Source organism: Triticum aestivum, chromosome 5D (assembly GCF_018294505.1).
Source record: "Triticum aestivum cultivar Chinese Spring chromosome 5D, IWGSC CS RefSeq v2.1, whole genome shotgun sequence".
Lineage (NCBI taxonomy): Eukaryota > Viridiplantae > Streptophyta > Magnoliopsida > Poales > Poaceae > Triticum > Triticum aestivum.
The window spans coordinates 374,326,763-374,398,851 of NC_057808.1; the positions used below are offsets into that span (position 1 = coordinate 374,326,763).

A 72,089-nucleotide genomic window follows, 5' to 3' on the forward strand; every position below is an offset into this window, starting at 1 on the left:
CGCTCGATCCCATTTGGCCGGACACACTTTTCTGGGTCATGCCCGGCCTCGTAAGATCAACACGTCGCAGCCCCACCTAGGCTCAACAGAGAGGTCAGCACGCCGGTCTAAACCCTATGCGCGCAGGGGTCTGGGCCCATCGCCCATTGCACACCTGCACGTTGCGTACGCGGCCGGAAGCAGACCTAGCCCCCTTAATACAAGCGCGAGCTTACGGTCCAATGCGGCGCGCGCCACTCAGTCGCTGACGTCAAAAAGAGCTTCGGCTGATACCACGACGTCGAGTGCCCATAACTGTTCCCGCGTAGTTGGTTAGTGCGTATAGACCAAATGGCCAGACTCAGATCAAATACCAAGATCTCGTTAAGCGTGTTAAGTATCCGCGAACGCCGACCAGGGCCAGGCCCACCTCTCTCCTAGGTGGTCTCAACCTGCCCTGTCGCTCCGCCACAAAGTAACAGTTGGGGGCCGTCAGGAACCCAGGCCCACCTCTACCGGGATGGAGCCACCTGTCCTTTCAGCCCCCTCATCAGAATCACTTGCGGGTACTCAACGAGCCGACCCGACTTTAGTCACCACATGTGTCATGTATATAAAGTATATAGTATATACCCGTGATCACCTCCCGAAGTGATCACGGCCCAGTAGTATAGCATGGCAGACGGACAAGAGTGTAGGGCCACTGATGGAACACTAGCATCCTATACTAAGCAGTAGGATAGCAGGTAAGGGTAACAACTGTAGCAACAATGTCAGGCTATGCATCAGGATAGGATTAACGGAAAGCAGTAACATGCTACACTACTCTAATGCAAGCAGTATAGAGAAGAATAGGCGATATCTGGTGATCAAGGGGGGGCTTGCCTGGTTGCCCTGGCAAGAAGGAGGGGTCGTCTTCGATGTAGTCGAACACACGAACATCGGCAGCGGTCTCGGAGTCTACCGGAAAGAAGTAACGGAGGGGGAACACAATAAATAACAGAGCAATCAAATGTAACACAAAGCAAGACACGGCGATACGTTGTGCTAGGGGTGACCTAACATAGGGATAGGTGATACCGACGAAAGGGGAAGCATCCGGGAAAGTATCCCCGGTGTTTCGCGTTTTCGGACAGATGAACCGGAGGTGAAATGTTACAGGTTTGCTATGCTACGGATGTGTGGCGGGCGAACGGGCTGTGTATTCGGATTCGTCTCGTCGTTCTGAGCAACTTTCATGTACAAAGTATTTTCATCCGACTTATAGATTATTTTATATTAATTTTTAAAGATTTAATTCATTTCCAGTAATTAACAGAATTAAATTAATTATAAAGTGTATTATGATGTCAGGTGATGTCAGCATGATGTCATCAGTCAACCGTCTGTTGACTCGGTCAACAGACGTGTGGGTCCCGCTCGTCATTGACTGTATAGTCTAATTAGGATTTAACTAATCTAATTACTATTTAATTAAACTAACTAGTTAATTAGATTAATTAAACATGATTAATTAACTTAATTAATTAATTAATTATTATTATTTTTTTTATTTTATCCTTTTTTTCTTTTAACGTTCTGGGGGGGCGGGGCCTACTTGTCATAGGCGCATGGCCTTAACGGGCGCTGGGTGCACGGGTGCCGGACAGCGGGCGCACGGGCGCCAGCCCGAACAGAGGCGCACCCGACCGGGCGCTGCGGGGCGGCAGGGGAGCTCCGGCGAGGGGGGTACGGCGCGCGGGGCGGGCGAGGGCACCGACGGGGCGAACGGATCCGTGGCGGGCGGAGCAGAGGGGGCGTTGGGCGCGGCCAGGGGGCTGTGCAGAGCAGCAGCAGGGGGTCTCGGGCGAGCGGCGCAGGAGTGGCACGGCACCAGGGCGGGGACGGCGTTGCGCGGGCGTGCGCATCGAGCGTGGCCGGGTCGCGCGGGGCGACGGCGGACTACGGGAGCAGAGAGGGGGGAGGAGAGGGGAGGCGCAACCGGCGCGGCGGCTCACCGCGAAGCTGTAGGGAGGGGGCAGTGGGCTCGAGGCGGCTTGGGGTGGACCGGCAATGGTGGGGCGAGGACGAGGCGACGACCGACGATGGAGAGGCGGGGCGGGGCAGTCTGGCGACGGCATCGGGGAGGCGGCGACGTCAGGGGCAGGCGCAGGGTCGGGGCGCGTCGTGCGGGAGGAGACGGGGAGGCGGGCGCCTGTGAGGTGGCGAGGGGCGACGGCGAGGCTCGATGCAGGCCGTCGATGGAGAGGCGGGGCGGGGTCGAGGAGGCGGTCCGGTGGGGGCTAGCGATGGCGCCGTCGTGGACGATGGCGTCGAGCGGCACCGGGCGGCGAGGCACGGTCGTCGGGGCGCAGCGGGGTCGATCCCGATCTAGCTCGGGTCGAGGTGGGGCGGGCGCCATGCGGGGGGAGTCGGGGAGGCAGGCGCCGGCGAGGGGGTGGCCGGAGGCGCCGGGCGGCGGCAGCGTGGCGAAGGGGTCGGGGCCCTCTGCCCCGATCCAGGCGGGGAAAGGGGAGAGGGGCGTGCGGGGAGCGAGTGGGGGAGTGGGGATCGGGAGGAAGTGGGTTGACCGGCTAGGGTTTCGGGGTAGTGGGTGTATAGGCGCAGCTGGTAGGCTGGCCTGGTGTTCTGGTGGCCTGCTGGGCCGTGGCCCAGTGGGCCAGGGTTTTTTTTTACTTTGTTTTATTTCCTTTATTTTTATTTATTCTTTCGTATTTTATTTAGTTACATTTTATTTTAGTTTTATAAAATGCCAAATGAGCACCTAAATTAGTATTACTAATTAGTCCACTGCCACAATTATTTTGGCACATTATTAAATTAGTTATATTATTATAACTTTATAAAAGGCATTAAGTTAATTGTGTTTGCTGCTGTTTTAATTACTTTAGAGCCCTAAAACATTTTATCAAAGTTTGGTCTCTCCACCAATATATCCTATGAATTATTTGCCACAATAAGAACATTTTAGTTTTTATGTTTGAAAACATTTACTATTTGCCAATATTTTAAATTTGAATTTGAATCGTTTTGAACTAACGCGAGTTTATCAACAGTAACGTGGTGACGTGGCATCTTTAACAGAGGTTTACTGTAGCCTAATTGTCCGGGCGTTACAGTAGCCCCCGAGACTGAAAGCAATTGGCACAACTAATTTAAGGATTGTTGAACAACCAGGTCCTCACAGAGAAGAATGGCCTGCTCGCCCAAGAGCTGGAGCAGTGTCGGGTGCAGCTAAATGCTGCCACCGCCGAACTGGAAAACGTCAAGAAGTCGTCTTCTGGTAATGTTCCCCTCCACCGAGGAACAATGATTGTGTACCAACTGTGCTAACGCTGCTGCTGATCGCGTAATAGGGTCGTCTGATCAACTTGAAGAGAAGTTGAAGATCGCCCAAGAAGGAGAAAAAGAGGCGAAAAGGCAACATGCCACAGGCGAGCGTGTACTGACCCGCGTCAGAGACGATAAAAACAAGCTGCAGGATTCCAACACTACATTGCTTGAAGAGTTGAAAGATGTTCGAGCCCAGCTAGCCGATTCCGTGAAGGAGAACAAGAAGCTGCGGGGCGGTATCTTCAGTATGTGTCCGAACTATTTCTGCCATAACTTTATATTGAATGGTGGAGCTATCAGTTGGTGCAGTTCCAAACGGAGCGTCGTGGCGGCATCTACGTGTGAAGCGGAGTACATAGCTGCTTCAGAAGCAGCAAATGAAGGAGTCTGGATGAAGGAGTTCATATCCGATCTAGGTGTAATACCTAATGCATCGGGTTCAATGAAAATCTTTTATGACAATACACCTATGACCAAGTTGACTTCTTTCCGCAGTAACGCCTTCGGAAAAGAATAAACACCCTTGCACCATCGTCGTCACGTCAGAACAAGGTCTTGATTGCCGGATTTTCATCTTGACAACCGAAGCCAACCACCTTTAGTACATCAACAAGATAATGCAAGTTGGTCGCCGCGAGGCCCAACCAATTAATGCCGAAAAAAGTGTTTTTACCCCAGACATGAAGTGATGTTCCAATCATTATCTTGAAGACGGATCTTCGAAAAGTCACGCCATCATGTAATTCACGTCGGGCCAGAAAGGCACTAGCGAATGGCGGGACATCTTTCCACCACAGACCACCATCCAGCCATCGGGTGATCGTCCATGACGCGGTGTGGATCTAGCCATTGCCAATTCATACATGTGCAAACCAGCCTGTAACATCCGCCATGACCCCAGGGTGCTACCCCAGCGTCCTCCATGTAAGTCGCAGCACGTTGCTCGCTCACGCTGCCGTCGTGGCCAAGAACGCCGATCTGACCCTCTCGGGCATCCCTGGCAGTGACGAACTGGAGTGCGGGCTGGTCAAGAAGGTGCACAATCCCTGCCACCGATGTCAGCGAGAGACGCCTCGCCTGGATCTTGTTGTCGATGAAGAGTCAACCAACCGCGGTCGGCGCCATCAACCCCATCATGACTTCTCCCCCTCGCGGCTCCTATTGCCATGAATGTGTCACTGCATGTCACCAACCGGGCAGGCTAATTGGGTGGGATCGATGTCACCGTAGGTGGCCAGCGAGTTGCATCAACAACCGCAAGCGCAACAGAGAAGACATGGATAGGGAAGAGAAGAGTACAAGTTTTGCGGCAGAACAAAGCTGGAGATTAAACATCCGCACTAAGAATGGACCGGTACTTAATGAGTTGCAAGCTACAAAGAAGAAAAACCAGTCTACGCTGCATATGGATTTATTGAGTCTCTGATTTTTCCAAAAGATATTTCAAAAGAAGCACAATAAAGTTCCAAATATTAGGGTCGAGACCTCGGCTGCATCCCAGATGAGGTTCAGCCAAGGAGGGAACCTGGTCCAACCACACTTGCGCTGCGGCAGGGCACATACGGAAAATGTGGGCAGAATCCTCCAGATGAGTACCTTGGAGGACCAAGCTGATGGTTGATTCTTTTTTTTCATAAATTTTATTAATTCAAAATCATTACAAACACTTAACAATGTGCCGAGTTTAGTCAGGAACTAGATATAGTTTGGGGGCTAAACCTTGTGCATCGTCAATCAAGATGCAGATGGCCCTTCATTCTTTTTCTCCGGCAATGTATGTAGTTCTCTTGATAAAGTTTATTATCAATGCGATGGTGCCGAAATCTCCCTTAGTTGAGTGATGTATCTAATCTAGTCGATGCTAAAGTTTATTATTGTGATGATGAAACATTGATTTACACCACATGGTTTTTTCAGGACTCGAATTAGAAAAGCAGTTAGCATTGTGGGATATCACTAGGATTACAAAACCACGAAAATTTAGATTTGACAGCACAGGAAAACAATTGATTTGTAAAGAGATTTTGGTGGATGGCAATTTTCTTTTGAAATAAAATGCAAAACCTAGGAATTCGTGGATCCAGATCCTCTTAAAAAACCTGTAAATTTCTTCGAACTGGAAGTGGACAAGAATCATATTCAAGTGAAAAAAACTAAAAAAAAACATACGAAATTGCTATGGGTCGAGCCTCAGAATAAGGGAACAGGAAAAGAAAAAGGAGAGATAATCACTGGACTAATTTAGTCAACTCAAAATCCTCAATATACAGTTCCTCGAGTTTAATCCAAGACCTGAACTTGGCGGCAACGACAGAATATAACCACAACTAGAAACATACAGTAGAAACGATATATAGGCCATCTAGAAGACGACGGTGATGATCTACTGCGACTCGACGGACGGCGTCGTGTTAGCGGCTGAGCCGTGGTCCTTGGCGCCTCCGCCGAATATTGGCTCGGCGAACATGGAGCTGACCTTGTTCTTGATGCACTCCCAGTGCTCGCTCGCCTGCGCCTCCGTGAACTGCCTGTACTGGTCCTTGGCCCGCTCCATCAGCGACGCCCCCTCCCCCACCGTCCACTTGAAGCACGTCGACGCCGGCGCTTGCGCCTCCTTCTCCGGCGCTGCCGCTCCCGCTGCTGCCCCCTGGTTCTCCATCAAGCCCGAAAACTGAGATGGAAACTTGTCTACGTCGATCGAGAGAATAAGACGATGTCGCCGGTTGTGGTTGTGTTGCTTTGGTGGCCGTGGGGCTGCGGGGGCGTGGCTACTTATGCAGGGGAGGTCGGGGCGTCTTGAGGAGGAAGCCGGGTCCGTCACGGGCTTGGAGTTAGAACACAAGTTGGCCACACGAGAAACTACGTACTGAGTCCGGATCATCATCATGGAAGAAAACAAGTAAACACGGATTCTCACGAGTGCAAACGGGAAAGGGAACTACTACTCCTCCCTGTTCCTTCCTTTGTTAATCCCCTTCGTTAACATTGTGCGGAGTGTAGTCTAGGAAGTAGAGAAAGATTTGGGGCGTAAAAGGCCAGATGGCCCTTCATTCTTTTTCTCCGTCAGTTCAGTGATGTATGTAGATAAAGCTTATCGATGCGAATGCGATGATGCCGAAATCTCCCTTAGCTGAGTGATGTATCTAATCTAATCTATGCTAACGTTTATTAATAGGGAAACGATTACAATCAGCCAGCCGATAACGCGCTGAGTTCCGTCGCATACACAGGCGTCAGATAAGACTGATCAGACAACGCACGGCCCCTAAACAACCGATCAGGACGTTTACAGCTTGACGCGTGCCTTTGTCATCTTGACAATTTTTCTGCAACATCAACCGTGTTGCAGAAGTTCTTCCGCAACAACATCTATGTTGCAAAAAAGTTAAGCTGAAAAAAATTCTGCACAACATCATCTGTGTTGCAGAAGTCTTTCCGCAACAACACTCGTGTTTTAAAAAAGTTAAAACAGAGAAAAAAAAACTATGAAACAGAACATCTGTTGCAAATGATTTTGCAACAAAAGGTCTGTTGCAAAGAGTTCCGCAACACCGTCTCTGTTGCATTGGTAAGGAAAAAGGACGGGCCGCTAAAAAGATCCGCCGGCCGACGCGTAGCGTCGCCCTGGGGACCGCCTATGCGTCAGTTAACTGAAATAAAACTACGTCAGTCACTTTGATCTAGAGCCCTTAGATCTTCATCCAACGATGAAATAGATTGCGTTACTGTTCATCTTCTACCTCCCAGCGCAGCCAGGCCGGCGGCCTAAGAGCCTGCCTCCGGCCCCCGCGGTCGGCAGCTAACGCCGCCCCGCTCTCCCATCTACCCCCCCCCCCACCACCACCACCACCACCACCACAACCACCACCGTACCGGCCGCCGTGCCGGCTGCCGCCCCGGCCATCCCTCTAAGCTCCGCAACATCGAAAAACAACTCCGGCGATCCCCTGCACTCCCCCCCCCCCACCCCTAAGATAGATGGTGAGGCCAGTTCTTCTCCGGCGAGGTCCGGCCAAGAGGGAAAAGGAAGGAAGAAGACAAAATGTGACTGGTGCGAGGAAGCGCCAAATCCGTAAGTTTTGTGGTTTCTTTGTGTGTTACATTTAGTTCATCATGTGTTCACAAATTATAGTTGACCCAGTCTCTTACATTTTCAGCCGCTGTCATTAAACATACCCCCTCCGATCCAAAATAAGTTGTGTGGTTTTAGTTCAAATTTGGACTAAAACCATGTCACTTATTTTGGATCGGAGGGTGTAGTTGAATATGTAAACTTGGTTGTGCATTGTAATTTGTCAACGCACATTTAAATACCATTTCTGTCTTACTATTTCTGGATCTATTGACTCAAAACGTGATGCACTAATCTGGTCCTAATATTCATGCAAGTTTCTACATAATCTACTTTGTCTATTTGTTATGGGCAGTAGTGCCTTCTAACAATAACAATACACCTTCAGTCATGATTAGTAATTGAAGTAGTTAGCTTATTTTGAAATAAGAGTTTTAAAACTGGGGAAAACCACTGTCAAATGAGTCTAACCTTTTTCTTTGAATACGGTTGGTTCAAGGTTTAGTTGACTTATTGGTACTTAATTTTTTTCAATTTGATGTAAAATTTTCTTTCTTTGAGTTGACTTATTATGAGATTTTATAAGTTATTTCACTGTTTCTTTTTTCACATCTTATTTAGGTAGGAGTGTCTAAAAAAGGCAGCAGGGTTTCTGCTTAGACAAGGACTCCTGGTGATGATCCTGAACGTAATTACTATGTATCTATTTCAGCAATGCCAGTATTCAAGAGCAAATCTCACGAGGAGCTTCGACATGAAGATTATAAGAAAGGAGACAAAGGTAAGATATTGAGTATTTCCAACACTTTAGACTTTTTGTCCTGTTTAGATTTTTGATAAGTTCTATGAGGTCTCAGCAGGTTGTTGTGATGGTCAAGATCTGTAGGATTTATGCACAGGAGAAGGATAACTTGCAACTCAAGACATATAATACATCTCATAGTCTTAACTCTCTTATTGTACTCCATCCGTTTCTAAATACAAGCCTTTCTAGAGATGGACTACATATTGCTCCGTACGTAGTCCATATTGAAATCTCTAAAAAAGGCTTATATTTAGAAACGGAGGGGGTACTATTTACTCTGATACTTAATTAATTTTCTTCCTAATTTATCTTCAATCCTCTAGAGACCTAACCTAATGTGCAAGAACTTGACTAGTTCAATTAAAGCAACACGGTACTGCTCATGGTGCCCTGGGCCTATATGACAAGTGATGGTTAATAACTGTTGAATCTTGTGTTTTTTTCATTATGTACTTGTTTTATTAGGTTCTTATTACTAATCTAGTTTTGTGTGTTCCCCAGGTGGTTTCAACTTACAGGAGAGCAGAGTTCCTTGGGCTTATCATTCCTCGCAGCCCCAGCCCCCAGTGAATGCCTTCACAAATCCTGTCAAGCCATCATTGTTTTCATACTCTCCTGAGCCATCCTCAGCACCTGTGGGACTGCAATCCTCAGCACTACCACCAACCCATTTTGGTTGCGCCCTCCAGGACCCCAGTCACCATTATCTTCATACACTCCCGAGCCAATCCACAAGCCATCATGGTTTTCAAGCTCCTCTTTTGCACCATCTACTATATGTTGGGCAAATGTATCCAATAACACAGCGGCATATACAGCTCCTGCAGATACATCTTCTGCTGTAAGTATTCCTATAGAAAATTATTCTTTCATGATGCATTTCATTCATACGAGTTGGTGTGTGTTCTCATTGATTAATTGTTCTGATGGAAGCAGCAAGGCCATATGTTTAGCCCAAATTTGTTCCCTTCAAAATCTACTCAATCTGGAGGAAGTTTACTCAGCTCTTAGGTCACCCATTCAGCACTAGCTCCATCGCCAAACGGTCATTCCACTACTGCAGGTGTCACTGAATGGCTATATTTCCTGGATTTTTGTTTCTTTATCTGATTTATTATTGTCGTCCTTTCCAGATAAATATTGGTCAAGCTGAGAAAACTGTGGAGTTGGTACTACCAGTTGACATTACTACTGTAAGGATTAGATTTTCTCCAAGGAATGATGATACTGGCAGTCGTGCTACAGAGGTATGGCAATAAATCTCCATAGCCAAGAATTGTGTTGCAAGTAAAATGAAATATTGTGGACCACTTCAAACATGTTTCAAGACATATATGCTCACATGTTTGGGCTCATGAATATTCATATAAAATGCTCCCAGCTGCTTTTTATTGCATCAAAAAAATTGAATCTGTCCATTTGGATTACCCCATAAATGAAATTTGCATATCCTTTTGCATAGGTTCATCATAATGTTAAAGCTTCAGCAACACCAGTGTCTTTCTGTATCTATCCTGGAGAGAACCAAGAGCTAACTATCCGATCGGTTGAAAGGATCGAGAAGAGGTGTCTAGAGGGGGGTGATTATACCCTCAACAAGCAAAAGTATCCGTTTTTAAGTTCTTCAAGTTGATGTGGAGTTTTAGCACAAGTTTAAGCATTCACAATACATTTCAAGCAAGCATGGCAAGAGTATAAGCAACGGAAAGAGTAAAGCATGCAAGTTGCAAGAAAGTAAAGGGATGGGATTGGAGTGTGCAAACGCAATGAAGACACAGATATTTTTGGCGTGGTTCTGATAGGTGGTGCTATTGTACGTCCACGTTGATGGAGACTTCAACCCACGAAGGGTAATGGTTGCGCGAGTCCACGGAGGCTCCACCCACGAACGGTCCACGAAGAAGCAACCTTGTCTATCCCACCATGGCCATCGCCCACGAAGGACTTGCCTCACTCAGGTAGATCTTCACGAAGTAGGCGATTTCCTTGCCCTTACAAACTCCTTGGTTCAACTCCACAATCTTGTCGGAGGCTCCCAAGTGACACCTAACCAATCTACGAGACACCACTCTCCAAAAGGTAATAGATGGTGTGATGATGATGAACTCCTTGCTCTTGTGCTTCAAATGATAGTCTCCCCAACACTCAACTCTCTCTCACAGATTTGGCTATGGTGGAAAGATGATTTGAGTGGAAAGCAACTTGGGGAAGGCTAGAGATCAAGATTCTTGTCGTTGGATGGAATGTCTTGGTCTCAACACATGAGTAGGTGGTTCTCTCTAAGAAAATGAGTAGTGTAAGTGTAGGCACGTTCTGATGGCTCTCTCTTGAATGGAGAAGGGGTGGAGGGGTATATATAGCCTCCACATAAAATCCAACCGTTACACACATTTGACCCAACTCGGTCACACCGAATAGAAGAACTTCGTGACACCGATTTAGATCAAAATGTGAACGTTAGGAATGTCCGTGGGACCGACATGATCAACTCGGTGGGACCGATGTGCTAGGGTTAGGGCAAAACCTCATCTCGGTGAGACCGTTTGCATGAACTCGGTGAGACCGATTTCAGCAAAGCGCAAACAGAGAGTTGGTCAAGCAAACTCGGTGGGACCGATTGCACATGTCGGTGAGACTGAAATAATTACAACATGTAACAGAGAGTTTGCAAAGCCATTTCGGTGAGACCGAGATCCCGATCGGTGAGACCGAATTGTCTAGGGTTTCTCGCAGTGGCTAGGTCAAATGAACTCGGTGGCGCCGGATAGATCAAATCGGTGGGGCCGAGTTTGACTTTAGGTTTTTGATGTGGAAATGAGAAAGTGGCTGAGGATTTTGGAGCTATATCATTAAGCACTTTGAGCAAGTAGACCATTAAGCAACACCTCATCCCCTTTTAATAGTATTGGCTTTCCTATGGACTCAATGTGATCTTGGATCACTAAAATGAAAATGAAGAGTCTTGAGCCTTTGCCAATCTTTGTCCTTAGCATTTTGAAGGGGTTCCACATCGTCTTGTCCTTGCCACCCTATTGTTGAACTCATCTGAAATATACTAGATAAAAGTATTAGTCCAACAAGAGATATGTTGACATTAATTACCAAAATCACCCAGGGAGCACTTGTGCTTTCAATCTCCCCCTTTTTGGTAATTGATGACAACATACATCAAGGCTTTAGATAAATATATGAAGAGTAACAAGTAAAGCTTTGGAAAGACATGTAACATGCATAGGCTCCCCCTACATGTATGCAATCATGAGAGCATGTGAATGCATAAGCATGTCAGAGCAAGCAATGAGTTACATGTATCTTGGCTATATGCATCAGAGCAAATGATGTAGATAAAAGGAAGTGTACCTTTTGTTGGAAATATGCCCTAGAGGCAATAATAAAATGGTTATTATCATATTTTCTTGTTCATGATAATTGTCTATTATTCATGTTATAATTGTATTAACCGGAAACCGTAAGACATGTGTGAATACATAGACCACATATTGTCCCTAGTAAGCCTCTAGTTGACTAGCTCGTTGATCAATAGATGGTCGTGGTTTCCTGACCATGGACATTGGATGTCGTTGATAACGGGATCACATCATTAGGAGAATGATGTGATGGAAAAGACCCAATCCTAAGCATAGCACAAGATCGTGTAGTTCATTTTGCTAGAGCTTTTCTAATGTCAAGTATCGTTTCCTTATACCATGAGATTGTGCAACTCCCGGATACCGTAGGAATGCTTTGGGTGTATCAAACATCACAACGTAACTGGGAGACTATAAAGGTGCACTACAGGTGTCTCTGAAAGTGTCTGTTGGGTTGGCACGAATCAAGACTGGGATTTGTCACTCCGTGTGACGGAGAGGTATCTCTGGGCCCACTCGGTAATGCAACATCATAATGAGCTCAATGTGACTAAGAAGTTAGCCACAGGATCATGTGTTACGTAACGAGTAAAGAGACTTGCCGGTAACAAGATTGAACGAGGTATGGGGATACCAACGATCGAATCTCGGGCAAGTAACATACCGATAGACAAAGGGAATTGAATACGGGATTGATTGAATCCCCGACATCGTGGTTCATACGATGAGATCATCGTGGAACATGTGGGAGCCAACATGGGTATCCAGATCCCGCTGTTGGTTATTGGCCGGAGAACGTCTCGGTCATGTCTGCATGGTTCCCAAACCCGTAGGGTCTACACACTTAAGGTTCGGTGACGCTAGAGTTGTTATGGGAAATAGTATGTGGTTACCGAAGGTTGTTCGGAGTCCCGGATGAGATCCCGGACATGACGAGGAACTCCGGAATGGTATGGAGGTGAAGATCGATATATTGGACGAAGGGTATTGGAGTCCGGAATTGTTCCGGGGGTACCAGGTGACGACCAGCGTGTCCGAAAGGGGTTTCGGAGGCCCCGGCAAGCGTTGGGGGGCCTTATGGGCCAAGGGGAGGGGGCACATCAGCCCACTAAGGGGCTGTGCGCCCCTCCCACCCCATCTCACGTAACGTGGAGAGGTGGGGGCGCCTCCCCTAGGGCAGTCACCCCTCCCGGCTTGGGGGGCAAGTTTCCTAGGGGTGGGGGCGCCCAAACCCATCTAGGGTTTCCCCTGTGGCCGCCGCCCCTCCCCTAGGGTGCCTTCTCCTTCCCCCTTCCCCCTATATATAGTGAGGGGGAGAGAGGGCAGCTGCACCCCTTCCCTGGCGCAGCCCTCTCCTCCTCCAACTCCTCCTCCTCCGTAGTGCTTAGCGAAGCTCTGCCGGAGAACCACGAGCTCCATCGCCACCGCGTCGTCGTGCTGCTGGAGTTCTCCCTGAACTTCTCCTCTCCCCTTGCTGGAGCAAGAAGGAGGAGACGTCCCCGGGCTGTACGTGTGTTGAACGCGGAGGTGCCGTCCGTTCGGCACTTGGATCGGATCTTCCGCGATTTGAATCGCCGCGAGTACGACTCCATCAACCGCGTTCTTGTAACGCTTCCGCTTAGCGATCTTCAAGGGTATGAAGATGCACTCCTTCTCTCGCGTTGCTAGCATCTCCTAGATTGATCTTGGTGACATGTAGGAAAATTTTGAATTATTACTACGTTCCCCAACAGTGGCATCATGAGCTAGGTCTATGCGTAGATTCTATGCACGAGTAGAACACAAAGTAGTTGTGGGCGATGATTTGTGCAATTTGCTTACCGTTACTAGTCTTATCTTGATTCGGCGGCATTGTGGGATGAAGCGGCTCGGACCGACCTTACACGTACTCTTACGTGAGACAGGTTCCACCGACTGACATGCACTTGATGCATAAGGTGGCTAGCGGGGTGTTTGTCTCTCCCACTTTAGTCGGATCGGATTCGATGAAGAGGGTCCTTATGAAGGTTAAATAGCAATTGGCATATCATCGTTGTGGCTTTTGCGTAGGTAAGAAACGTTCTTGCTAGAAACCCATAGCAGCCACGTAAAACATGCAACAACAATTAGAGGACGTCTAACTTGTTTTTGCAGGGTATGCTATGTGATGTGATATGGCCAACAGGATGTGATGAATTATATATATATATGTGATGTATGAGATTGATCATGTTCTTGTAATAGGAATCACGACTTGCATGTCGATGAGTATGACAACCGGCAGGAGCCATAGGAGTTGTCTTAATTTATTGTATAACCTGCGTGTCAATGAAAAACGCCACGTAATTACTTTACTTTATTGCTAACCGTTAGCCATAGTAGTAGAAGTAATAGTTGGCGAGACAACTTCATGAAGACATGATGATGGAGATCATGGTGTCATGCCGGTGACGAAGGTGATCATGTTGTGCCTCGAAGATGGAGATCAAAGGCGCAAGATGATATTGGCCATATCATGTCACTTTATGATTTGCATGTGATGTTTGTCATGTTTACATCTTATTTGCTTAGAACGACGGTAGCATAAATAAGATGACCCCCACTAAAATTTCAAGAGATGTGTTCCCCCTAACTGTAACATCCCAAATTTTCAATTTGGAATGTTATACATTAGATCATCATTGCATAGCATATTTTATTGCATTTGGCAAATCCTCGATAAATCCTAAGCAACTCAAGGACCCTCGGAGAGAGTTGGGGATTTTCCCGGTTTTTCATATTTGATTTTTATCAAATAATAAAACGAGGATTTTTGGTTTTAATTATTTTTCTCTCCAAAAAATATTTCATATTAAAATAAATGAGGGAGAAAATATGACTTCTCCAAAATAATGGAAATATTGGAGGAAAAATATTAAAATCAAATATTGGATTTTATTCGGATTTTATTTCCAATTTTAATTGCATTAAAAAAATTACACGTTTTCAAAACTGCATTTTTGGGCCAAGAAAATGTTCATCTTGTTCTAATTATTTTAATTAGACGGGAAAATTTTGTTTTAGTATTTTTGGATTTTTATTTATTTTTCTGTGATTTTTTTTAGATTCGGCGAATATTTTAAAAAAAAATCCCGCGCCCGACTGGGCCGAGGCCCAGCCGAGCCAGGCCGGCCCGTCCCGCGTCGTCTCCCTCCCGAGCACGCCTCCCGCGCCGCCGCCGAGTCCGGCTCGAGCACGCCGCCCGCCACCGCCTTGCCCCCTCCTCCACGCCACCCCCTCCCCCTCCTTAAATACCCCCCTGCCCCGCCACCTCTCCTCACCCCGCCGCCCCCAACCCGCACCCGCCGCCGCCGCCTGGAGCGCCCGCGCCGCCGCCGCACCTGCCGCCGCCCGCCGCCTCCCGCCGCCCGAGCCCCGCCGCCCCTCGCCCGCCCCGCCGGAGCCCCGCCGGAGCTGCACGCCGAGGTAGCCGAAGCCGCCGCCGCCGAGCCCGGTTTTTAAAAAAAAACCGATTCGGTTTTTTTTTCTTTTTTCCGAAACCCTAGTTTTTTTTAGATCGGTTTATTTTTTTCGGTTTTATTACTTAGTGAACGTTCACCGACCCGTTCGTTTAATGAACGTGTTCGTCGGATTGTCGCTGTTAACGAACGTCCGTTTGTTTAACTGTTCGTCAGTTTTTCTTTTTCGTCGGATTTTCCGCGATTATTCCAAATCGTGATTTCCGATCAGATCTTCGTTTTTGTTTAACTTTTCGCTCGTTTATCGGAATCAGGCGATTCAAGCGCCTAGAGTTTCGTCTCGAAATTCTCTTTCCGTTTAACCTACTCAAACAAGTTTTTGCCACTGTAAAATTTGACCTAGATCCAGATTAGTAAACGAAGCTTGTTTCTTTCGCCGTTTGACTTTCGTTGCTTCGTTTGAGTTGAATCTTTTTGCAAACCGGAGTTCTTAAGTTGAACTTTCTGGTTGGATCTTTATTTGAGTTTTACTTGTGCATTAGATGAGTACTTATTGTTTGCTTGTTTGTTTGCGATAGAGTACCCGGAGTGCGCCGCTTGCTACTTTGAATCTCTAGGTTTCGCGGATCATCAGCAAGGCAAGTAACACTTTGATCATACTTTTCACTACCCAGTTTTATTGCATTAGATCAACCCTCAAACATTGCATGATTAGGATCAAATTAAATTGTGGGTATTGGGAAGTAGTTGAGGTAGTACCTATTACCTGTTTTATTATCAAACCCTTGGGAGTTACTTCTACGTTGCTTATATCGCTATGTTATGCTTGTAGACGTGGATTGGGTTTGAGAGATATTCATGACAGATGTGAGATTGTTAATTAATGGTTTACTTAAGGTGGCAACTAAAACTCACATCTGGGTGGATTGAGGCACCTGGAGAACCCAGTGCTGCCTGTATTTTTGGATATCCCGGAGTACCCGTGTGATCATCCTATGGACCGCCACCCAGGCTCAAAGGGATCATGAGATTATTCACGCTAGAAACTTCCGTGTGCAGCCACAAGCTATTATGGGCTCTAGCATAGTTGAGTAGGTTGTGTGAGCTCTTGAAGAGGTAGACTAGCAGATGTAGGGGTTGTAGGTGGTACTGTCTACCCGGAGTAGAGAGTTTACGCTTCTGAAAGACTATGTCTCGGTCATCCGTTTCTCAAACATCATGTAGTGCGAGAATCAAGCGGAGGTGATCGAGTCTTGTGGGGAAAAGTGCACAAACCTCTGCAGAGTGTATAAACTAATCATGGTTAGCCGTGTCCCCGGTTATGGACAACTTGAGTATCTAGTACTTGGATTATCATATGAATCTCATCACCATGTTACTTTTAATTAATTTTGTTGGGTTAATGATGATACTTAATTGGGATTGAGTTGGAGGTACCTTCTCAATGTTTCACAACCACCATGATAGTTAAATAAAATTTATTCCTTTGCAGTAGGGAAAATTTGGCTTTTCGCAAAACTGTAACCATAGAGCTTTCTACCAGCCATATAAGCATGTAGTATAGCATTATTATGTTCATTATTCTCTATGTGTTACATTGCCAGCATATTCCATGTGCTGACCCGTTTTCGGGTTGCAACGTTTCATGTTGCAGACTTTTCAGACGACGAGTAAGGTGCCTTAGGTTGTGGTCTTATACTCAGTGATGCCATTGGAGTTGATGGACTCACTTATCTTCCAAGCCTTCCGCTGTTATCGTATTAGATGGCCTTAAGCCATATTTATCATACTTATTCTCTCTTGAGATATTCGTTGTAATAAGTGTGTGATTGCTACTCTGTTATAAATCCTCCATTTGTACTGTGCGTGTCAGCATTACTGATCCAGGGATGACACTGGTGCACAGCAGCACAGACTGTTTGAGGTCTGGTCGCTACACTAACTGTGCACCGTTGCGAAGGTTCGTTGTTTCGAAGCACCACGTGATGATCGGGTGTGATAGATTCTAACGTTCGCATACAACGGGTGTAAGCCAGATTTACACATGCGAAACACTTAGGTTGACTTGACGAGCCTAGCATGTACAGACATGGCCTCGGAACACAAGAGACCGAAAGGTCGAACATGAGTCGTATTGTAGATACAATCAACATGGAGATGTTCACCGTTGATGACTAGTCCATCTCATGTGATGATCGGACACGGCCTAGTCGATTCAGATCATGTATCACTTAGATGAGTAGAGGGATGTCTATCTGAGTGGGAGTCCATTAAATAATTTGATTAGATGAACTTAATTATCATGAACATAGTCTAAATTGTCTTTGCGAGTTGTGTTGTGGATTAATAGCTCACGCTTTAGCTCCTTGTTTTAATACGTTCCTAGAGAAATACTAAGTTGAAGGATATTGTAAGCAATTGTGCGGACTAGGGCCGTAGTCTGAGGATTGTGCTCACTGCTGCACAGAAGGCTTCTGTCCTTAATGCACCGCTCGGTGTGCCAACCCCTCTGGCATCGTCTGTGGATGTTGTGAACATCTGGCAGACACGTTCTGATGACTACCTGATAGTTTAGTGCGCCATGCTTTACGGCTTAGAGTCAGGGCTCCAAAAGCTTTTTGAACGCCATGGAACATATGAGATGTTCTAAGAGCTGAAATTGGTATTTCAGGCTCATGCCCGTGTTGAGAGGTGTGAGACCTCTGACAAGACCTTTGCCTACAAGATGGAGGAATATAGCTCAGCTAGTGAGCATGTGCTCAGAATGTCTGGGTACTTCAATCACTTGAATCAAGTGGGAGTTAATCTTCCAGAGAGTGATTGACAAAAGTTCTCCAGTCACTATCACCAAGCTACTAAAGTTTCGTGATGAACTATAACATGCGAAGGAAGATGATCCCGGAGCTGTTCATCGTGCTTAAGGCTGTAAAGGTAGAAATCAAGAAGGAGCATCAAGTGTTGATGGTTAACAAGACCACTGGTTTCAAAGAAGGGCAAGGGCAAGAAGGGGAAACTTCATGAATGGCAAGCCAGTTGCCGCTCCAGTGAAGAAACCCAAGAACCCAAACCCGAGACGAAGTGCTTCTATTAGGGGAACGGTCATTGGTAGCGGAACTGCCTCAAATACTTGGTAGATAAGAAGGCTGGCAACTTCAACAAAAGTATATTTGATATATGTGTTATTGATGTGTACCTTACTAGTACTCCTAGTAGCACATGGGTATTAGATACCGGTTCAGTTGCTAATATTGGTAACTCGAAACAAAAGCTACGGAATAAACGGAGACTAGCTAAGGGCGAGGTGACGATATGTGTTGGAAGTGTTTCCAAGGTTGATGTGATCACCATCGCACGCTCCCTCTACCTTCGGGATTAGTGTTGAACCTAGATAAATGTTGTTTGCATTGGTGTCTGCATTGAGCGTGAACATGATTGGATCATGTTTATTGCAATACGGTTATTCATTTAACTCAGAGAATAATGGTTATTCTGTTTACATGAATAATACCTTATATGGTCATGCACCCAATGTGAATGGTTTATTGAATCTTGGTCGTAGTGATACACATGTTCATAACATTGATGCCAAAAGATGTAGAGTTGATAATGATAGTACCACTTTCTTGTGGCACTGCCTCTTAGGTCATATTGGTGTAAAGCGCATGAAGAACCTCCATGCCGATGGACTTTTGGAGTCACTTGATTTTGAATCACTTGACACATGCGAGCCATGCCTCATTGGCAAGATGACTAAAACCCCGTTTTCGAGAACAATGGAACGGGCAAGTGACTTGTTGGAAATCATACATGCTGATGTGTGCTATCCGATGAGTGTTGACGCGTGCGGTGGATATCGTTATTTTCTCACCTTCACCGATGAATTGAGTAGATATGGGTATATTTACTTAATGAAGCATAAGTCTGAAACATTTGAAAAGTTCAAGCAATTTCAGAGTGAAGTTGAGAATCATCATAACAAGAAGCTCAAGTTCCTACGATCTAATCAAGGGGAGAGTATCTGAGTTATGATTTTGGCAATCACTAAATACAAGGTGGAATTGTTTCACAGTTGACGCCACCTGGAACATCATAGCGTAATGGTGTGTCCGAACGTCGTAATCACACCCTATTGGATATGGTGCGATCTATGATGTCTCTTACCGATCTACCGCTATCATTTTGGGATTATGCATTAGAGACAATTACATTCACTTTAAATACGGCACCATCTAAGTCCGTGGAGATAACACCGTGGTTTGGCAAGAAACCTAAGTTGTTGTTTCTTAAGGTTTGGGGCTACGATGCTTATGTCGATAGGCTTCGGCCAGAAAGCTCAAACCCAAAGCGGAAAATTGTGTCTTCATATAATACCCAAACAAGACGATTGGGTATACCTTCTATCTCAGATCTGAGGGCAAAGTGTTTGTCGCTATGAACAGGTCCTTTCTCAGATCAAGAAGCTCAAGAGAAAGCTAATGATGATGATCATGGAGCTTCAGATCAAGTTACTACCAAACCTCGTAGGTCGACAAGGGTGTGTACAACTTCTGAGTGGTAACCCTGTCTTAAAGGTCATGTTGTTGGACAACGATGAACCTATGAGCTATGAAGAAGCGATGGTGGGCCCGGATTCCAACAAATGGCTGGAAGCCCTGAAATCCGAGATAGGATCCATGTATGAGATCAAATTATGGACTTTGGTGGACTTGCCCGGTGATCGGCAAGCCATTGAGAATAATTGGATCTTTAAGAAGAAGACAGATGCTGATGGTAATGTCACCATTTATGAAGCTCGACTTGTCTCAAAGAAGTTTCCGACAAGTTCAAGGAGTTGACTGTGATGAATCTTTCTCAATCATAGCGATGCTAAAGTCTGTTAGAATTATGTTAGCAGTTGCTGCATTTTGATTTACGAAATCAGGCAGATGGATGTCAAAGCAAAGTTTCCTTCATGGTTTCCGTGAGGAAAGGTCGTATGTGATACAACCAGAAGGTTTTTTCAATCCTGAGGATGCTAAAAGGTATGCAAACTCCAGCGATCCTTCTATGGACTGGAGCAAGTTCCTCGGAGTTGGAACATACGCTTTGATGAGGTGATCAAAGCATTTGGGTTTATACAAAGTTTGCAAGAAACTTGTATTTGCAAGAAAGTGAGTGGGAGCACTACAACATTTTGATAAGTATATGTGGATGACATATTGCTGATCAGAAATGATGTAGAATTTTTGGAAAGCATAAAGGGTTGTTTGAATGGAGTTTTTCAAAGGAAGACCTGTGTAAAACTGCTTACATGTTGGGTATCAAGATCTATAGAGATAGATCAAGACACCTGATAAGACTTTCACAGAGCACATACCTTGACATGACCTTGAAGGAGTTCAAGATGGATTAGTCAAAGAAGGAGTTCTTGCCTGAGTTGTAAGGTGTGAAGTTAAGACTTTAAGCTCGACCATGGCAGAAGAAAGGGAGAGGACGAAAGTCGTCCCCTATGCCTTAGCCATAGGCTCTATACGATATGCCATGCTACCGCACCTGATATAGATGTGCCTTGCCACGTGTCTGGCAAGGGGGTACGAGAGTGATCCAAGAATGGATCATTGGACAGCGGTCAAAATTGTCCTTAAAGGAATAAGGAAATATTTCTCGGTTATGGTGGTGATGAAGAGTTCGGCGTAAAGGGTTACGTCGATGCAAGCTTTAACACCTATCCAGATGACTCTGAGTAGCAAACCGGATACATATAGTGGAGCAACCATTTGGAATAGCTCCAAGTGGAGCATAGTAGCAACATCTACAATATGAAATAGATATTTGCGAAGAACACATGGATCTGAATGTTGCAAACCCGTTGACTAAAACCTCTCTCGTAAGCATAACATGATCAAACCCTAGAACTCATTGAGTGTTAATCACATGGTGATGTGAACTAGATTATTGAATCTAGTAAACTCTTGGGTATTAGTCACATTGCGATGTGAACTATGAGTGTTGATCACATGGTGATGTGAACTAGATTATTGACTCTAGTGCAAGTGGGAGACTGTTGGAAATATGCCCTAGAGACAATAATAAAATGGTTATTATTATATTTCCTTGTTCATGATAATTGTCTATTATTCATGCTATAATTGTATTAACCGGAAACCGTAATACATGTGTGAATACATAGACCACAACTTGTCCCTAGTAAGCCTCTAGTTGACTAGCTCGTTGATCTATAGATGGTCGTGGTTTCCTGACCATGGACATTGGATGTCGTTGATAATGGGATCACATCATTAGGAGAATGATGTGATGGACAAGACCCAATCCTAAGCATAGCACAAGATCGTGTAGTTCGTTTTGCTAGAGCTTTTCTAATGTCAAGTATCGTTTCCTTAGACCATGAGATTGTGCAACTCCCGGATATCGTAGGAATGCTTTGGGTGTATCAAACATCACAACGTAACTGGGTGACTATAAAGGTGCACTACAGGTGTCTCTGAAAGTGTCTGTTGGGTTGGCACAAATCGAGACAGGGATTTGTCACTCCGTGTGACGGAGAGGTATCTCTGGGCCCACTCGGTAATGCATCATCATAATGAGCTCAATGTGACTAAGAAGTTAGCCATGGGATCATGTGTTACGTAACGAGTAAAAGACTTGCGGGTAACGAGATTGAACGAGGTATGGGGATACCAACGATCGAATCTCGGGCAAGTAACATACCGATAGACAAAGGGAATTGAATACAGGATTGATTGAATCCCCGACATCGTGGTTCATCCGATGAGATCATCGTGGAACATGTGGGAGCCAACATGGGTATCCAGATCCCGCTGTTGGTTATTGGCTGGAGAACGTCTCGGTCATGTCTGCATGGTTCCCGAACCCGTAGGGTCTACACACTTAAGGTTCGGTGACGCTAGAGTTGTTATGGGAAATAGTATGTGGTTACCGAAGGTTGTTCGGAGTCCCGGATGAGATTCCGGACATGACGAGGAACTCTGGAATGGTCCGGAGGTGAAGATCGATATATTGGACGAAGAGTATTGGAGTCCGGAATTGTTCCGGGGGTACCAGGTGACGACCAGCGTGTCCGAAAGGGGTTTCGGAGGCCTCGGCAAGCGTTGGGGGGGTCCTTATGGGCCAAGGGGAGGGGGCACATCAGCCCACTAAGGGGCTGTGCGCCCCTCCCACCCCATCTCGCGTAACGTGGAGAGGTTGGGGCGCCTCCCCTAGGGGAGCCACCCTTCCCGGCTTGGGGGGCAATTTTCCTAGGGGTGGGGGCACCCAAACCCATCTAGGGTTTCCCCTGTGGCCGCCGCCCCTCCCCTAGGGAAACCCTAGGGCGCCTCCTCCTTCCCCCTTCCCCCTATATAAAGTGAGGGGGAGAGAGGGCAGCCGCACCCCTTCCCTGGCGCAACCCTCTCCTCCTCCAACTCCGTAGTGCTTAGCGAAGCTCTGCCGGAGAACCACGAGCTCCATCGCCACCGCGCTGTCGTGCTACTGGAGTTCTCCCTCAACTTCTCCTCTCCCCTTGCTGGATCAAGAAGGAGGAGACGTCCCCGAGCTGTACGTGTGTTGAACGCGGAGGTGCCGTCCGTTCGGCACTTGGATCGGATCTTCCGTGATTTGAATCGCCGCGAGTACGACTCCATCAACCGCGTTCTTGTAACGCTTCCGCTTAGTGATCTTCAAGGGTATGAAGATGCACTCCTTCTCTCTCGTTGCTAGCATCTCCTAGATTGATCTTGGTGACACGTAGGAAAATTTTGAATTATTACTACGTTCCCCAACACCTTCGTGTTCATGAGTCATTCTTGCAAACAATATGTACATCAGCAAGAGATCATCATGCACATGAGTGTGATGCATATACTTACCTTGTGGTCTAGAGCTGGCTTTGGAAGAGATGAACTTGGGAAAACAGGGTTAGAGAACACAAGAACATTCTAATTAAAGCAATTTCAAAAAACCACAAGAGTACCAAGACTGGGATGACATGTAATGGGTGAGTACTTATTACTTCATTTGGATATAGTCATGTCCCCAAAGATTAAATGTATGCAATGAATTCCAGAGATTTTCTTCCTTATATATGGACTCTTTCTCCCCCTAAATCTGATATTGGATAATGGGAGAAGGTAGGGTAAGAGAAAATCAAAGCAAGAAATTTAGAGCATGAAAAGATGCAGACAATCATATATTGACGTGTATTTCCCCTCTTAAAGACATGTGACTTCTCTCCTCATGTTTTACTAGCATCTGGGAGAGCTAATATGTGCTCTCTCTCTCTCTCTCTCTCTCTCTCTCCTATGTGATAAGCTTTGATGTGCTCTCTCTCCCCCTTTGACATCAATTTCCAAGAAGGGAACTTCTGGAGCATGAGTCAAATAGGTCTGCTCCTTGAGACACACTACAAAGCAACATGTAAATTAAGATGTGAGTAGAGGATAAGAATCATTGACTGGAGCTGGAGAAGAATTGAAATATGCAATGACAAAAAGTTTTCTCAGCAGTGCAATCGGTAACGTCGACCCATTTTCATTGGTGACACCGAGTTGGCAGTGTCACAGATTATGCATATCAGTCGAACCGGGTTGGTCTACGTTGGTTGTACCGATGAACTGTCTATAAGATATTCTTGTAGTTCGGTCTAGCCGATAGGCTTGGATCGGTGAGTCCGAGTTCAATGCAGAGGAAATTTTTTGTCAACTTAGCTCACTTGGCAATTGAATCTTACAAGGAATTGCAAGGAATTTATTAAAAGATTTGCAATGAATTTAACATAGAAGAAGTAGAAAAAACATACAAAAGGAAAGAGATCTAGATGAAGATTTTTTTTATAAGGGGAACAAGATAGCAAGAAACATATGAAAAACACAAAGTAAGTGAACAAGGAAACACTAGAGACCTTCATCTAGAAGGGGTCGGCGACAAAGTCAGCTATGTTAGAGTATATTGACTGAGGAGTCAAGTGATAACACTTGATCGTAGGTCATACTCATCGTTTAAGCTTAAAATGGGGTTACCATTTTTCGTTTAAGCATTTTGATGTATTCATATCTCGTTGAGTTTCTTTGACCCATGACTTGGAGTAAAGCTTCTCTAAGATGGAATAACAAACCTTGGGTGGTGTTGATCTTGATCATGTAGTCGAACTTGTGTTAGATGCTCAAGGTTGATGTAGTCCATCAAGAGTTGGAAGCACCACTTATAGTTTGAGTTCATCTTCCTACATGGGTTAGTCTTGCAAGGAAAAGCACTTGTGTATCCAAAATTACAATCATGAATTTTGATATATAGAATTTGTCAAAGGATATGTTGAGTGGATTCATGCTTCCTTGTATTCAACATCCATATAGTAGAAACTTGATGATGTAGAGATTGCTCAAGATGTGAGTGACTTGCAATCTCATAGATTTGGGCTCATCCAAGTACCTACACGGGTTAGATAACATGCAAGGGTACAAGTATAGATCCAAGAGATATGATTATCATCATAAGAGAAATATCAAGGATTTGTCAAAAAGGCTCATGCCTTGCATGTATCCAAATGGAGTTTGTACTCCAAGTTTGAGGCATCAATGATATTCAATTCACCTCTCAAACGGCAAAAAAACTTTCACATCAAGCGGTTTGGTGAATATATCCGCCAATTGCTTATCGGTATGAACATGTTTAAGATTAATTTCTCCTTTAGCAACATATATGATCTCGAATGATATCATGGCGAACTTCAATATGCTTAGTCCAAGAATGTTGCATGGGATTGTGAGCAATCTTAATAGCACTTTCATTATCACAAAGCAATGGAACATGTTTCACATATATCCCATAATCCTTAAGAGTTTGGGTCTTCCAAAGTAATTGAGCACAACATGATCCGGCAGCAATGTATTCCGCTTCCTCGGTGGATAAGGAATCCGAGTTTTGTTTCTTGGAGGACCAAGATGCAAGAGATCTACCAAGCAATTGACAAGTACCCGAAGTGGACTTTCTATCAACCTTGTCACCGGCATAGTCCGAGTCGGAGTAGCCAACAAGATCAAAGGAAGACCTCTTAGGATACCAAATGCCAAAGTTTGGTGTATGAATTAAGTATCTCACTATCCTTTTCACAGCCTTAAGATGACATTCTTTAGGGGCCGCTTGATATCGTGCACACATGCACACACTTAGCATAATATCGGGACGGGAGGCACATAGATATAACAATGAACCAATCATAGAGCAGTAAACCTTTTGGTCAACCGGTTTGACATCCTTAGTCAAGTCAAGATGTCCACTAGTTGGCATGGGTATTTTCATACCTTTGCTTTCTTGCATGTTGAACCTCTTGAATAAGTCCTTGGTATACTTTGTTTGGGAAACAAAGGTACCCTCCTTAGTTTGCTTGATTTTTAAACCAAGAAAGAATTTGAGTTCACTCAGCATAGACATCTCAAACTTCTCCGACATTAGCCTTCCAAACTTTTCACTAAAATGAGGGTTAGTCGAACCAAATATGATATCATCCACATAAATTTGGCACACAAATAATTCACCATTAACCCTTTTAGTAAAAAGTGTAGAATCAATTTTTTCCAATTTCAAAATTTTCAATAAGAAACTTAGTCAAGCACTTATACCATGCTCTAGGAGCTTGTTTAAGACCATAAAGAGCTTTGTGAAGTTTGTAAACGTGATTAGGTTTCTTAGGATTAACAAAGCCGGGAGGTTGTTTAACATAGACTTCCTCCTCAATTTCACCATTTAAAAAATCACTTTTAATGTCCATTTGGTATAACGTGATATCATGGTGATTGGCATAAGCAAGTAAGATGTGTATGGACTCAAGTCTAGCAACGGGGGCATATGTCTCACCATACTCCATACCTTCGACTTGAGTGTAGCCTTGGGCGACGAGACAGGCCTTGCTGCGTACAACTTGTCCATCCTCAGCTTGCTTATTCCAAAACACCCACTTGGTTCCAACGACATTTTGGTTGTTGTCCAGCTTTTCTACTAAAGTCCACACTTGATTCCTCTCGAAACTGTGTAGCTCTTCATGCATGGCGTTCACCCAAAATCCGGATCATCAAGAGCTTCTTCAACCTTCATAGGTTCAATACTAGAAATGAATGAGTAATGTTCACAAAAGTTAGCCAAACGAGTTTTAGAGCGAGTAATTCTCCCGGTTTGAATATCATCAAAGATTTGTTCAACGGGATGGTCTCTTGAGACTCTTGCTCTAACTCGTGAGAGCTTTTTTTTGGGTCGGGGTGGAATATCCTCTTCATTGTCTTCTTCTTCTTGTTGTTCTTCTTCATTGTTGTTGGCGTTGTTGTTCTCTTGTGGAGGTGGAGAAGGGGGTCGATGAGGTTCATCTTGTTGTACTTCCTCATTTCCTTCGTCTTGACGTGTTCCACTTGTGGATGCCTCCAAGTCAACTTGTGGTTCACCTTGTCATGAAGTTGAGGCTTCCACTTGAACGGACGAGGTACTCTCCTTCACCTCCGTTGGGCGAATCTTGCCAATAGACAAGTCTTGAATTGCTTCCGAGGGATTATTATCTCCTACATCAATTGGCAATTGCTCCACTTGCAAGCTGTTAGATTCATCAAACTTCACATCTACCGTCTCTTCAACCTTTCGGTTGAAATTGTTGTAGACACGGTAAGTGTGAGAGTCTGAGCCATAACCGAGTAGGAAACCTTCATGAGATTTAGGGGCAAATTTCGAATGACGATGCTTATCAAGAATATAACACTTTGAACCAAATTCTTGAAAGTATCTAACTTGGGGTTTATTATCGGTGAGAAGCTCATATGTCGTCTTGCCGAGAAGCTTGTGAAGATATAGTCGATTTGTTGCATGACAAGCTGTCTCAACCGCTTCCGCCCAAAAGTGTTTTGGCGTCTTGTATTCATCAAGCATCATTCTCGCCATCTCAATAAGTGTTCGTTCTTCCTCTCAGTAACTCCATTTTGTTGAGGTGTGTCATAGCCGAGAACTCATGTGAGATCCCTTCTTCGTCAAGAAAGGTATCCACATTGGCGTTCTTGAACTCCGTTCCATTGTCGCTATGAACCTTCTTGATCTTCACTTCAAATTGATTCTGGCCTTCCTATAGCGAAGTTCTTGAAGATCTTTTTGACCTGCGATTTATGATCAAGAAAGAACACCCACGTAAATCTTGAAAAATCATCAACAATGACCAATACGAACGAGTTACCACCAAGACTCTTGTAGGCGTTGGGACCAAAAAGATCCATATGAAGTAGCTCGAGTGGTCTTCTCGTGGTCATGATGTTCTTCACGGGATGACTTCCCCCAACTTGTTTTCTTGCTTGACAAGCACTGCAAAGTCTATCCTTGTCAAATATGACATCTCTAACACCAAGGATATGATCACCTTTAATAAGCTTATCAAGATTTCACATGCCCACGTGTCCTAAGCTTCTATGCCATAACCAACCTTTAGAAGATTTAGCAATTAGGCAAGTTCTAGGTTGAGCTCTTTTAGTGAAATCAATAATGTATAGATCACCTCTACGTATACCGGTAAAGATCATATTATGATTATCTCTTCGAAACACTTGGCAATCTACTTCAGTGAATAGAACATTGAAACGAAATCGAAAGTAAATTGTAGCCAAGAGATTCAACGAGCATAACATTTTGGATGGAGCTGTCATGTGAGATGGCCACCTTACCAAGGCCAACTACCTTACCCTTTGAGTTGTCACCAAAAGTGACATACTTTCGAGGACCATTATTTTCAGCAAGCTCACGAAACATGTCCTTGTCTCCGGCCATGTGATCGATACATCCATTATCAAGAACCCATTCCTTTCCTCCAGCCATGTAACCACGAAGGTTAGACATAAGACCAAAATGTCTCATTAACTCATCAAGATCAAAGTCACTATCATCATCCTCGTCATAATATCCATGTTCAACATCGTCTTATGATTGATCATCACCTAGAGAGAGTGATTCATTAGATTTATGACCATGACAATGTGCATCTTTATGAATTCTAATGAATTGAGAAATGATGATACTAATGACTCCAACATCTCCTTTGGCACGCATGAGATCACGATGCTCAAATAGACAATCACCAAATTTAGGATCACTAGGATTCATTTTATGAAAAGCAATGGACTTTTGAAGAATCTCATCTAGATTATTCAAGGAATGGTTTGGGAAGCGCTCCTCAAGGTATCTCCATATAGTATAAGCACATTTAAATGTAGGCAAGCATACAGGCAAATTTCTAGGCAATCCTCTAATGATAAGATCAATAGCTCTAAGATTGCGAGTCATGTCAAGATACTCATCGGGGGTAGGATGCAAGGGATCAATAGGAGGCGCACAAGAGATAGTAATATACTTGTTCAAATTATATTCATTGAAAATCTCAAGCATCTCATTTTTTCAAGCACTATAAAACTCTCAATCAAGAATAGGCACTCTACGTCTAATACTCTCAATCATAGACCCATCCATCTTTCCCCAATGGTGATTAAACCAAAGTAATGGAGACCAATGCTCTGATACCAATTGAAAGGATCGAGAAGAGGTGTCTAGAGGGGGGGTGATTAGACCTTCAACAAGCAAAAGTAGCATTTTTTAAGTTCTTCAAGTTGAGGTGGAGTTTTAGCACAAGTTTAAGCATTCACAATACATTTCAAGCAAGCATGGCAAGAGTATAAGCAGAAGAAAGAGTAAAGCATGCAAGTTGCAAGAAAGTAAAGGGATGGGATTGGAGTGTGCAAATGCAATGAAGCCACGGAGATATTTGGCGTGGTTCCGATAGGTCGTGCTATCGTGCGTCCACGTTGATGGAGACTTCAACCCACGAAGGGTAACGGTTGTGCGAGTCCATCGAGGGCCCCACCCATGAAGGGTCCACGAAGAAGCAACCTTGTCTATCCCACCATGTCCATCGCCCACGAAGGACTTGCCTCACTCAGGTAGATCTTCACGAAGTAGGCGATCTCCTTGCCCTTACAAACTCATTAGTTCAACTCCACAATCTTGTCGGAGGCTCCCAAGTGATACCTAACCAATCCGTGAGACACCACTCTCCAAAAGGTAATAGATGGTGTGATGATGATGAACTCCTTGCTCTTGTGCTTCAAATGATAGTCTCCCCAACACTCAACTCTCTCTCACAAATTTGGCTATGGTGGAAAGATGATTTGAGTGGAAAGCAATTTGGGAAAGGCTAGAGATCAAGATTCTTGTGGTTGGATTGGAATGTCTTGGTCTCAACACATGAGTAGGTGGTTCTCTCTAAGAAGATGAGTAGTGGAAGTGTAGGCACATTCTGATGGCTCTCTCTTGAATGGAGAAGGGGTGGAGGGGTATATATAGCCTCCATACAAAATCCAACCATTACACACATTTGACCCAACTCGTTGGGACCGAATAGAAGAACTCGGTGAGACCGAATTAGTTCAAAATGTGAAAGTTAGGAATCTCGGTGGGACCGACATGATCAACTCGGTGGGACCGATGTGCTAGGGTTAGGGAAATACCTCATCTCGGTGAGACCGATTTCACCAAAGAGCAAATAGAGAGTCAAGCAAACTCGGTGGGACCGATTGCACATTTCGGTGAGACCAAAATAATTATAACAGGTACCAGAGAGTTTGCAAGGCCATCTCGGTGAGACCGAGATCCCGATCGGTGAGACCGAATTGTCTAGGGTTTCTGGCAGTGGCTAGGTCAAATGAACTCGGTGGCGTCGGATAGATCAAATCGGTGGGCACGAGTTTGACTTTAGGTTTTGGACATATGTGGAAATGAGAAAGTGGCTGAGGGTTTTGGAGCAATACCATTAAGCACTATGAGCAAGTAGACCATTAAGCAATACCTCATCCCCTTTTAATAGTATTGGTTTTTCTATGGACTCAATGTGATCTTGGATCACTAAAATGAAAATGAAGAGTCTTGAGCATTTGCCAATCTTTGTCCTTAGCATTTTGAAGGGGTTCCACATCCTCTTGTCCTTGCCACACCATTGTTGAACTCATCCGAAATATACTAGATAAAAGTATTAGTCCAACAAGAGATATGTTGATATTAATTATCAAAATCACCCAAGGAGCACTTGTGCTTTCATTGGTGGAACAGCGTGAGGGGAAACCACTAGTTCAACAGGTAGATATTCCAGAAACTATCGGTGGTATTGTATCAGTTTCTTAGCTTCTGGTACTAGTTTGTTCTGTGGACTTCTGATAGGTTGATGCTACATTTTTTTGAGACTTTTGATACTGCAATGTTTTTGTGGCAGTAATTTTCATTATATGGCTCGGATTTTCTTGAGACTTTTGATAAGCTTGATGTGTTTTTGCCTTTTCTATTTCACATTGCATCACAAACTTAAGTAGATGCAGGTTCAAGCAGAGCAAACAATATTTTGTTTTCCACATTAACTAGATACATTTCTTGCTATAAAATGGATACACCGTCATGTTCTACTTTGCTTCTGTTAGCCCATGGGAAAACTTATTGAAATAAGCTTTTGTTGCTTCATGCTAATAATCTGAGTAAGCAAAAGAATGGGAGCGGCTAGATGTCAGGTGACTGAATCTAAAATTTTGGGTCAGACACTTTTTTCTTCTTTAACAACTAGCTAACCACAGACGGGAGCTACTCGAGGGAAAAAGCAGCCGTGGTGCCCAACCCATGTGGAAAAACTTATACTGTCAATATGTGCAGTCGGACACTGCATTAGTACGTACAACACTGGCTCGCTTCGTCCCTCATGTCTTCGCATGCAACACTGAATATCCTTCGCTTACACCAATGATCTGTCAGGTCGGCTAGTATTAGCTAGTTAGCTCGAATCAGCTGATCAGTCCGACATGCAACTGCAAGACCCTATTATCAGCTAAACTACACTAGCAAGCAACACTCCACAGGCACAGGCAAGACTATTTTTTCTGTGTTCTCCTCTAGGGTGGCCCGCCCAATTTTATTTTCCATTATCCACCACTGCGGCTAACTACTCTACATAAAATGAATGATTAATGCATGCGTACAACAGCTCGAAGTGTACGTGTGTAAGCCATCAAAGAAATGAATAAAGCACAACCTACTATACAGATACACGCATGTGCTAAAAAATCATATCTAAATTGTATAATCTCTCAACTTTTTGCCACATCCTGCAATCGAATGCAATAGAGCATGAAAATAACCACCGTCCAACAAAAAAGGGAAGTTTTCCAAGAATAATGAGCTAGTGGCATTGGTATTACCCTTCAAAAAAAGGAAAGAAAAGGCAAATAAAATAAAGAAAAAAATTGCACATAGTTTACACAGAAATTGTGGATATTCATAATATGCAAGAATAAGCATATAATAATGAAAGTTTCAAAAGAAAGTTTTCTAAGAAGGAATGAATTTGTGGCATGGTGTTACCCTTTAAAAGAAAGAAGAGTGTCAAACAAAGAATTAAAAAATGCACACAATATACAAAAAAATTGTGCTTTCAAATATATGCGAGAATAAGCACATAATAGTGGATTGTTTCTTAGAAAATTGCACTTTTAAAAATAAGCACACAATAGTGGATTTTTTTGCAGAAACAATATTCATAAGAAGAATTGATTAGAGGCATTGGTATTACTCTTAAAGAAGAAACAAAATGAAACAAAGCTAAAAAAATCAAATAATTAAATATTCTAAGAAATAATGAATTAGTAGCATTGGTATTACCTTTTAAGAAGAAAGAAAATGAAATAAGAACTAAAACACAAAAAATACAATCTAAAACAAACAACGACAAAAATTGCACCCAATATACACAAAAATTGCGCTTTTAAAAAATATGAAAGAATATGCATATAATAGTGGAATTTTCTTAAAAAAGGAAGAACGAATTTCTAACATTGGTATTATCTTTGAAGAAGAAAGGAACGGGACAAAAACTAAAATAAAATCAAGATAATGAAGTTTCATAAGAAAGAATGGATTAGTGGCTTTGGTAATACCCTTAAAGCAGAAAGCAAATGAAACAAAAAACTAAAACAATAAAATATGAAATTTTCTAAGAAAGAATAAATTAATGGCTTTGGTATTACCCTTTAAAAACAAATAAAATCAAATAAAAACTAAAGCGTAATAAAATAATGAAGTGTTTTAAGGATGAATGAACTAGTGGCATTGGTATTTACCCTTTAAGTAGAAAGAAAAGTAAAAAAGAAATGAAAATCTGCACAAAATATACACTAAAATTGCGCATATTGAAAATATGCAAGAATAAGCATACAATAGTGCAATTATGGCAAACAAGAAGTTTTCTAAGAAGCAAAGAATTAGTGGCATTGGTGTTACCCTTAAAGAAGAAAGAAAAATAAAATAAAAACTATAATAAAATCAAAACAATAAATTTTCATAAGAAAGAATTAATTAGTGGCATAGTTATTACCCTTTGGGAGGAAAGAAAATTAAGAAAAACTTACACACAACTTTACACTAATTTGCACTTTTTATAATATGCAAAGAATAATTATATACTAGTGCAGTTTTTGCACATATTATATAGTATTTATGTACATACATTTACACCCAACCAACATCCTAAAAATACCCACAAAATAAAATTTTAAAACCGACTAATAAAGAAAAATAAAAAAGAAAAGCAAAAAAACAAATAGAAATAGAAAAAAAGATAGACAAAAACAGAAGAAGATAGAGGAAGGCTGGGTCGTCATACGGGCTGATGGTGTTCAGCCTGCTAAGGTTTGACTCGCCCAAAACACTGGTCAGTTGAATTCCCAGCCCAAATCAGACACAACACACAACAGAATAAAAAAGGAAGCACGGGTCTTGAAGCAGCAATCAACGGTCAGAAAAATCGACTGACCCTAATTCAATTTTCAGGCAACTTACATATAGCTAAAGTGCAAAAGAATTTACTAGCATCGTTACAGTGAAGATTCCTAGGAGTATTTTTATTCAAATAAGCTTTTACTGTTTCATTCCAGCGAATACTTTATTCAAGCAATTCTTCACTGGCACGTTACAATGGAGAATCCTAGGAGTAAACCCAAGTTCTCCATTAGCACTTGTGGAGCCCAAATGTCAAAATATTTGAATCTCAGAACCGAAGCTAACTTCATGCTGTGTGTGTTGCCATGCGATATATGCATTGAGTTACTGACATCTTGATCTGCTGGGGAACAAAAAGGGTATATCAATGGTGCAGTCCTGGCTAGGAGGAATCCATTTGATCCTGTGATAACTCCATTTGGTGGTGCCCCTGTGAGTGAGTGTGCGCTACCTCGGCTCTATAAGGCAGACTATTACACCTTGCAGAGCTTGCTGCAGGAGAAAGCAACGAGCCAGATTGTTGCTCAGATGTGAAGGACTTCAGGGTCGGCAGGTATGGCTACGGCAGCGTCAAGTTTGATGGAGAAACCGATGTGAGGAAGCTCGACATCGCATCCATCGTGGAGTTCAAGCACCGTGAGGTCCTTGTCTACACAGATGAGATCAAGAGACCACCTGTGGCGCAGGAGCTCAACAAGCCTGCAGAGATCACACTCCTGAATGTGAAGTGCGTCGATAAGAAGACCGGGTTGCAGTTGACGGAGGGTTCAGGGTCAAGCACTTTTAGTCGCAAGGCTCTATGGCTATGTAAAAAATACTCTGTTCCTGCATCTTATATTTGTTAGAGTCAGAAACAACAATTTTAGATCTGTGGCTGATTGTTCGTCGTTGATCCACAAGTTCATCTTGGTTCGTTTCCTTTGCCATTCACGGCCTCTAGAACGCACATATATGTACGAACAAGTCCAACAGAAGTCATTCCTATGTAGGATGGCAATTCCTTTGTCATCCTAGGGACAATTCAAAAACGAATCCAGAAGCGGCCAAACAAGCTAAAGAGCAAAAGCAAGGGAAAACATAAGTAAAGCAGATGCAAGCAATAGCAGCGAATATAGAAATATAATAACTAACACATATTGTAGAACCAACAATAACGAACTGTTCCACGAGTACCACAAACAGCTAACCGCGCTTAATGTTTGGCCAGCCAAAAGACAAAACCGATACAGCTAAAACGTGCCAAAACCATCCAACGTCGACACTAAGATAAAAACAACTAGGCGGTGCAGGGCATGGACATCTGACGACGACAGCCGACAGGCAGCCTTGGCGCTTAGTCGACCTCCTCCATCTTGCTCTCGCCGGCGTCGTCCTCCAGGGGCGGCATGTCGGTGTCGTTCTCTGGCGCCTCGTCATCCTCATCAATGCTCAGGCCAAGCTTGAGCATGCGGTGGATCCTGGTGCCGAAGGTGTTGGGGTCCTCCAGGCTGAAGCCGGAGGTGAGCAGGGAGGTCTCGAAGAGCAGCATCACGAGGTCCTTGACAGACTTGTCGTTCTTGTCGGCATCGGCACGCTTACGGAGCTCGTCCATGATGGCGTTCTCAGGGTTGATCTCCATGGTCTTCTTGCTCGACATGTAGCCAGCCATGCTCGAGTCCCTTAAGGCCTGGGCCTTCATGATCCTCTCCATGTTGGCGGTCCACCCATATTCGCCAGTCACCAGACAGCAAGGGGAGTCCACCACACGGTCAGAGACGATAACCTTCTCAACCTTGTCGCCCAGCACCTCCTTGATGACCTTGCACAGCCCCTCAAACTTCTCCTTGAGCTCCTCCTGCTTCTTCTTCTCGTCCTCGCTCTCATCAAGCTTCAGACCCTCCTTGGTGGCAGAGACAAGCTTCTTGCCCTCAAACTCCTTGAGCTGACCAATGGCATACTCATCAATGGCGTCAACCATGTAGATGACCTCATAGCCCTTCTTCTTCAGCTTCTCAAGGAAGGGAGAGTTCTCCACAGCCTTCTTGCTCTCACCAGTGATGTAGTAGATCTCGTTCTGTCCCTCCTTCATCCTGGTCACATAGTCCTTGAGGCTCGTCAGCTCATCACCACTCTTGGTGGAGTGGTACCTCAGAAGCTCAGCAATCTTGGTCCTGTTCTGGGAGTCCTCGTGGATGCCAAGCTTGAGGTTCTTGGAGAAGGCCTCGTAGAACTTGTTGTAGTCCTCCTTGTTCTCAGCAATCTCAAAGAAGAGCTCAATGCACTTCTTGACAAGGTTCTTCCTGATGACCTTGAGGATCTTGTTCTGTTGGAGAGTCTCACGGGAGATGTTCAGGGGAAGGTCCTCTGAATCAACAATGCCCTTGACAAAGCTCAGGTACTCAGGGATCAACTCCTCACAGTTATCCATGATGAAGACACGGCGCACGTACAGCTTGATGTTGTTGGCCTTCTTCTTGTTGTCGAAGAGGTCGAAGGGGGCCCTCTTGGGCACAAACAGGACAGCCTTGAACTCAAGCTGACCCTCAACAGAGAAGTGCTTGACAGCCAAATGCTCCTCCCAGTCATTGGTCAAGCTCTTGTAGAAAGCAGCGTACTCTTCCTTGTTGATCTCCTCTGGCTTCCTCATCCAGATCGGCTTCTGCTTGTTGACCAAGTTCCACTCGTGAGAGACTTCCTTGATCTTCTTTTTCTTCTTTTCCTTCTCTTCCTTCTCCTCATCAACATCCTCAACCTTGCCCTCCTCAGTATCCTTCTTCTCCTCCTCATCTTCATCATCAGAAATTTCCTTCTCGGTGGTCTTCTCAGTCCACAGGGAGATGGGGTAGCTGATAAACTCAGAGTGCTTCTTAACTAGATCCTTGATGCGGCGCTCCTCAAGGTATTCCATCTGAAAGCAAATTGTAACAAATCAGGCAATGAACAGAAAGCATGTGCAAACAAATACTGTACACAAAAAAGATATAAAGAACAGCCAAACATACATCAATACAGAATCAAAAATAAACTAGTAGAAATTCCATGCAGATATGTAATTCCATAATACAGTATTGCAATTCAAACTGACATAATGTTTTATTGCAGTAATTAAAAGAAGGTCAAATCAATAAGTACGAGTCAATCCATGCATTGCTTACATATGAGAGCATTAGAATGCAGACAACATAAGCTCATCATCAATTTAATGATTTCACAGTCAAATTTAAAGTAATAATACTACCAATCATGGTTAAAATGTTGGAAAGTCAATCATATTTATACAGGCTACATATCAACCAGCACAGATCTTAATCGAGCTCAGTCCAGGCATGATAAAATTACTGGTATCAAATTAACACAGAACTATCCCAATTCTAACAGCAAGCTGGTTAAGCAGTGCAGCCTCCCAGATAAGCATACACAACTAATCACATTACCATCAAATTTCCGCATAGTAGAGGCAACAGAGTTTTCTCATGCAGTGCAGAACTATTGGACACAAAAACATACAGTTTAGATCAAGATAAGCCTATCTACCAGACCGTTGTAAGAACAAATCACATCAACACATGGTCAGTAAGCCAATCATCACAGTTTAAAAGGCTTGGACTACATAGACAAGTAGATCACAGAACCGACAGGATTAAGCTTATGCAGTGCAGACATAGATGCCACAAAATCATACAGTTCAGATCGGGAACAAGTCAAACAAGCAACCTACTAATACAGCTACACTAACCACAGAACCTACATCAAGACATGAAGAGTAAATCAATCACAGCATAGGAGGCTTGGACTGCATACCTGGTCGTCCTTGAGGTAGAGGACCATCTTGGTACCCCTGCCGAGCTGCTCCCCAGACGTATCACGAGTGACGGTGAAGGAGCCACCGGCCTGGGACTCCCACACGTACTGCTCGTCGTCGTTGTGCTTGGTGGTGACGACAACCCTCTCGGCGACGAGGTAGGCGGAGTAGAAACCGACACCGAACTGCCCAATCATGGACACGTCGGCGCCGGCGGCGAGGGCCTCCATGAACTCCTTGGTCCCCGACCTGGCGATGGTCCCGAGGTTGTTGACGAGGTCGGACTTGGTCATCCCAATGCCGCTGTCAACGATCGTGAGCGTGTTGGTCGCCTTGTCGGGGATGATGTGGATGAAGAGCTCGGGCTGCGCGTCTAGCTTGCTCTTGTCCGTGAGGCTCTCGAACCTGATCTTGTCCAAGGCCTGCCAAAATCACACCAGTAAACACACCACGTCAGCCCAGGGACACAGATCTGAAACGCATCTCGCACGCCACGAATCAGACCGCGGGTCAACGGATCTGGCTCGACGGAATCTAAACCCTAGCGTAGGCCGCAAATCGACCATGCGCTCGGACGGATTCGTACTCGCGGATCACGGGGTAAAAATAGAGGGATGAGAAGGGGATCCGGGGGGCGCTTACATCGGAGGAGTTGGAGATGAGCTCGCGGAGGAAGATCTCCTTGTTGGAGTAGAAGGTGTTGATGATGAGCGAGAGGAGCTGGTTGATCTCGGCCTGGAAGGCGAAGGTCTCGGTCTCCGTCGCCATGGCTGTGCGCGTCCCTGAGCTGCTCGAGGCGGGGCGGGGAGCGGAGGAGAAGCGTGCGGGAGGCGGCTAGGGTTAGGAAGGGTTTTGAGAGGACGAGAGGCCGTGGGGGTGGGAGCCTATTTATGTGTGGTCTCGCGGTTCTCGAAGGTTCTACATGGGCCTGGAAGCCGGGCGAGGCCGGCGCGCGCACGTTGACGAGTCGCTGCCGGTGGTTGCTCGTGGGCTTCGCGGTTAGGGTTGCGGTGAGTTTTTGGAATGGTCGTCGGCCTTTTGGTCCTTCGTGGCCCACCGGGACCGGGGTTTTCCATTTTAGCCTGTCGATGACAGAGACCCGTTTGGTATCTTTGGACTTGGTTTTGGAAGGAAAGACGAGAGTTTAGGTGGATTCCAAACCAGTTGATTATAGGTGTCTTCTGCAGAGGAAAGGAATTACAATTCCTTATTACAAATCCATGTGGTTCTCCTCAGGTGCGAGCAAATACTCCTAGCTTATAGGTTACTCAGTTTTAAACAACCGGTAAAAGTGTTGTTGTTTTTTATGAATTGTTATTAAAAATGGAAAAACAAATTTAAAATTGTTTTTAAGTCGAACATGTTGAAACCCTCTTACATATACGATTTATACAATATAGAACACTACTCGTGCGCTTGTGCTAAACCCTTTGTTGTCGAGAGAGCTATGTTGCACTCAAAAATACTCTTATGGTCCCGAGCTCATTTGATCTCGGGACGAACAGTAAAATCCAAGAATAATGAAAATAAATTCAAAATCTCTAAAATTGCGACAAATGTTGTCAATGCTTGCAAAGTTTCATTGTGAATTGACATTTGTGGTCGTGGCAAATAAACAAAATCTTCGCTCCAAAATACTTTTGAAAAATAACATTTTTGGAGCACCGATTGTTTGCCACGACTTCTACAAATGGCATTTCACTATGAAACTTGGTAAGCATAGACAACATTTGTCAATCTTTGCCACACAAAAAAACAGAACTTTTTAAAAAATAATTATTTTTGAATTTACTGTTCACCCGAGCTCATATGAGCTCGAGCTAAGAAACTCCATGTCATGTTGCACCCTTCTTTTTCTTTAAGATTTGCATGGGAACCCGCTACTATACAAATAGAAACCCAAAAACTCGTACATGATAACCAGGGCTGGCCCTGGGGAGGGGCAGGGGCGTCCGCCCCAGGCCCCCAAAATCTAGGCGGGGCTCGTTCGCAGGTAGGCCATGGCCTAGGGACGCAACAGGTAAATCTCATATCATTAATGTTCAAATTCAGCTGGCAGCCCCGCAAGCGGATACTCAAAAAAACTGACAGCCCCGCACGCAACAGCCGACGAGTATTCCTCTTTTTCCTTGAGACCGCAAGTACTGAACATCAATCACGCCAAGATATCAGGCCTTGCCCAGCGGCATGACCATCATTGACAGATAGTAGCGCACGATGCCCACGCCTCGTTTTTTCCGTCATACACACCAGCCGCCAACACCCAATTCCAGTCCCCAACACGGCAAGACCATGGCCTTCGATGCCTCAATGGCAGCGATGGAGGAGCACGCCTGTAGATTCATGGCCTTCGATGCCGCAACGGCGGCGATGGAGGAGCACGCCTGGTAAGTAACAACGTGCTCTTTTTATCAACGCAACCTTTTTGATTGAATCCTTTGGGATTACATGTATTTTGAGATTTCTACACTTGCCCCAGCTGGAGAAATTGTAGTCTTCGTAATCAGGAGGATTCTTCACTTAGCATTACAAAATCAACAGGTATTATAGTTTGACTCTGAAATATAAATTCTGGGCACTTTTGACTCTAGTAGCAACTCAAGTGTTGGAAATATAACCTAGAGGCTAGAGGCAATAATAAATTGGTTATTATCATATTTCCCGTCCATGAATTTTTTTATTATTAATGCTAGAATTGTATTGACCGAAAATTTAAATACATGTGTGAATACATAAACTACACCATGTCCCTAGTAAGTCTCTACTAGACTAGCTCATTGATAAAAAATGGTTAAGGTCTCCTAACCATGGACGTGAGTTGTCATTTGATAACGGGATCACATCATTAGGAGAATGATGTGATGGACAAGACCCAACCGTAAGCTTAACATATGATCGTATCACTTTAATTTTTGCTTCAGCTTTCTTCATGTCAAGTATCTACTCCTAAGACCATGAGATCATGCAACTCTCAGATACTGGAGGAATGCCTTGTGTGCAATCAAACGTCACTTCGTAATTGGGTGATCATAAAGGTGCTCTACATGTATCTCTGAAGGTGTCTGTTGGGTTGGCATTGATCGAGACTGGGATTTGTCACTCTGTATGATAGACAGATATCTCTGGGCCCTCTTGGTAATACAACATCATTAAGAGTTTGCAAGTAATGTGGCTAATGAGTTAGTCACGGGGTCTTGCATTACGGAACGAGTAAAGAGACTTGTCGGCAACGAGATTGAACTAGGTATGGAGATACCGATTACCGAATCTCGGGCAAGTAACATATCGCCAAACAAAGGGAATTGCATACGGGATTAACCGAATCCTCAACATCGTAGTTCAACCGATAAAAGATCTTCGTGGAATATGTAGGAACCAATATGGGCATCCAGATCCCGCTATTGGTTATTGACCGGAGAGGTGTCTCGGTCATGTCTACATGATGCTCGAACCCGCAGGGTCCGCATGCTTAATGTTCGGTGACGCTAGAGTAGTATTGGGATATGTACGTTTGTGACCAAATGTTGTTCGGAGTCCCGGATGAGGTCCCGGACGTCACGAGGAGCTCCAGAATGGTCAGGCGGTAAATATTTATAGATAGGAAGTCCTATTTTGGTCGCTAGAAAAGTTTCGAGCATTATCAGTATTGTACCGGGAGTGCTGAAAGGGGTCCGGGGGTCCACCGGGGGGATTCCACCTGTCTCGGGGGCCCACATGGGCTGTAGGGGGTGTGCCTTGGCCTATATGGGCCAGGTGCACCAGCCCCAAGAGGCCCATGCACCGAGAGGGGAGGAGGAAGAGTCCTAAAGGGGAAGGCACCCCTAGGTGCCTAGTGGAGGGAGGAAACTTCCCTAGGCCATCGCCCCCTCCTTGGAGGAGGGTCTAGGGCTGCACCCCAGCCCTCCCCCTTGCCTCCTATATATAATGGGGGAGAGGGAGGGGTTGAACACACCAGTTCCCACGCCCTGGCGGCAGCCCTACCTCTCCCATAACAACGTTTTCTCCTCAGATTGGTTCCGACAGCGTTTGGCGAAGCCCTGCTGGCACTGCACCACCACCATCTCCACCACGCCATCGTGCTGGTTGAGATCCCATCTACTTCTCCTTACTTGCTGGATCAAGGAGGAGGAGACGTCACCGAGCCGCACATGTGCTGAACGTGGAGGTGTCGTCCGTTCGGCGCTAGATCAGATTGGATCGCGATCGGATCGCGAAGAGTACGACTACATCAACCGCGTTATACGCTTCCGCTTTCGGTCTACAAGGGTATGTAGACACACTCCCCTCTTGTTGCTATGCATATCCTAGATTAGATCTTGGGTGTTCGTAGGAATTTTTTTGATTTTCATGCTTCGTTCCCCATCAGTGGCATCATGAGCTAGGTCTATGTGTAGATGTATATGCACGAGTATAGCACAAAGAAGTTGTGAGCGTTGATGTTCAGATTGCATACTGATACGTCCATTTTGCATCATGTTTACCTACTGTTATTTATGATGTTTCTATGCATAATAATGCTTTTTGGAGTAATTCTAATGCCTTTTCTCTCATAATATGCAAGGTACACACAAAGAGGGAGAATTTCGGCAGTTGGAAATCTGGACCTGGAAAAGCTACATCAGGCCACCTATTCTGCACAACTCCAAATGAGCTGAAACTTCACGGGGAATTTTTATGGAATAAATAAGAAATATTGGAGCAAATAACTACCGAAGGGGGGCCACCTGGTGAGCACAAGACACCAGGGCGCGCCTGACACCCCAGGCGCGCCCTGGTGGGTTGTGCTCAGCCCAGCCCACCTTTGGTGCCCATCTTCTGGTATATAAGTCATTTTGACCTAGAAAAAATAAGGGGAGGACTTTCGGGACGGAGCACCGCCGTCTCGAGGCGGAACTTGGGCAGGAGCACTTTTGCCCTCCGACGGAGCGATTCCGCCGGGGGAACTTCCCTCCCGAAAGGGAAATCATCGTCGTCATCATCACCAACAACTCTCCCATCTTAAGGAGGGAAATCTCCATCAACATCTTCAACATCACCATCTCCTCTCAAACCTTAGTTCATCTCTTGTATTCAATCTTCGTACCGGAACTATAGATTGGTGCTTGTGGGTGACTAGTAGTGTTGATTACATCTTGTAGTTGATTACTATATGGTTTATTTGGTGGAAGATTATATGTTCAGATCCAATATGCTATTTAATACCCCCTCTGATCTTGAGCATGTTTATCACTTGTGAGTAGTTACTTTTGTTCTTAAGGACACAGAAGAAATCTTGTTGCAAGTAATCATGTGAACTTGATATGTGTTCGATATTTTGATAGTATGTATGTTATGATTCCCTTAGTGGTGTCATGTGAACGTCGACTACATGACACTTCACCATATTTGTGTTGGGGAACGCGGTACTTCAAAAAATTTACCTACGACCACGCAAGATCTATCTAGGAGATGCATAGCAACGAGCGGGGAGACGCTACTAGGAAAATGCTTATACACAGTAGCTTAGTAGTAGTGCTGTAAAATAGTAACCGCTGTTGTTAATTAGCAGTAGCGCTTTTCCTAGAAAGCGCTACTAGTATCCCCATAGTAGTAGCGCTGGGAAACAAAAACACGCTACTACTATGAGGGACCAGACGAGGCCACCGACGGTAGGTGGAGTTGTAGCGCTGTAGAGAATCCAGGGCTACTACTAAAAGTTTAGTAGTAGCGTTTTTTTACTGCACCGCTACTGCTAATGGGTCCCACATAGTAGTAGCGCTTTTCCTCGAAAGCGCTACTACTAGGTCCCTTAGCAGCAGCGCGTTTTGCTAGGCAGCGCTACTAGTAGTTGCGGCTGGTGCCACCTTTCCCACCCCCTCCCCCTCCTCTCTCCCCCACTTTGCCCTCTCTCCCCCTCCTTTCCCCTCTCCCCTCTTCACTCTCCACTCTCCACCATTGTTGCTCTTCTTCTCTCTTCCTCCTACCTCTCTTCTCTCCTCATTAATGGCACCCTCCTCCATAAATGGCCTCTATCTTTCTCCTACACCTCTCTTCTCTCCCCCATTAATGCCCCCATCCACCATAACCCCTCTCCATCAGTTAGCTAGCTAGATTCACCTCTCCTCCCCAACAACTAGATCTAGCTAGCTATTTAGCCAACCACACGTGCTCTGTCGATTGTTCTCTCTCATCATCTAATTAACCGCGTGCTCTCGGTCTCTCTCGGGAGATATATGTAGGTGAGTAAAAAGTTGTTCATTTCAAGAATGGGAATATGTGTGTGAATGAGAATATGTATGTTTGGGATTTGTGCTAGTGACATGCTCTCGAGTTGCTTATGTTTTGCCGAAATGTCGATTTATTTCTGTTTCGGTGAATTTCGAGCAAACTCATATGTCCTATTTTTAGGCAAGGTCATGCCAAGATTATATATATGACTTTGAAGCATGCATTATTTATTTCATAACCCTTTTGCTTGTTATACCGTGCATTCGGTCATGAAGGTGAGTGGATGGAAGGTGGAGCGGTACATGCAATCCGCGGTGATGGACATGTATGCAAATAACCGGACTAGGATTAGATGTCCATGTGCAAGATGCAAGGAAGGAGTCCTTTTGGACCCTTTTGATCATGGCACTTTTGAAGGCGCACCTGCTGATGAATGATTTCATGGATGGCTATACTCAGTGGATAAGTGAAGAAGAAGATGATGATGAGGACATCCACATGGCAGGGAATAACGACATGGGCTAGACGAAGAGATGACCGATCGACAAGAAGATGATGGCGCCGGACATGTCGGCGGGGAAGAGTCCAGAAATGACAACGGCGACGGAGAAGATTCCGGACACAGCGAAGAAGAGTCCGGACATGGCAGAGAAGAGGCGGCGGTCACGCCGCAGGCTTCGACGCTACTAAGTGCAGTCGTGAAGGACCCTCATGTTCGATACCTCCTTCGCAAGAGTACGACTAGCGAGAGAGCTGCTTCTAGAGAGGAGGCCAAGATGGCGCAACTTGAAGTAGACTCGAGGACTCCATTGTATGACGGTTGCGATCCCGAGGTGACCCGCTTGAGTTTCACGCTTGAACTTCTAAAGACGAAGGCCAAAAACAAATGGACAGACAAAAGCCTCGATGAGCATTTGAAGTTTCTACATAATAAAGTTCTTCCCACGGGGAACCTGTGTCCTACTAGTGTCGAGGAGGCCAAGAAAATCGTTTGCCCTTTTGATTTGCCGCACATTAGGTACCACGCATGCATCAACGATTGCATCATTTATCGGGGGGAGCACGCGGAAAAACCAGTTGTCCAGTGTGCAATGCTTCTCGATACAAGAAGGCAGGAAAGAAAGCTCCTCAGAAAGTTGTATGGTACTTTCCGATCACTCCCCGTCTGCAGCGGTATTTCGTAGATCCTAAGGAAGCAAAGCTCATGCGCTGGCACGCGGAGAGGAAGAAGCCCGACGATGGAGATGATCCGAGGCTGAGACACCTCGTAGATGGTAGCCAGTGGAGAGCATTCAACGCCGTATATGGATTTGCTGCAGAAGATCCAAGGAACATCGTGCTTGGTGCGAGTACCGATGGCATGAATCCGTTTGGAAACCAGAACACCAACCACAGCACATGGCCCGTGTTTGTATGGATGTACAACCTCCCCCCATGGAAGTGCATGAAGACAAAGTACATACACATGAGCATGCTGATTCAAGGGCCGAAACAACCGGGAAATAGTATTAACCTGTATATGGGGCTTCTGCAAGAGGAGCTAGACACGTTATGGAAAACACCGGCATGGGCATGGGACGCCAGCAAAGGAGAATATTTCCATATGAGAGCCGCGCTGATGACGACGGTGCACGACTATCTCGGTTACGGGTACACCTCAGGCCAGGTGTGCCACGGATACTGCGGATGCACGAGGTGCATGGATGATACAACGTCTCAGCAGCTTACCTCAACGAAAGATGGCGGGTCTGGAAAATCGTGTACATGGGGCATCGTAGATGGCTCGAGAAGGATGACCCGTGGAGAAAGCGTGGAGATCTATTCAATGGGTTGGCTGAGCTTCGAGGACCTCCACGTAAGAGGAGCGGCACCGAAATCGACGAGCTGTTGAGAAACTGGGAACAATGCCCCGCGCCGGGAAAGATCAAAAAGGCGCCGGAGCCGCTGCTGAAGGTATGGAAAACGAGGTCTGTTTTCTGGGACTTGGAGTACTGGCCCAATCATGACACACCTCATTGCCTTGATCCAATGCATATCACGAAGAATGTCCTCGAGAGCTTGCTTGGCACACTGATGAACATGCCGGAGAAGACCAAGGATGGGCCGAAGGCAAGGAAAGACTTGGAAGATTTGAAGATCAGGAAAGATCTCCACCGTAAAAAGTTGATGGAGGAGACAGAGACGGAGACGGAGGAGGGGGAAAGGGGCAGAAAAGTCAACAAGAAGGAGGAGAATTATTGCCCCCCTTCTTGCTTCACCTTAAGTGCGAAGGAGATCGATCAATTCATCAAGTGCCTTATGGGAATCAAAGTCAGTTCCGGTTACTGTGGGAAGATAAGCAGATTTCTAGACCCCAAGAAGAAAAGGTTCAGCGGGATGAAGTCTCATGACTGTCACGTGATGATGACGCAGATACTCCCGGTTGCCATTAGAGGGATAATGGAGAAGCACGTCCGTGACACGCTTACTGGTCTCTGCAACTTCTTCGACGTTATATCTCGAAAGTCCATAAGTGTGAAGCAGCTCCGAAGGCTACAGGAAGAGATCGTTGTCATACTATGTGAGCTTGAGATGTACTTCCCGCCCGCGTTCTTTGACGTCATGGTGCATCTGTGTGTCCACATCGTGGACGACATCATCGACCTCAGGAAGACACTCCTTCATAGCATGATGCAGTTAGAGAGGATGAATGGGGTCATCAAAGGATTCGTTCGTAACATGTCCCGTCCGAAGGGAGCATCGTCCAGGGGTATCTGACACATGAGTGCGTCTCCTTTTGCGAGAATTATATAAGCGTCGGAGACCCTGTTGTTGGTTTGCCCGTCAAGAAGCACGATGGGAAGCTCGAAGGAGATGGTCACAACAACGGCCGGAGGGAATTGCACGTGGACTACTCGGATCAACGGAACGACTTTGACAGGGTTAACTTAGTAGTGCTACAACACCTAGATGTGGTAGATGATTATGTGGCATGGCACAAAGAAACCATCGCAAAGAAGTACCGTGATAAGGGGATGCTCAAGGCGGACGGTGAAGTTACTGTAGAGCACAACGCCACTTTCTTGCGCTGGTTTAAACAGCAAGTTCTTGAAAATCCCCCGAAAGAGGGAAGTTCGGACGGATTGCTCGTACACGCCTTAGCACATGGCCCCGCGCCCAAGCTCGCGACCTATCGGTCCTACGATATCAATGGGTACACGTTCTACACGGAGGCCAAAGACATGGACAGTGATTACCAGAACTCTGGGGTGACAATTCAATGTGTGACTGACACCAACGTCACAACTGAGAGATTCTACGAAAGGGTCGAAGAGATCTGGGAGCTTGACTATGCTGGAATGCACGATGCGACGATGTTCCGTGTCAGATGGGCCAAGGACGTCGTAAGAGAAAACAAGTATTTCACCACCATGTCTATACCCGACGCGAAGGCACTCCCGTGAACATTAACGTCATCGCCAAAAATGAGCCATGGGTACACGCTAAGCACGTGACACAGTGCTTCTTCATAACCGACCCGGCCAATCCCAACCGTGTTGTCGTCAAGAGATCCAAAAGGAGCATCGTCGGAATGGATGGAGTAGCCAACGAGGAAGACTACGACCAATACGACAACCCGATGAGGGAAGATTACGATGACGATGAAGCATACGTGAAAAGAAGAATCAATACTACATTATCTAAGAAAGATCGTAATCCATGGCTCCGGAGAAGTCACAAGGAGGGGCTCAATTACATACTCGGCCACGAACAAGAAAGGGAAGAAGCTCAATGTGAAACGTCGTCGACGCAGCTGATCAGAAACCTACATTTATATATATGTATCTATTTTGTGTACGCACTTAAGTAACCATTATCGGTCAACTGATATGTTACCACCACATGCATGGTTCCGGTGATATTGGGGGAGACGCCGTTGTCGGGAGAAAAACAAAAATGCATAAACAAAAAGGAGAAAGCGGTACAAAAGAAAAAAAAGTAAACAAAAAAGAAAAGGAAAATAATAAAAGAAAAAACAAAAGGAAGATAATAAAAGAAAAGAAAACTAAAAACTAGAAAATGAAAATAATAAATAAAAAAGAAAAATAGCAGTAGCGCTTGTCTGTGGACCAGCGCTATAGCTAAGTATTTTAGAACAAAAAAATAAAAAAAAGATAGCGATAGCGGTAGCGCTGCTTTACAAACAAGCGCTATAGCTAAGTATTTTACCTAAGTTAGCTATAGCCCTTGTTTGTAAAGCAGCGCTACCGCTAGTGTGAGTTAACCCCCGCCGCGTGGGCTCTCAAAATTTCACCAAGTCCTATTCCCCCCATCTCCAACTTGCCCCTGCGCCCGCCGTCGACGCCCTCGCGACCTTGCCGTCGCCCCTGCGCCCGTCGTCGACGCCCTCGCGACCTCGCTGTCGCCCCTGCGCCCGCCATCGACGCCCTCACGACCTTGCCGCCATCGGCCGTCGCCCCTGCGCCCGCCCTCGACCTCGCCGGCCATCTCCCCTGCGCCCGCCCTCGACCTCGCCGCCGCCGCCCTCTCCACTGCCCCGTAAGCCTCTCCCTCTCCTCTCCCCTGCCCTCCTCTCTCTCTCTCTGCTCTCTGCTCTCTCTCTAATTTGAATTTAGCCTAGCTAAGTGTTGGATGTATGAACCCTAGCTAGGAGATGTAGCAGAGAGAGAGAGAGAGAGCAATTTAGTTTAGGGCAATTTAGCAAATTTAGTTTAGTGCAATTTAGTTTAGGGCGATTTTGTTTAGGGCAATTTAGTTTAGGAAATTTAGGAAATTTAGTTTAGTGCAATTTAGTTTAGGGCAATTTAGTTTAGGGAAATTTATAAAAAATAGTAGCAAATTGGTTTTTGTAGGTATAAAAAACAGTAGCTAAAATTTATAAAAAACAGTAGCTAATTAGTTTTTGTAGGTATATAAATTAGCTATAGAAACAGTAGCAAAAAATTATAGAAAACTGTAGCTAACTAGGGCAGTAGCAAATATAGCTAGGGCCAATTTTTTTTTAGCAAATGAGCAAATTTAGCTAGGGCAAATTAGTTTAGGGCAGTAGCACATCAAACCCTAGATGATGTTTTAGGAGCATATAGTCTATACAATGTTGTTGTTTTTAACACTTGGTTAATTTGCTAAGTCCTGGAAATCTGTCATATAATGTTGCCATGTTCTCTTCAGATAGCATCAAATCTGTTATATGAACTTGTGCCATTTGTCGAAAAGTATCTGAGTGGCCTATGTTTTGCCGGAATGTTTATTCATTTCCATTCTGGCAAATTTTAGGCGCTCCATATGTCCACTTTTTAGCAAAGGTCATGCCAAAAATTTCCGTGATTTTCGGCATGACTTGTGCTAGAAACTAGGACATATAGAGTACCCGGGATTTGCTAGAAGGGGAATGAATCAACATTCCGACCAAACATAGGCCCCCTTTTCCTCTTCATTATATCTTTTAGCTACAATTGTTGATCAATAGGAAACATGTCTACCGACGCCGAAGTCGTGGGTGGTTCTGCTCGCCTCGAAGACCCCATCGAGGCAGCAAATCACTATTTCGATTACCTGGACGAACACCAGATGGGGTTGCATGGTGGCGGCAGTGGCACCAACCCCGACACCGACGCCGACACCGGCACTGGCACCGGCACCGACAACACCCCCGAGACCGGCAACGATGCTGTCGTAGCCGGTAAAGCACCGAAGAAGAAGAGCACACGAAGACGAAACGAGCTTGGCATCGGACAAATTGTGGTCACGGAGATGCACCCCAAGAAGTTAGAGCCAATGGAGCTGGATGAAGCGCGCTCGTGCTGGGGCAATCAACTTGGATGCATCCTCAGGGAAACCGCCAACATCAACGATGAGAGGTTGAGGCAGATACCACATATGGAGAACATGCTCCTAAAGAAGTTGCACAATAGGTTCTTGTTCCCTAGCCGGAATGAAGAAAAATATAAAGATCCGTGGGAAGACATCGCCATGACAAAGATAAACGACAAGGCGATGGTGACGTTCACCAACGACTTGTCCGCCTGGAAAGTTCGGGTGAAAAAAGCGATTGCGAAGAATGAACCGTGGTCCAAAATTCATGCTGATAATTCGTCAATAACGGAAGAGGACTTTGCAAAATTCAAGGAGAATTGCGGTAAAGAAAGTGTCAAGGCAAGGTCGGAGAAAATGAAGGCGCTAGGCCAGGAACACGCCTCCCCACCGCCTCGGAAGCCGTGGTTACGAGGGGAAACGGCACGTGTGGGCCAAGGAGGACGCCGAACGTGAAAGTCACGGAATCCCAGACCCCTTGGCGGAGTTCAATGACCTGCTAGAGCACGACTGGATCAGGGCCCGGTACAAGTGGGACAAAGTCAAAAAGCTCTTTTACACGGACCCGAACACGAGGGAGTTCATGAGACTTCTGATAATTGTTATATTACCACATTATAGTTTCCAATCAATTCGACTGCAATTTTTGTCACATTAGTAAACCATCCACGTTCCTTTGGTAGAAAGAGCAGCACCAAAAGGCAGCCGAAAGCGACGAGTCGTCACAGTCATCGGCGAGGCCCAAGTGGCCCCGAACATATTGAAGAAGGTCCCGGTGGACAAGCCGCCGTCCTATGGACGTGTGCACGGCGTCGAAGATGGCGCCTCGTGGAAGACGTGCTACCACGAGGAGCCAAAGGAAAGAAAGAAGAGACGCTCGGTCGTCACTCAGCAGAGCATCGACGAGAAGGTCAAGATTGCGGTCGATAAGACCAAAGCTGAGACCAAAGAAGAGTTGCTCGGGGCCGTCAATGCAGCGGTCACTGGCGCGGTGGTCAGCTTGATTCCGGCACTTTTCGATTTCACGAAGAACAATCCAAATGCACGGCCAGAGGACTTTCCCATTCCCAGCTTTGTCGGGAGCAATTCGGTGAACACCAGAGCACCAGCACCTGCTCAAGCAACCACAAAAGGTCCCGCTCCTATTCATAGCAGCTCGACCTCCGTCTCTTGCATGCTCGGTGGGCCTTCATCACTGGCTAAGCTCGACGCCCTCATGGTAATTACGCATCATACCCTTTTCACCAGCATGTCTATAGTCTTCCGTTTCAGTTGCCTTTCGGATGTTTGACGTCGCAGACATGTCTCCTTCGTAGGCCGACGACACCCCGTGCACCGTACTCTACGACATCAAGGGCCAGAAGGTGGTCGTGGGAAAGGCAATGATCGTGAAGCCAAAGGACCGCATGTTCCACAACCGAGAGATGCCCGATGGCGTCTTCAAGGTTAACGTGGCCAGTGTCTTTGTGGGCTTCGAGGATTTGCCTCCTCCAGTACCAGTCGATGACAACGAGACCCCTAAGATGATTGGCACATGCAAGGGCTGGTTCTTGCCTTGGCCGAAGTCTCTTCTTCGTCTCGAGGCGCCCAGTATCACGCCAACGCCACCTTCTCAAGAAGGTATGAACACCACTCCACCTACCACATTACCTGCACCTGTTGTGGCGAGTGATAGCGGACGACGCGAGGGAGAGTCTCCATTAGTGCCAGATGATGTAGCCCCCGTTGTTAAACAAGCAAATGTTGATGATGACATGGAGGATGATGATAATGACCCAGACAAGTATTTCAATGCCGCCTATGATGATGGAGGATTGATGGCTCAGGATGGCGAAGACTCAGGCTATGAGCGTGGAGATGATGACTTGATGCTGCTTGATTTGCCGGAGCCGGGACATCCTAAGGCGGAATGCAAAAAGTCTCTCTTCAAGTGATCCTCGCAGGAGACGCCTCCAGATGCCGCCTGTACCCAGCAACCCCCCGAGGCCCGTCCACTGATTAGCCCGACGACACTAGGGGTGGTGGTTAGGGAAGGTATGGTGGGCTCACTACCGCCACCCGCCAAGAAGCAAAGGAGGAGACCGGACAAGAAAGGCCCTAAAGGAGCCAGAGCTGCTTCAAGCAGCCAGCTGCCTCTGGAGCCCCGGGTGGTAGACAGAATACCTGTCGAAGGTGCGCAACGCTTCCATGTCACCGGCCAGCCGATCCTACCTGCGAAAGCGCTAGAGCACATACTGAACAATGATCTAAGGAGACTCCATGAAGATGTGCTGGCCAGAGAGAAAAGCCTTCTGGTCACGGAAAAACCAGGATACCTGCTTTACGCGGCTCAGGTGCCAGGTGAGAAGTTGTACGTCGAGAGATGGCCCGCGAATAAGTTCATCCTGCGATTTGACTACATCTACGACATGTTCCACATGACCAAGCTGGATTTCCACTTCATCCGCATGTATGCGATGTATCTGAACTACTTCATCAGGGTCGAGAACATCAAATATATCTGCGTCGCGGACCCGTTCTATATGCACGAGAGCTTCTTGGCAGTTTGTAAAGAGCACCGTGACTATGCGAGCAAGTACCTCGGCGAATTCATGATCGCTAATAAGGACAAGGAAGTGATTCTCTTGCCTTATCATCCCACGTAAGTCATCCTCACATATCCTTTCGTAAGTGTTAATCATTCCTTTGCAAGCATGGAGGCTAATTTGAGGTGTACTTAATTTGCGCAGCGGGGGGGGGCACCGTCCTCATCATTCTGTCCTCGGAATACTCCCATGCGATGTACTTGGACTCATTGAAGAACCTCAGGAAAAAGGATTACAAGCACATAAAGAGTGTTCTCAATAGTGCCCTGTTAACCTTCAACATGTCTGGTGGATATATCAAGGTGAAAAAGTACAGGAATCGCGGGCTGGCTTTCTGTCATAAGACCGACTTCTGCTGCATCCAGCAACCGCACACCAGTATGGCTGATGGATTCTACCTCATGCATCACCTGCTCGAGTACGGAAGGGATAATCAACGCCTTTGCATGTCACCTACTACCAACGATGCCGAGATTGTCAGCTGGGCCACAAGCATAGGAAGGACACTGGATCATCGAATCAGAGCAGAGTTTTATCACGTACAATGTGAACTTGCCCAAATGATCATGAAGCAGGTCCTCGAACCAACAGGGATGTTCTACCATGGGCCAATCACGCGGGAAGATGTCCGAGCACTGCTACTCGCTCAACGTCTGGACCTGAAGCCTTTCAAGAAGCTCGGGTGCTTCCTCCCTGACTATGAAGATTGGACCGCCGACATGGAGGACTGATTGTCGATGACAATGTGTCACTACTGTCTTTCTATGGCAAAACTTTGAATTTATGCACGGCGAAACTATGTGATGTAACTAAACCGTGGTCCTGAACTAGCGTAGATTGCTCTAGTTAATTAGTTTGGGTATGAGGAACTTTGTCATTTATGTTTACTATTGGTTGCTTGTATTTTGCTCCCGGTTACCTCTTTGTTTTCTTAAGTACATTATGTTGCATATTATCGTTCAATTCATCAACTCACGATGCAGGTACATAGATCAGAGATGGCGAAGGGATACTACGCCGTGTACGTTGGGAGGGTTCCAGGAGTCTACAACCACTGGGCAGCCGCTCAGGCCCAGGTGCACAGGTACCCAGGTGCTAGCCATAGTGGGTTCGACAGCAGAGCCGAAGCGGAAAGTAGTTACTTGAGGTGGACACTCCAGCATGAGCAGGGGCGGGACCGCCGGTACTACATAGTCGTGCTCTTGCTCATGTTGATCGCTCTTCTCTTCTACATCATGGTTTAGATAGAGATGATGAAACTTGTGTGTGTGCCATGACCATGCAGTTGCACTTATTCGAGACATGACATTATCGCACTTGTGTATCGCTATTTTCGAGATGTGATGATATTTGTGTTGAATGATGATGATGATGATGGTATGATGAGACTACTATATGTCTATGATATGATGAGAATAGTGTATGTTTAGTATGATCTGATGAAACTATTGTATAGAGCATGTATAAATACAGCACAAATACGTAGGGGGTGAGGGTCGGCGAAAGCAGGAACATTAGCAGTAGCGCTGGAAAGCACCTATAGCAGTAGCGCTGACTTAGCAGCAGCGCTTCATATGAACAAGCGCTACAGATAGTTATCAGTAGCGCTGGTCCAGGAAGTGCTACTGCTAACAATACTTAGTAGTAGCGCTGCCTATACCAGCGCTACTGCTACAACTTAGCTGCAGCGCGCTAGCAGTAGCGCTGGACCCGGCGCTACTGCTATGCATATTTCAAGCGCATCTACTAGGGTTTTCCCTAGTAGTGTGAGTTTGTCCACGTACCCTCGTAGACCGAAAGCGGAAGCGTTTAGTAACGCGGTTGATCTAGTCGAACGTCTTCGCGATCCAACCAATCCAAGCACCGAACGTACGACACATCCATGTTCAGCACACGTTCAGCTCGATGACATCCCTCGATCTCTTGATCTAGTTGAGGATGAGGGATAGTTCCGTCAGCACGACGGTGTGGCGACGGTGATGATGAAGTTACCGGTGCAGGGCTTCGCCTAAGCACTACGACGATATGACCGAGGTGTGTAACTGTGGAGGGGGGCACCGCACACGGCTAAGAGAAGGCTTGATGTGCCTTTGGGGTGCCCCATCCCACGTATATAAAGGGGGGAGAGGTGGCCGGCCCAAGAGGGGGCGCGCCATGGGGGGAGTCCTACTTGGGCTCCCGGTCCAAGTAGGATTCGCCCCCCCTTTCCTATTCCCACTAGGAGAAGGAGGGAAGGAGGAGGAGAGAAGGAAAGGGGGGCCGCCCCCTCCAACCCTAGTCCAATTCGGTTTGGGCTTGGGGGAGCGCGCGCCTCCACCTGGCCGCCGCCTCCTCTCTCCACTAGGGCCCATGAAGGCCCATTAACTTCCCGGGGGAGGGGTGGTTCCGGTAACCCCCGGTACTCCAGAAAATGTCTGAACCTTTCCGAAACCATTTCGGTGTCCAAACACAACCTTCCAATATATCAATCTTTATGTCTCGACCATTTCGAGACTCCTCGTCATGTCCGTGATCTAATCCGGGACTCTGAACAAACTTGGGTACATCAAATCACATAACTCATAATACAAATCGTCATCGAACGTTAAGCGTGCGGACCCTACGGGTTCGAGAACTATGTAGACATGACTGAGACACATCTCCGGTCAATAACCAATAGCGGAAACTGGATGCTCATATTGGCTCCTACATATTTGTAACATCCCAAAATTCTAAATTTTGGAATGTTATACTAAATAGATAGTTTTGATTGATTGGTTGATTGCTTGAGTGAAATTGAGTGAAATTCGAAACTTTTTGAAAGTTAAATGAGAGGGAATAAAAGGACTTTTCCAAACTTTCATTTTTGCATTTATGATCTCCGTGAATTTTAATACTTTTCATCACAAAACCCTGGAGAGAAGATAACATGACTTCTTCCATTTATTTAAATGAAAAGGGGTGTTGAAAATATTTGAATTTCATTTGAAAATATTTCCAACCCAGAAACTTTATGCAACTCAATGATTTTCACGAGCGAAGATAAAATGATTTCTTCAAAGCATATGAAATATGAGTTGGGAGTTTCAAAGATTTAAATTCAAAGTCCCATTGAATTTATTTTCAATTTGGAGTTATTTGGCTTTTATTCAAATTATTTTTCTTCAAAAATAAAATATATGGAAAATAGGGTAACATGATTCCCTGCATCAGAAAATTGGATATAAATAAATTTGAAGTCAATTTGGTATTTTTAAAATGATATTTATTAGATTTTATTAGAGCAGTAGCACTCTTTGCTTTATTTAAGTTTGTGTGGATTTTATTTGACTTTGAAAAAATGTTCATGCCGTAGAAAATCTTTTTCTGAAAATTTTGATATATAATAGGCCTATATAAATGTTTTACTTTATTTTTCGTTATTCAGTTTTCCTCTCTGTTTCTATTTAAAAAAAACTGTACGTGCGGTCCATAATTATTTGTCGCCCACGTGCGCTGCATAGTGGCATCGGGCGCCCCCATCATTTTATTTTTTTCTTCTCTCCTACATGGCCAGGCCCAGCCAGCCTTTTTTTCACTTTGACCGAATTTTGTGTTTTTTTTAGAAAAACTACCGCACGCGGCCGGCCGGCAGAAGCCTTTTTAGGCCCATGCGAGCGCCTCTCTTTTCGCCTCTTTTTCTTTTCTTTTCGTTTACGTTTAGTCCCACGTTGCCTAAGCTTTGATCTCTAAACTTTTTTCCACCGTTATAGACCCATTCGGGTTAAATCAATATTTTGGTTTGACTAGATTCACTAAAGAAAAATATATTTCTCCTCTCCGACGGGATTTTTGAAAGTTGTCTTCTCGCTCCGAAGTCGTCTTTTCTATGTAAGGTATATTTATTCGTTCTCTGTATTTATATGCTAAACCTAGAATTCTTTTAGCCGTAGCAATTTTTCTTCTGTAAAACAGCTTGGCCCTAATTTTTCAAATAGCCATAACTTTTTACTCGTTCATCCAAATTAGATGAAACCAGCGCCTATAGTTTCGTCTTGTTTTCACCTATCCAGTGAACCTGTCACATCAACCTTTTGAAATTTTCAAATTTCAAAATTTGTTCAGATTCATATTCAAACTTATTTTGATCATAATTCGAGTTTTATAACTCCGATTTAATTGATTCTTTTTGCTAATTGAAGCTCTTGACCTAAACTTTCTGATAAGGCCAAATTCACTTAATTTTGGTACTGTTAGAAATTGTTTTATGTCGCAAGAGTCATTCGCTTGATTTTGATGTTTTTCGAATTGTTTTCTTCGTTCTTTCCGATCTTTTGAGTGATTGCTTATGTGTGGTTACTATTGCTTGCTTACGATAGATTGACCGGAGTGTGACGTGTAGAACTATCAAGAGTTTTGAGTGCGAATCATCTTCATCAACAATACAGGCAAGTTCACACTTTGATCATATCCCTTTTACTACCCAGTTTTTATGCATTAGTTTCAACCCTTAAACATTGCATGGTTAGGATGTAAATAACATGTGGGTATTGGGAAATAGTTGATGAGGTAGGAACCTATGGCCCTGCATTCGAACCTTGGGAGTTACTTTTACGTTATGCTATACTGCTATGATATGCTCGTAGACGTGGATTGGTTGAGTGTATTCATGACAGATGTGAGAGTTATCATTAACGGTTAACTTAAGGTGGCTACTTTAATACACATCTGGGTGGAATGGTAGGGGCACCCTGGAGCACCCAGTGGTTTGCCCGGGCACCTGGAGAACCCAGTGCTTGCCCAAGGGGATCCTGGAGGACCCGTGTGATCACCCTATGGAATGCCACCCAGGCTCAAAGGGAACATAAGATTATTCATGCTAGAAACTTCCATGTGCAGCCACAAGCTATTATGGGCTCTAGCATAGTTGAGTAAGTTGCATGAGCTCTTGAAGAGGTGGATCAACAGGTAGAGGGATGTAGGTTGGTATGGTCTGCCCGGAGTAAAGAGTTAATGTTTCTGAAAGACTATGTCTCGGTCATCCGTTTCTCAAACACCATGTAGTGCGAGAAATCCAACGGAGGAGATCGAGTCTTGTGGGGAAAAGTGCGCAAACCTCTGCAGAGTGTACAAACTAATCATGATTAGCCGTGTCCCCGGTTATGGACAACTTGAGTATCTGGTTCTTGGATTATCATATTGATCTCATCATGTTACTTAAATAGTTTGTTGGGTTATTAATGTTAATTTGGGATTGAGTTGGAGGAACCTTCTCAATAATTTATCAACCAACTTTGTAGTTAAATAAAATATATTCCTTTGCAGTAGGAAAAAATTGGCTTTTTGCAAAAACATTATAACCATAGAGCTTTTCCACCAGCCATATATGCATGTAGTGATAGTTATTATTCATCATTATCCTATGGTGTGAATTTGCCAGTACATTCAATGTACTGACCCTTTGTGGCTGCAACATCTCATGTTGCAGGATTTCTTACGACGAGTAAGTGATACGTTAGGGTTACGATTTCTACACTCAACTTTGCCGTTGGTGTTGATGGGAATCCACAACCTTATTGTACTTCCGCTATTTGGATTGAGGTAATAGTATTTACGTTATTTTATACATGTGATTTACCTCTGTTATAAATCCTCGAGTACTGTGTGTGTCAGCATACCGATCCAGGGATGACACTTAAGCATAGAGACTTGACCGTTTGAGGTCGCGTCGCTACAATATTCTACGAAGATCTTTATCGGTCAAACTGCATAACAACATACGTTGTTCCCTTTGTCATCGGTATGTTACTTGCCCGAGATTCGATCGTCGGTATCATCATACCTAGTTCACTCTCGTTACCGGCAAGTCTCTTTACTCGTTCCGTAATGCGTCATCCTGCAACTAACTCATTAGTCACATTGCTTGCAAGGCTTATAGTGATGAGCATTACCGAGAGGGCCCAGAGATACCTCTCCGATACACAGAGTGACCAATCCTAATCTCGATCTATGCCAACTCAACAAACACCATCGGAGACACCTGTAGAGCATCTTTATAATCACCCAGTTACGTTGTGACGTTTGATAGCACACAAGGTGTTCTTCTGGTATTCGAGAGTTGCATAATCTCATAGTCAGAGGAACAATGTATAAGTCATGATGAAAGAAATAGCAATAAAACTAAACGATCATTCATGCTAAGCTAACGGATGGGTCTTGTCCATCACATCATTCTCTAATGATGTGACCCCATTCATCAAATGACAACACATGTCTATGGTTAGGAAACTTAACCATCTTTGATTAACGAGCTAGTCAAGTAGAGGCATACTAGGGACACACTGTTTGTCTATGTATTCACACATGTACTAAGTTTCCGGTTAATACAATTCTAGCATGAATAATAAACATTTATCATGATATAAGGAATAATAAACATTTATCATGATATAAGGAAATATAAATAACAGCTTTATTATTGCCTCTAGGGCATATTTCCTTCGGTCTCCCACTTGCACTAGAGTCAATAATCTAGATTACATAGTAATGATTCTAACACCCATGGAGTCTTGGTGCTGATCATGTTTTGCTCGTGGAAGAGGCTTAGTCAACGGGTCTGCAACATTCATATCTATGTGTATTTTGCAAACTTCTATGTCTCCCTCCTTAACTAGATCGCAGATGGAATTGAAGCGTCTCTTGATGTGCTTGGTTCTCTTGTGAAATCTGGATTCCTTCGCCAAGGCTACTGCTCCAGTATTGTCACAAAAGATTTTCATTGGACCGGATGCACTAGTTATTACACCTAGATCGGATATGAAACTCCTTCATCCAGACTCCTTCATTTGCTGCTTCTGAAGCAGCTATGTACTCCGCTTCACACGTAGATCTCGCCACGACGCTCTGCCTGGAACTGCACCAACTGACAACTCCACCATTGAATATAAATACGTATCCGGTTTGTGACTTAGAGTCATCCGGATCAGAGTCAAAGCTTGCATCGACGTAACCATTTACGACGAGCTCTTTGTCACCTCCATAAACGAGAAACAAATCCTTAGTCCTTTTCAGGTATTTCAGGATGTTCTTGAAGGAAATATGCCCTAGAGGCAATAATAAAGTTGTTATTTATGTTTCCTTATATCATGATAAATGTTTATTATTCATGCTAGAATTGTATTAACCAGAAACTTAGTACATGTGTAAATACATAGACAAACAGGGTGTCCCTAGTATGCCTCTACTTGACTAGCTCATAAAGCAAAGATGGTTAAGTCTCCCGACCATAGACATGTGTTGTCATTTGATGAAAGGATCACATCATTAGAGAATGATGTGATAGACAAGACCCATACGTTAGCTTAGCATTAATGATCGTTTAGTTTTATTGCTATTGCTTTCATCATGACTTATACATGTTTCTCTGACTATGAGATTATGCAACTCCCGAATACCAGAGGAACACCTTGTGTGCTATCAAACGTCACAACGTAAATAGGTGATTATAAAGATGCTCTACAGGTGTCTCCGATGGTGCTTGTTGAGTTGGCATAGATCGAGATTAGGATTTGTCACTCCGTGTTTCGGAGAGGTATCTGTGGGCCCTCTCGGTAATGCTCATCACTATAAGCCTTGAAAGTAATGTGACTAATGAGTTAGTTGCGGGATGATGCATTACAGAACGAGTAAAGAGACTTGCCGGTAACGAGATTGAACTAGGTATGATGATACCGAAGATCGAATCTCGGGCAAGTAACATACCGATGACAAAGGGAACAACCTATGTTGTTATGCGGTTTGACCGATAAAGATCTTCACAGAATATGTAGGAGCCATGAGCATCCAGGTTCTGCTATTGGTTATTGACCCGAGATGTGTCTCGGTCATGTCTACATAGTTCTCGAACCCGTAGGGTCCGCACGCTTAATGTTCGATGATGATTTATATTATGAGTTATGTGATTTGATGACCGAAGTTTGTTCGGAGTCCCGGATGAGATCACGGACATGACGAGGAGTCTCGAAATGGTCGAGATATAAAGATTCATATATTGGAAGGTTACATTCGGACACGGGAATGGTTCGGGTTGTTTCGGATGAGTTTCGGAGTACCGGTGGTTACCGGACCCCCCCCCCCCCGAAGTTCATGGGCCTTCATGGGCCTTAGTGGAAAGGAGAGGAGGGCCACAAGGGAGGCCGCCCCCATGGCCAGTCCGAATTGGACTAGGGAGGGGGGTGGCGCCCCCTCTTTCCTTCTCCCCTCTTCCTCCTTCCCTCTCTCTCCCTCTTGGAAAAGGAAGGGGACTCCAACTAGGATTGGGAATCCTAGTTGGACTCCCCTATGGCGCGCCTCCTCCCTGGCCGCCGGCTTCCTCCTCCCTCCTTTATATACGGGGGCAGGGGGCACCCCAAAGACACACAAGTTTCTCTTAACCGTGTGCGGTGCCCCCCTCCGCAGTTACACACCTCGGTCATATCGTCGTAGTGCTTAGGCGAAGCCCTGCGCCGGTAACTTCATCATCACCATCGCCACACCGTCATGCTGACGGAACTCTCCCTCGTCCTCAACTGGATCAAGAGATCGAGGGACGTCATCGAGCTGAACGTGTGCTGAACGCGGAGGTGTCATACATTCGGTGCTTGGATCGGTTGGATCACGAAGATGTTCGACTACATCAACCGCGTTACTAAACGCTTCCGCTTTCGGTCTACGAGGGTACGTGGACACACTATCCCCGCTCGTTGCTATGCTTCTCCTAGATAGATCTTGCGTGATCATAAGTAAATTTTTTGAAATACTGCGTTCCCCAACAGTGGCATCCGAGCCAGGTCTATGCGTAGATGTTATATGCACGAGTAGAACACAATGAGTTGTGGGCGATAATAGTCATACTGCTTACCAGCAACATCTTAGTTTGATTCGACAGTATTGTTGGATGAAGCGGCCTGGACCGACATTACATGACCGCGTTCATGAGACTGGTTCTACTGACGTGCTTCACACACAGGTGGCTAGCGGGTGTCTGTTTCTCCAACTTTAGTTGAATCGAGTTTGACTACGCCCGGTCCTTGTTGAAGGTTAAAACAACACACTTGACAAAAAATCGTTGTGGTTTTGATGCGTAGGTAAGAACGGTTCTTGCTAGAAGCCCGTAGCAGGCACGTAAAACTTGCAACAACAAAGTAGGGGACGCCTAACTTGTTTTTGCAGGGCTTGCTGTGATGTGATATGGTCAAGACGTGATGAGATATAAATTGTTGTATGAGATGATCATGTTTTGTAAAAGTTATCAGCAACTGGTAGGAGCCTTATGGTTGTCGCTTTATTGTATGAAATGCAATCGCCATGTAATTGCTTTACTTTATCACTAAGCGGTAGCGATAGTCGTAGAAGCAATAGTTGGCGAGACGACACAGATGCTTCGATGGAGATCAAGGTGTCAAGCCGGTGATGATGGTGATCATGATGGTGCTTTGGAGATGGAGATCTAAGGCACAAGATGATGATGGCCATATCATATCACTTATTTTGATTGCATGTGATGTTTATCCTTTATGCATCTTATTTTGCTTAGTACGGCGGTAGCATTATAAGATGATCTCTGACTAAATTTCAAGGTATAAGTGTCCTCCCTGAGTATGCACCGTTGCTACAGTTCGTCGTGCCGAGACACCACGTGATGATCGGGTGTGATAAGCTCTACGTTCACATACAACGGGTGCAAGCCAGTTTTGCACACGCAGAATACTCGGGTTAAACTTGACAAGCCTAACATATGCAGATATGGCCTCGGAACACTGAGACCGAAAGGTTGAGCGTGAATCATATAGTAGATATGATCAAAATAGAGATGTTCACCATTGAAAACTACTCCATCTCATGTGATGATCGGACATGGTTTAGTTGATTTGGATCACGTGATCATTTAGATGACTAGAGGGATGTCTATCTAAGTGGGAGTTCTTAAGTAATATGATTAATTGAACTTTAATTTATCATGAACTTAGTACCTGATAGTATTTTGCATGTCTATGTTGTTGTAGATCAATGGCCCGTGCTACCGTTCCTTTGAATTTTAGTGCGTTCCTAGAGAAAGCTAAGTTGAAAGATGATGGTAGCAACTACACGGAATGGGTCCGTAACTTGAGGATTATCCTCATTGCTGCACAGAAGAATTACGTCCTGGAAGCACCGCTAGGTGCAAGACCCGCTGCAGGAGCAACTCCAGATGTTATGAACGTCTGGCAGAGCAAAGTTGATGACTACTCGATAGTTCAGTGTGCCATGCTTTACGGCTTAGAACCGGGACTTCAACGACGTTTTGAACGTCATGGAGCATATGAGATGTTCCATGAGTTGAAGTTAATATTTCAAGCAAATGCCCGGGTTGAGAGATATGATGTCTCCAATAAGTTCTACAGCTGCAAAATGGAGGAGAATAGTTCGGTCAGTGAACATATACTCAGAATGTCACAGTACCACAACCACTTGACTCATCTGGGAGTTAATCTTCCTGTTGATAGTGTCATTGACAAAGTTCTTCAATCACTGCCACAAAGCTACAAAAGCTTCGTGATGAACTATAATATGCAAGGGATGGATAAGACAATTCCCGAGCTCTTCGCAATGCTAAAGGCCGCGGAGGTAGAAATCAAGAAGGAGCATCAAGTGTTGCTGGTTAACAAGACCACTAGTTTCAAGAAAAAGGGCAAAGGGAAGAAGAGAAACTTCAAGAAGAACGGCAAGCAAGTTGCTGCTCAAGTGAGGAGGCCCAAATCTGGACCTAAGCCTGAGACTGAGTGCTTCTACTTCAAAGGGACTGGTCACTGGAAGTGGAACTGCCCCAAGTATTTGGCGGATAAGAAGGATGACAAAGTGAAAGGTATATTTGATATACATGTTATTGATGTGTACCTTACTAATGCTCGTAGTAGCGCCTGGGTATTTGATACTGGTTCTGTTGCTCATATTTGCAACTCGAAACAGGGGCTATGGATTAAGCGAAGATTGGCTAAGGACGAGGTGACGATGCGCGTAGGAAATGGTTCCAAAGTCAATGTGATTGCCGTCGGCACGCTACCTCTACATCTACCTTCGGGATTAGTTTTAGACCTAAATAATCGTTATTTGGTGCCAGCGTTAAGCATGAACATTATATCTGGATCTTGTTTGATGCGAGACGGTCATTCATTTAAATCGGAGAATAATGGTTGTTCTATTTATATGAGTAATATCTTTTATGGTCATGCACCCTTGATGAGTGGTCTATTTTTGTTGAACCTCGATAGTAGTGATACACATATTCATAGTATTGAAGCCAAAAGATATAAGTTTAATAATGACAGTGCAACTTATCTGTGGCACTGCCATTTGGGTCATATTGGTGTAAAGCGCATGAAGAAACTCCATGCTGATGGTCTTTTGGAATCACTTGATTATGAATCACTTGATGCTTGCGGACCATGCCTCATGGGCAAGATGACTAAGACTCCGTTCTTCGGAACAATGGAGCGAGCAACAGACTTGCTGGAAATAATGTTGAGGCTCGCGGCGGGTATCGTTATTTTCTGACCTTCACAGATGATTTGAGCAGATATGGGTATATCTACTTGATGAAACATAAGTCTGAAACATTTGAAAAGTTCAAAGAATTTTAGAGTGAAGTGGAAAATCATCATAACAAGAAAATAAAGTTTCTATGATCTGATCGTGGAGGTGAATATTTGAGTTATGAGTTTGGTCTTCATTTGAAACAGTGCGGAATAGTTTCGCAACTCACGCCACCTGGAACACCACAACGAAATGGTGTGCCCGAACGTCGTAACCATACTTTATTAGATATGGTGCAATCTATGATGTCTCTTACTAATTTACCGCTATCGTTTTGGGGTTATGCTTTAGAGAAGGCTGCATTCACGTTAAATAGGGCACCATCTAAATCCGTTGAGACGACACCATATGAACTGTGGTTTGGCAAGAAACCGAAGTTGTCGTTTCTTAAAGTTTGGGGCTGCGATGCTTATGTTAAAAAGCTTCAACCTGATAAGCTCAAACCCAAATTGGAGAAATTTGTCTTCATAGGATACCCAAAGGAGACTGTTGGGTACACCTTCTATCACAGATCCGAAGGCAAGATATTCGTTGCTAAGAATGGATCCTTTCTAGAGAAGGAGTTTCTCTCGAAAGAAGTGAGTGGGAGGAAAGTAGAACTTGATGAGGTCATTGTACCTGCTCCCTTATTGGAAAGTAGTTCATCACAGAAATCAGTTCCAGTGATTCCTACACCAGTCAGTGAGGAAGCTAATGATGATGATCATGAAGCTTCAGATCAAGTTACTACCGAACCTCGTAGGTCAACCAGAGTAAGATCCGCACCAGTGTGGTACGATAATCCTATTCTGGAAGTCATGTTACTTGACCATGACGAACCTACGAACTATGAGGAAGCGATGATGAGCCCAGATTCCATGAAATGGCTTGAGGCCATGAAATCTGAGATGGGATCCATGTATGAGAATCAAAGTATGGACTTTGGTTGACTTGCCCGATGATCGGCAAGCAATAGAGAATAAATGGATCTTCAAGAAGAAGACTGACGCTGACGGTAATGTTACTATCTACGAAGCTCGACTTGTTGCGAAAGGTTTTCGACAAGTTCAAGGAGTTGACTACGATGAGACCTTCTCACCCGTAGCGATGCTTAAGTCTGTCCGAATCATGTTAGCAATGCCGCATTTTATGATTATGAAATTTGGCAAATGGATGTCAAAACTGCATTCCTTAATGGATATCTTAAAAAAGCGTTGTATATGATGCAACCAGAAGGTTTTGTCGATCCAAAAGGTGCTAACAAAGTGTGCAAGCTCCAGCGATCCATTTATGGACTGGTGTAAGCCTCTCAGAGTTGGAATATACGCTTTGATAGTGTGATCAAAGCATATGGTTTTATACAGACTTTTGGAGAAGCCTGTATTTACAAGAAAGTGAGTGGGAGCTCTGTAGCATTTCTGATATTATATGTGGATGACATATTGTTGATTGGAAATGATACTGAATTTCTGAATAGCATAAAAGGATACTTGAATAAGAATTTTTCAATGAAAGACCTCGGTGAACCTGCTTATATATTGGGCATCAAGATCTATAGAGATAGATCAAGACGCTTAATTGGACTTTCACAAAGCACATACCTTGATAAAGTTTTGAAGAAGTTCAAAATGGATCAGTCAAAGAAAGGGTTCTTGCCTGTATTACAAGGTGTGAAGTTGAGTCGGACTCAATGCCCGACCACTGTAGAAGATAGACAGAAAATGAAAGTCATTCCCTATGCCTCAGCCATAGGTTATATCATGTATGCAATGCTGTGTACCAGACCTGATGTGTGCCTTGCTATAAGTTTAGCAAAGAGGTACCAAAGTAATCCAGGAGTGGATCAATGGACAGCGGTCAAGAACATCCTGAAATACCTGAAAAGGACTAAGGATATGTTTCTCGTTTATGGAGGTGACAAAGAGCTCGTCGTAAATGGTTACGTTGATGCAAGCTTTGACTCTGATCCGGATGACTCTAAGTCACAAACCGGATACGTATTTATATTGAATGGTGGAGCTGTCAGTTGGTGCAGTTCCAAACAAAGCGTCGTGGTGGGATCTACGTGTGAAGCGGAGTACATAGCTGCTTTAGAAGCAGCAAATGAAGGAATCCAGATTTCACAAGAGAACCAAGCACATCAAGAGATGCTTCAATTCCATCTGCGATCTAGTTAAGGAGGGTGACATAGAAGTTTGCAAAATACATACGGATCTAAATGTTGCAGACTCGTTGACTAAGCCTCTTCCATGAGCAAAACATGATCAGCACCAAGACTCCATGGGTGTTAGAATCATTACTATGTAATCTAGATTATTGACTCTAGTGCAAGTGGGAGACTGAAGGAAATATGCCCTAGAAGCAACAATAAAGTTGTTATTTATATTTCCTTATATCATGATAAATGTTTATTATTCATACTAGAATTGTATTAACCGTAAACTTAGTACATGTGTGAATACATAGACAAATAGAGTGTCCCTAGTATGCCTCTACTAAACTAGCTCGTTAATCAAAGATGGTTAAGTTTCCTGACCATTGACATGTGTTGTCATTTGATGAACGGGATCACATCATTAGAGAATGATGTGATGGACAAGACCCATCCGTTAGCTTAGCGTTAATGATTGTTTAGTTTTATTGCTATTGCTTTCATCATGACTTATACATATTCCTTTGACTATGAGAGTATGCAACTCCCGGATACCGGAGGAATACCTTGTGTCCTATCAAACATCACAACGTAACTGGGTGATTATAAAGATGCTCTACACGTATCTCCGAAGGTGTTTGTTGGGTTGGCATAGATCAAGATCAGGATTTGTCACTCCGAGTATCGGAGAGGTATCTCTGGGCCCTCTCGGTAATGCACATCACTACAAGCCTTGCAAGCAATGTGACTAATGAGTTAGTCGCGGGATGATGCATTACAGAACGAGTAAAGAGACTTGCCGGTAACGAGATTGAACTAGGTATGATGATACCGACGATCGAATCTCGGGCAAGTAACATACCGATGACAAAGGGAATAACGTATGCTGTTATTGCGGTTTGACCGATAAAGATCTTCGTAGAATATGTAGGAACCAATATGAGCATCCAGGTTCCGCTATTGGTTTTTGACCGGAGATGTGTCTCGGTCATGTCTACATAGTTCTCGAACCTGTAGGGTCCGCACGCTTAATGTTCGATGACGATTTATATTATGAGTTATGTGATTTGATGACCAAAGTTTGTTCGGAGTCCCGGATGAGATCACGGACATGACGAGGAGTCTCGAAATGGTCGAGACATAAAGATTCATATATTGGAAGGTTACATTCGGACACTGGACTGGTTCGGGTTGTTTTGGATGAGTTTCGGAGTACCGGGGGTTACGAAACCCCCCCGGGAAGTTCATGGGCCTTCAGGGGCCTTAGTGGAAAGGAGAGGAGGGCCACAAGGGAGGCCGCGCACCCACCCCATGGCCAGTCCGAATTGGACTAGGGAGGGGTGTCGGTGTCAAAACCGGCGGATCTCGGGTAGGGGGTCCCGAACTGTGCGTCTGAGGTTGATGGTAACAGGAGATGGGGGACACGATGTTTACCCAGGTTCGGGCCCTCTTGATGGAGGTAATACCCTACTTCCTGCTTGATTGATCTTGATGAATATGAAGATTACAAGAGTTGATCTACCACGAGATCGTAATGGCTAAACCCTAGAAGTCTAGCCTGTGTGATTATGATTCTCTCTACGGACTAAACCCTCCGGTTTATATAGACACCAGAGGGGCCTAGGGTTGTACATAGTCGATTTACAGAGGAAGGAATCTTCATATCTGACGTCAAGCTTGCCATCCACGCAAAGGAGAGTCCCATCCGGACACGGGAGGAAGTCTTCTATCTTGTATCTTCATGGCCCATCAGTCTGGCCCACATCACATAGGCCGGACGCCCGAGGACCCCTTAATCCAGGACTTCCTCAGTAGCCCCTGAACCAGGCTTCAATGATGATGTGTCCAGCGCGCAGATTGTCATCGACATTGCAAGGCGGGTTCCTCCTCCGAATACTTCAAAGTAGTCCTTGAACACAGAAAACCTGTCCGGCTATGCAAAACAAGCTCCACATACAGCCGCAAAGAGTATAATATTTAACAAGTCCCACCTACTGATATATTTAGTAGGCAGACACCACGTGTTTGCACGATCATTATTTCGAACTGTTTTTTTAGCCTCCCGCTCCATGTTTCAAGACGCGGTTTCCCTTGGCACGTCTTGTCGAAGCAGAGATCGTGTCCCCTTATCACGGGATTCTCATTAATATGGGCGTGGGTAATCCAACCGTGTTGTTTGGCGATCCCTTGGGAATAGGCGAGCTTTAAGGCCCATGAGGAGGCGTTCGATATTCTTCGCCTTTATAAAGGGGCACAGATCCGTCTTTCTCCCCCCGCGCCTACCTCTTCCTCAACCTTCCCAACCCCAGGCTCCTACGCCCAGGATTCGATTTCTTCCATTGTTACCAGGCCTTCTAGTTATGTCCGGATCCATCTCCCCAGGTAGGTGGGCAGCCTCCTCGGTCACCGAGGAGGATATCACGAAGCTTTGGAAAGCGAGGTACCTGACTGCGGTAATCCCCCACAGGCTCCCTACTAAAGGGCAGGTCATCCCCTCACCAAAATCCAGCGAGAGGGTTGTATTCATCTCCCACTTCTTCCGCGGGCTAGGGTTAGCTCTTCACCCCTTCGTTCGCGGCCTCATGTTCTATTATGGGCTAGATTTTCACGATCTAGCTCCGGACTCTTTTCTTCACATCTCGGCGTTCGTCATCGTGTGTGAAGCCTTTCTCCGCATCCCCCCACACTTCGGCCGGCTCAAGACTTTTAATGTGAAGCCGAAGGTAGTTAACGGGGAGCAGGCGGAGTGCGGCGGTGCTATGGTGAGCAAGCTTGCCAATACTATCTGGCCAAAAGGTACCTTCGCGAAAACCTCCAACTTATGGTAGCAGGAGTGGTTCTATATCACCGAACCCCGTGGCACCACATGGGCCGCCGCACCGGTGTTCCGGTCTGGCCCTCCATTGCGGCTCACATCATGGATAAATAAGGGGCTAGACTGGGGATCAGCTGATGAAGTACAGACGCTGCAAAGTCATATCCGGAGTATCCTCGAAAGGGATCTTGGTCTTATCAACGTGATCCAAGTGATGCTAGTCCACCGGATCCTTCTGTGCCAGCGACGGCCTCTCCGTATGTGGGAGTTCAATTTGGAAGGACCGCAGACCCTTCAGCAATTCTTCGGCAAAATGCACGAAGGGATGTGGAAACTATTCTTCAAGACTCGAAAGCAATGGCCAGACACATCAGAGGACGTCGGCCTCAACTGCAACCATCCGGATACCTCGGTAAGCACCCAATTTCTGACCGCAACTCGGTTGATTATCCCATAGCGATGTACTGAGAGTTTTATCTTTGACTAGGGTTGGATAAAGAAGGCAGGACGAATTAGGTGTTCAGCTCCACTTCCCCAAGACTCGGCCGATCCCGTGTTGATGAGGATGCTGGTCCCGGCGCCGTATCAAGTGCTAGCGCAAGAGGGCAAGAAGAGGAGCAAAGAGGCCGAAAGTGGCCTCCGCTCTGCAGGTATGTCGGACACTATGTCCGGGGAGACTGAAGCTCCATCTCTGAAAGACGAAGGGGAAGGAGAAGGTAATATCCCTTCCCCTCATGGGAGGAAAAGGACTGCATCCGAAGACTTGGAGGTGGAAGCACCCAAGAGAGGGAAGGTATCCCTTCCATATGGCTCAGGTTCCGGAGCCGGTGTCGTCGCAAGGCACCACTCGAGGGACAAGCCCCTTGCCGAATCGTAAGTGAACAAGGATGCTCTAGACATATCCCGTTCTTTTCGGGTTGCAGGGATAACATCTAAACTATATGCTTGCAGTTCGGCCCACAGTCCACCCCAACAGTCCTCCTCATCAGGGGACTTAACTCCGGGGATGATGGAAAGCGAGACGCCTTCTCATACTTCCTCGCCTCTTAGGGCGGATGACTTCAAGGTGTCATCTTGGTGAATCTCCCCTGACCATCAAGCGGCATGGGAGAAGATGAAAACAATGCCCAAGGGTGGTACTTCGATCATCAAGGGTCTAGGGGGCGCAGCCCCTATGGGGCCCAGTAATGAAGGCCCCGAACTATCCGGCTTACAGCCGAAGACGACTCCAGGGTCGAGCAGGCGTACCCCTTTGAAGGGAATGCATACTCCCGCAGCAGACTCCAGGAATCCAGAGGTGCCAGATACTCTGATGGGTACATTACAAAGTGTGTCCATCTCAGAGGAACATCATACTTTAATGGGTACGGTAGTTGAAAGGGTTCTGTCCGCGAGAAGCGGTTTGAATGAAGCTTTCATGAGCCTGTTGAGAGGCTTCGAGGGATGCAATGTAATAGCTTAACTATTTTTTCATGCACAATGCGCCTGTGTATAGATAGTAGCCCCTGATGCTCTGGTCGGCTTCCATAGGGAGGCGATCAGACGATCAAAAATATATGCTTAGGAAATAACCTAATTAATTTGAACATGGGCTGTTACGTCCATGGCGACCGCCCAAGCTATGGAAGTTGCAGATCTAAAGCAGAAACTTGAGTTAGCGGATGAGGACATCACTCTTATTAACAGGCGGCTCGACGAGGCACAAGGTATGTGTTGGGGCAGCTTGTTTATGCATGTATACTAGTATGCGCATGAGGCTGAAAATCATATACTGTGACGTGCATAACTGTAGATGGTGTTGCCGCGGTTGAGACCCTTCGGGCTGAACTTGCCCGGGCCAAGGAGCAGGCCAGTGTGAGCGACGCAGCTGCCAAGAAGGCGGCTGCGGATTTAAAGGCCGAACAGGCCGCTCAGCGCCAATGCCAGGAGAGAATATCTACCATGGAGCGGGAGCTGAAGGATGCCACTAGCAGGTGCAAATCTCTCGAGGAGGATAACAAAGCCAAGGCAGCCGAACTCGACATGGCCTTACTAGAGGCGAAAGAAGCGCGATCCGAATTTAGAGCGGCTCGGGAGGAGATCCGACAGGCTGGGGAGATAGCGGCTGGTAAGCCCTTTCTTTTACAGACTAAGTTCGGCGACCCGAAGTATGCTCCCCTTAACCAAATGTGGAGTTCTCCAGACGCGTTCTTGGATCTGCCGAAGAGTGTTTCCGACGCGGCGCAATTCTTCCAAGCACAGCAAGGATGTGCTGCGGAGAGGCTTTTCTGGTCGCAATTCAATGTGGCAAAGCGTCCGGCGCTGCTGAACGAACAGATGGCCCAGTGGGCCGAGCTACACAAGGTGTCCGGAGCAGCCATGAAGGACGTTGTGGTTTTGCTATGGCCAGCCAAACCCTTTCCGAGCAGCTATTTTGGTTTGGTGCAGCGGCTTATCGATGCAGTGCCGCGTATTGACGCCGTCAAGTGGTCGGTGTGCATAGAAGGTGCCCGGATGGCCTTTGCCCACGTCAAGATGTACTGGGCAAAGGTGAAGGCCACCGATGTTGCAACCAAGGGTTCGCCTGGAGGCAAGGACCATCGCACGCCGGAGCATTATTTGGAGGACGTCCTAGAGGGCGCCCGCTTGATAGAGGATCAGTGCTTGAAGGATATTATATTTGAATAAATGTACCAAAATTGTGAAAACAATATTATGATACGTTAGAGCTGTGTTATATACCTTTGCCATTATTTCCTCCTGTGCGGCCGTTTCTTATAACCCGAAAGTTTGCCAGTCGTCAGCTTCGGCCCCCTCGCATATAATACGGGGGTGTTCGGAATAGCACCTGATCACTCTTAACCCAACGTCTTGGTCCGGAACGGAGGTGTCAGTGCGATGAACCAGGCAATCGGACTATAGGGCTTTAACACCTTCACTTAGCCATAGGAGTTTTACGGTGGGTCTACGATGTAGCCCCTGGTATGTGCGCATTTATCTGAATACGGTTGTGTTACATAGGTGACCAGAAAAATGGTCCTTCGTGTAATACGGAAGAAATCGCAAAAGATTCTGATAAGTCACCGAGTGGTTAACCAGCTCTCGCCGCATCATGACAGTCAGTTTTCGGCTTTCTCTACTGAGGTGTTTGACCAGGTGAACCGGAAACACAATCGCAGTAGTTCTCCCTTTAGCAAGCACAGGAGCCGGGCAACCCAACTATTGACCAAAGACATGATTCGGAGCTGATGCATATAATGCTAAACTCGTGATGCCGAAGTATGCTATAGAGTTGTTCAGACTTTTTTCGGCAACCCATATGTTGCCGTATCAAGCCCCTGGCGATTTGTGCCGAGGTGTCTGCGTGAAACAACCGAAGAAGCAAGGTATGTTTGTATGCTCAAAAGCAAATACCAAAGATGGATTATGTTCACTAAAATATGATTGATACGTCGAACATAATCTTACAGATGATGACACCACTACCCAGGCCATTTTACGTGCCAGGGGTCGAGGGCTGAGGAAAAAAGGCTTTGTACAGGTTTCAAATAGAGTTTTTGGTCTACAAAAAAATCTTTTGGACCTCCTGTTGCACGTCTGCGCTGCCTGTGCTTCCGCGAAAAGGCTTCCTTAGAGGGAGCAATCCCTGGTTATTTTGTAGGAAAACCAGGCTCATAAAGAGTCCCTTCAGGTCCATAGATGGACAGGTATTGATTCGCCTGTGGAAAAAAGGTAAGAAAATAGTTAGAAAAAGGAGAAAAGGCTAAAGTCCGGACGAACTGCTTTGTAGGTCTGTCCATATTGTGCCTTCGCCGATTACCATGGTATTTTGAGTGCATAGTTATGTATGCGCGGTGCAAAATCCGCGGGTGCAAGAGGCGAAGGATGGAGGCGGAGCTGCTAATCCAGCTCCAAAATTGACTGGTTCTGCATAGTAGAGGCCGGCGGTTTAATGACCGATGAGGTATGCGGCTTGAGGAGGCCACTTTGTACTTCGGCTGTGATTGCCGCAGTGTGCCCCTCAGTGCGGAGGGAGCGTTCCTTGTTTCCGTTGACCGTTATGGTGTTGTGTGGGCCGGGCATTTTAAGCTTTAGATAGGCGTAGTTTGGGACCGCATTGAAACAGGCAAAAGTGGTCCGCCCGAGCAGTGCGTGGTAGCCAATGCGGAATGGAACAATATCGAAGATCAAGTCCTCGCGTCGGAAGTTTTCCGGTGAACCGAAGACGACTTCCAGTGAGATTGAGCCTGTGCCGTGGGCTTCTACGCCGGGTATTACTCCCTTGAAGGTAGTTGTGGTGGGCTTGATCCTTGAAGGGTCAATGCCCATTTTGCGGACAGTGTCTTGATAGAGCAAATTGAGGCTACTGCCACCGTCCATGAGGACTCGCGTGAGATG

At 45.3% G+C, this 72,089-nt stretch overlaps 1 protein-coding gene and 1 pseudogene across 1 annotated transcript; one reads left to right on the forward strand and one right to left on the reverse strand.

The window, feature by feature from the left end:
* The first annotated feature begins 6,025 nt into the window (after window positions 1-6,025).
* On the forward strand, window positions 6,026-33,656 carry LOC123120652 (nuclear pore complex protein NUP98A-like; annotated as a pseudogene).
* Window positions 33,657-33,911: 255 nt separating this feature from the next.
* LOC123121884 (heat shock protein 81-3) lies at window positions 33,912-37,483 on the reverse strand. The gene is made up of 3 exons (XM_044541979.1): window positions 37,235-37,483; window positions 36,592-37,014; window positions 33,912-35,698 (listed from the first exon to the last, which is right to left on the reverse strand). The coding sequence occupies exons 1-3, from the start codon at window positions 37,358-37,360 to the stop codon at window positions 34,145-34,147; spliced, it is 2,103 nt and encodes a 700-aa protein (XP_044397914.1). The 5' UTR covers window positions 37,361-37,483; the 3' UTR covers window positions 33,912-34,144.
* Window positions 37,484-72,089: the final 34,606 nt, after the last annotated feature.

Coding starts and splice junctions, on each gene's coding strand:
- LOC123121884 (XM_044541979.1), bottom strand. CDS start 37,360: ATGGCGACGGAGACCGAGACCTTCGCCTTCCAGGCCGAGATCAACCAG. Junction 37,015..37,234: donor TCATCTCCAACTCCTCCGAT/GTAAGCGCCCCC, acceptor TGATTTTGGCAG/GCCTTGGACAAGATCAGGTT. Junction 35,699..36,591: donor TCTACCTCAAGGACGACCAG/GTATGCAGTCCA, acceptor ATTTGCTTTCAG/ATGGAATACCTTGAGGAGCG.